Consider the following 72,089-nt stretch of genomic DNA (forward strand, 5'->3'; position numbering starts at 1 on the left):
CCCGCACAAAAGCGGGTCATGAGTGTCGTGAGGGCTGCCATGGACTTTGGCTTCTCTTGGCCGAGGTGTCGGGCGAGCCATTCGTCGCGGATATTATGCTTAAAGGCCGCTAGGGCTTCGGCATCCGGACAGTCGGTGATTTGGTTCTTTTTAGTTAGGAACCGAGTCTAGAATTTCCTGGTTGACTCTCCGGGCTGTTGGATTATGTGACTTTAAGTCATCATCGTCTGGTGGTCGCATGTAAGTGCCCTGGAAGTTGTCAAGGAACGCGGCTTCCAGGTTCTCCCAACTGCCAATGGAGTTTGTCGGCAAGCTGTTCAGCCAATGTCGAGCCGGTCCTTTGAGCTTAAGGGGGAGATATTTGATGGCATGTAAGTTATCTCCGCGGGCCATGTGAATGTGGAGAAGAAAATCTTCAATCCATACCGCGGGGTCTGTTGTGCCATTGTATGATTCGACGTTTACGGGTTTAAACCCTTATGGGAATTCATGATCCACTACTTCATTAGTGAAACATAGGGGGTGTGCGCCCCCTCTGTGCCGGGCTGTATCACCATGCAGTTCTGCTGAATTTGGTCGGTTGTATTCGGCCCGGACAGACTTGTTCTTAGTGTATCCGGCATGACGGTCATCGTCATGTATTGTGGCGCGCCCCCGCGATCCGTAGATCGATCTTGGCTGTCCTGCTTTGTTTTCCAATATGTCTCGCAGGTCCTGCATATTGCCCGGGCCGTAGTGTATGGGTGTCGGGGTGCGCGATGGTATTCGGGCTGATATGCCGTTTTGTCTCGGCCGCGAGGTGGCCAGTCAGCCTTGTCCTGTGCTGGTAATGTAGGCTCTAAGGCCTCCTCCTCGAGTTGAGGTAGCAACTTATGCTTTGGGTAACCTTTTGTAGGGCGCTCGAGTCTGTATTCCTCGGCTACCAGGACCTCAGTCCATCTGTCTATGAGCAGATCTTTATCAGCTTGGAGCTGCTGCTGCTTCTTCTTCAGGCTTCTTGCAGTGTCTATAATCCGGTGCGTGAAGCGCTCCTACTCTACGGGATCCTCAGGCACGCTGAATTCATCGTCGCCGAGGCTCACCTCGTCTTCGGAGAGAGGCATATAGTTGTCATCCTCCAAGTCTCCGTCTGTCGCCTGTTCGTCTGGGCTAGCTTGCCCATCCTCCTTTTCGGCCTGCTCGAAGTTAGGATGATCGGGATTGTATTCGTCATCGGCACCATCCGGATTGTTATCTTCTCCTGTGCCGGTGTTGCTATGGCGGGGCTTAGAGCGGCGTCGATGATGCCCATGCTTTGATTGCTTTCGTAAATGGTTATCTCCTGTTGCCTCATCGCCATTGTTTTCTTTGTTGGTGTCCACCATATATATGTCATATGAAGAGGTGGCTGTCCAGCGCCCTGTGGGCGGCGGTTCCTGTTCTTCTCCTGCATCATTGTCTATACCGTCGATGTCTTTGGAGTCGAAGTCGAGCACGTCGGTTAAATAGTCGATAGTAGCAATGAAGTGGGTGGTGGGTGGGTAACAAATTTCGTCATCTGCCTCCCACTCGAGCCGGACATAATTCAGCCAAGAGTCTCCTGACAAGGTGAGGGACCTTAATGAATTTAGCACGTCACTAAAGGGTGAGTGCTGAAAGATATCCGCGGCGGTGAACTCCATGATCAGAGCCCAATCAGATTCGATGGGCATGGATGCTCGCGGTCCGGAACCCACGGCCGAAGACGAGTCTGGGGGTCCGGTGACACAGATTTCCTTAGAAGAGGAGTCTGTGTTCGGCTCCAACACTGATGAGTGTGCAACCTCCGTGGCAGGTTCCATGCACCCATCCTCGGATGGCGCGATCTGCTCCAGATTAGAGTTTGGAGCTGTTGCAGGTGCAATATTCCGAATACTGTTCAATGGCAGATCTAAGTCATGCACATTGTGATTGTTCGGCGCTCCTGATGTAGGCCCTAATCCGTCAAAGATCAAGTCTCCGCGGATGTCGGCCGTGTAGTTTAGGTTTCCGAACCTAACCTGACGGCCAGGGGCGTAGCTGTCGATCTGCTCTAGATGGCCAAGCGAATTGGCCCGCAGTGCGAAGCCGTCGAACACGAAGATCTGTCTGGGGGGGAGTCTCACCCTGGACCGCGTCGTTGTTGATGATTGAAGGAGCCATTGAGCCTTACCGCGATGACACAGAGGGACTCTTAATGAAAGCACCAATGTCGGTGTCAAAACCGGCGGATCTCGGGTAGGGGGTCCCGAACTGCGCGTCTAAGCCTAATGGTAATAGGAGGCTGGGGACAAATTGTTTACCCAGGTTCAGGCCTTCACGATGGAGGTAATACCCTACTTCCTGCTTGATTGATCTTGATGATATGAGTATTACAAGAGTTGATCTACCACGAGATCGTAGAGACTAAACCCTAGACACTAGCCTATGATTATGATTGTTGTTGTCCTACGGACTAAACCCCCCAGTTTATATAGACACCGGACGGGGCTAGGGTTACACAGAGTCAGTTACAGAGAAGGAGATCTAACATCCGAATCGCCAAGCTTGCGTTCCACGCAAAGGAGAGTTCCATCCGGACACGGGAAGAAGTCTTCGATCTTGTATCTTCATAGTCCAACAGTCCGGCCAAAGTATATAGTCCGGCTGTCCGGATACCCCCTAATCCAGGACTCCCTCACCCCCTCCACCATAATCCACCTTGGTCATATCGTAGCGGTGCCTAGTCGAAGCCCTGCATCGATAGCTTCATCAACACCGTCATCACGCCGCCGTGCTGACGGAACTCTCCCTCGAAGCTCTACTGGATCGTGAGTTCGTCGGACGTCACCGAGCTGAACGTGTGCAGATCGAAGAGGTTTTGTATGTTCGGTACTATGATCGGTCGATCGTGATGATGTACGACTACCTCAACCGTGTTGTTATAACGCTTCCGCTTATGGTCTACGAGGGTATGTGGACGACACTCTCCCCTCTCGTTGCTATGCATCACCATGATCTTGCATGTGCGTAGGAATTTTTTTGTAATTACTATGTTCCCCAACACTAGGATATCAACGGGCTATGGAGATGCCCATCAATAGATGTCAATCTGAGTGAGTAGGGATTGCCATGCAACAGATGCACTAGAGCTATAAGTGTATGAAAGCTCATCAAAAGAAACTAAGTGGGTGTGCATCCAACTTGCTTGCTCGCGAAGACCAGGGGCATTTTGAGCAAGCCCATCATTGGAATATACAAGCCAAGTTCAATAATGAAAAATTCCCACTAGCATATGAAAGTGACAACATAGGAGACTCTCTATCATGAAGATCATGGTGCTACTTTGAAGCACAAGTGTGGTAAAAGGATAGTTGCATTGCCCCTTGACTCTTTTTCTCTCATTTTTTATTTGAGCCTTTTCTCTTTTTTTATGGCCTATTTTTAAATATATTTTTTATTTAGTCCGGAGTCTCATCCCGACTTGTGGGGGAATCATAGTCTCCACCATCCTTTCCTCACTGGGACAATGCTCTAATAATGAAGATCATCACACTTTTATTCACTTACAACTCAGGAATTACAACTCAATACTTAGAACAAAATATGACTCTATATGAAAGCCTCCGGCGCTGTACCGGGATGTGCAATGATTCAAGAGTGACATGGATGAAAAATTATGATCGGTGGCTTTGCCACAAATACGATGTCAACTACATGATCATGCAAGGCAATATGGCAATGATGGAGCGTGTCATAATAGACGGAATGGTGGAAAGTTGCATGGCAATATTTTTGGGGAACACGGTAATTTCAAAAAATTTCCTACGCACACACAAGATCATGGTGATGCATAGCAACGAGAGGGGAGAGTGTCGTCCATGTACCCTCATAGACCATAAGCGGAAGCGTTATGACAATGCGATTGATGTAGTCGTACGTCTTCACAATCGACCGATCCTGGTACCGAACGTACGACACCTCCGCAATCTGCACACGTTCAGCTCGGTGACGTCCCATGAACTCACGATCCAGTAGAGCTTCGGGGGAGAGATCTGTCAGCATGACGGTGTGATGACGGTGTTGATGAATCTACTGATGCAGGGCTTCGCCTAAGCACTGCTACGATATGACCGAGGTGGATTATGGTGTAGGAGGCACCGCACAAGGCTAAAAGATCAATGATCAACTTGTGTGTCTATGGGGTGGCCCCCTCCCCCGTATATAAAGTAGTGGAGGAGGGGGAGGGCCGGCCCTCTACTATGGCGTGCCCTGGGGAGTCTTAGTCCCGCCGGGAGTAGGATTCCCCCCTTCCAAGTAGTAGGAGTAGGAGAGAAGGATGAGGAAGAGAGAAGAGAAGGAAGGAGGGGGCGCCGCCTCTCCCCCTAGTCCAATTCGGACTTGGCCTTGGGGGGGGGGCTGCCCTAGGCAGCCTCTCTTTCTTTCCCTTAAAGCCCAATAACGCCCATATACTCCCCGACGAATTCCCGTAACTCTCCGGTACTCCGATAAATACCTGAACCATGCAGAACCTTTCCGATGTCCGAATATAGCCTTCCAATATATCGATCTTTACGTCTCGAACATTTTGAGACTCCTCGTCATGTGCCTGATCTCATCCGGGACTCCGAACAACCATAGGTACATCAAAACACATAAACTCATAATACAGATCGTCACTGAACATTAAGCATGCGGATCCTACGGGTTCGAGAACTATGTAGACATGACCGAGACATATCTCCGGTCAATAACCAATAGCGGAACCTTGATGCTCATATTGGCTCCCACATATTCTACAAAGATCTTTATCGGTCAAACTGCATAACAATACACATTGTTCCCTTTGTCATCGGTATGTTACCTGTCCGAGATTCGATCGTCGGTATCATCATACCTAGTTCAATCTCGTTACGGGAAAGTCTCTTTACTCATTCCGTAATACATCATACCGTAACTAACTCATTAGTCACATTGCTTGCAAGGCTTATAGTGATGTGCATTACCGAGAGGGCCCAGAGATACCTCTCCGACAATCAAAGTGACAAATCCTAATCTCGATTTATGCCAACTCAACAAACACCATCAGAGACACCTGTAGAGCACCTTTATAATCACCCAGTTACATTGTGACGTTTGGTAGCACACAAAGTGTTCCTCCGGTATTCGGGAGTTGCATACTCTCATAGTCATAGGAACATGTATAAGTCATGAAGAAAGCAATAGCAACATACTAAACGATCAAATGGTAAGCTAACGGAATGGGTCAAGTCAATCACATCATTCTCTAATGATGTGATCCGGTTAATCAAATGACAACTCATGTCCATGGCTAGGAAACTTAACCATCTTTGATTCAACAAGCTAGTCAAGTAGATGCATACTAGTGACACTCTGTTTGTCTATGTATTCACACATGTACTAAGTTTCCCGTTAATACAATTCTAGCATGAATAATAAACATTTATCATGATATAAGGAAATATATAAATAACAACTTTATTATTGCCTCTAGGGCATATTTCCTTCAGTCTCCCACTTGCACTAGAGTCGATAATCTAGTTCACATCGCCATGTGATTTAACACCAATATTCACATCTGTATGTGATTAACACCCATAGTTCACATCATCATGTGACCAACACCCAAAGGGTTTACTAGAGTTAATAATCTAGTTCACATTGCTATGTGATTAACACCCAAACAGTACTAAGGTGTGATCATGTTTTGCTCATGAGATAAGTTTAGTCAACGGGTCTGTCACATTCAGAGCCTTATGTATTTTGCAAATATTCTATGTCTACAATGCTCTACATGGAGCTACTCTAGCTAATTGCTCCCACTTTCAATATGTATCCAGATTGAGACTTAGAGTCATCTGCATCAGTGTCAAAACTTGCATCGACGTAACCCTTTACAATGAACCTTTTGTCACCTCCATAATCGAGAAACATATCCTTAATCCACTAAGGATAATTTTGACCGCTGTTCAGTGATCTACTCCTAGATCACTACTGCACTCCCTTGCCAAACTTAGTGTAGGGTATACAATAGATCTGGTACACAACATGGCATACTTTATAGAACCTATGGCTGAGGCATAGGGAATGACTTTCATTCTCTTTCTATCTTCTGCCATGGTCGGGCTTTGAGTCTTACTCAATTTCACACCTTGTAACACAGACAAGACCTTTTTATTTGACTGGTCCATTTTGAACTACTTCAGAATCTTGTCAAGGTATGTACTCATTGAAAAAACTTATCAAGCGCCTTGATCTATCTCCATAGATCTTGATGGTCAATATGTAAGCAGCTTCACTGAGGTCTTTCTTTAAAAAACCTCCTTTCAAATACTCCTTTATGCTTTCCAGAAAATTTTACATTATTTTAGATTAACAATATATCATTCGCATATACTTATCAGAAATGCTGTAGTGCTCCCACTCACTTTCTTGTAAATACAGGCTTCACCGCAAGTCTGTATAAAACTATATGCTTTGATCAACTCATCAAAGCGTATATTCCAACTCCGAGATGCATGCACCAGTCCATAGATGGATCGCTGGAGCTTGCACATTTTGTTAGCACCTTTAGGATCGACAAAACCTTCTAGTTGCATCATATACAACTCTTCTTTAAGAAATCCATTAAGGAATGTAGTTTGACATCCATCTGCCAAATTTCATAATCATAAAATGCGGCAATTGCTAACATGATTCGGACAGACTTAAGCATCGCTACAGGTGAGAAAGTCTTATCGTAGTCAACTCCTTGAACTTGTCGAAAACGTTTTGCGATAAGTCGAGCTTTGTAGATAGTAACACTACTATCATCGTCCGTCTTCCTCTTTAAGATCCATATATTTTCTATGCCTTGCCGATCATCGGGCAAGTCCACCAAAGTCCATACTTTGTTCTCATACATGGATCCATCTCAGATTTCATGGCCTCAAGCCATTTCGCGGAATCCAGGCTTATCATCGCTTCCTCATAGTTCGTAGGTTCATCATGGTCTAGTAACATGACTTCCAGAATAGGATTACCGTACCACTCTGGTGCGGATCTTTCTCTGGAAGACCTATGAGGTTCTGTAGTAACTTGATCTGAAGCTTCATGATCTTCATCATTAGCTTCCTCACTAATTGGTGTAGGAATCATGGGAACAGATTTCTCTGATGAACTATTTTCCAATAAGGGAGAAGGTACAAGTACCTCATCAAGTTCTACTTTCCTCCCACTCACTTCTTTCGAGAGAAACTCCTTCTCTAGAAAGGATCCATTCTTAGCAACAAAGATTTTTGCCTTCGAATCTGTGATAGAAGGTCTACCCAATAGTTTCCTTTGGGTATTCTATGAAGACACACTTCTCTGATTTGGGTTCGAGCTTATCAGGTTGAAGCTTTTTCACATAAGCATCGCAACCCCAAACTTTAAGAAACGAAAACTTTGGTTTCTTGCAAAACCACAGTTTATAAGGTGTCGTCTCAACGGATTTTGATAGTGCCCTATTTAAAGTGAACACAGCTGTCTCTAATGCATAACCCTGAAACGATAGTGGTAACCCGGTAAGAGACATCATAGATCGCACCATATCCAATAAAGTGCGGTTACGACATTCAGACACACCATTATGCTGTGGTGTTCCATGTGGCGTGAGCTGTGAAACTATTCCACATTATTTTAAATGATGGCCAAACTCATAACTCAAATATTCTCCTCCACAATCATATTGTAGACACTTTATTTTCTTGTTACGATCATTCTCCACTTCACTCCGAAATTCTTTGAACTTTTCAAATGTTTCAGACTTGTGTTTCATTAAGTAGATATACCCATATCTGCTCAAATCATCTGTGAAGGTCTGGAAATAACGATACTCGCCACGAGCATCAACACTCATTGGACCGCATCCATCAGTATGTATTATTTCCAATAAGTCACTAGCTCGTTCCATTGTGCCGGAGAACAGAGTTTTAGTCATCTTGCCCATAAGGCATGGTTCGCAAGCATCAAATGATTCATAATCAAGTGATTCCCAAAATCCATCTTTATGGAGTTTCTTCATGCGCTTTACACCGATATGACCCAAACGATAGTGCCACAAATATGTTGCACTATCATTATCAACTTTGCATCTTTTGTCATCAATATTATGAATATATGTATCACTATGATCAAGATTTAATAAACCATCAACATTTGGTGTATGACCATAGAAGGTTTTATTCATGTAAACAGAATAACAATTTATTCTCTGTCTTGGATGAATAATCGTATTGCAATAAACAAGATTTAATCATATTTATGCTCAACGCAAACACCAAATAACATTTATTTAGGTTCAACACTAATCTCGAAAGTATTAGGAGTGTGCGATGATGATCATATCAATCTTGGAACCACTTCCAACACACATCGTCACTTCACCCTCAACTAGTCTCTGTTTATTCTGTAATTCCTGTTTCGAGTTACTAATCTTAGCAACCGAACAAGTATCAAATACCCAGGGGCTAATATAAACACTGGTAAGGTACACATCAATAACCTGTATATAAAATATACCCTTGTTCACTTTGCCATCCTTCTTATCAACCAAATATTCAGGGCATTTCTGCTTCCAGTGACCATTTCCTTTGCAGTAGAAGCACTCATTTTCAGGCTTTGGTCCAGCTTTGGGCTTCTCCACGGGAGTGACAACTTGCTTGCCATTCTTCTTGAAGTTCCCTTTCTTTCCCTTTGCCCTTTTCTTGAAACTAGTGCTCTTGTTAACCATCAACACTTGATGCTCTTTCTTGATTTCTACCTTCGTCAATTTCAGCATCACGAAGAGCTCGAGAATTGTTTTCGTCATCCCTTGCATACTATAGTTCATCACGGAGTTGCAGTAACTTGGTGATGGTGACTAGAGAACTCTGTCAATCACTATCTTATATGGAATATTAACTCCCACTTGATTCAAGCGACTGTACTACCCAGACAATCTGAGCACATGCTCACTGCTTGAGCTATTCTCCTCCATCTTTTAGCTATAGAACTTGTTGGAGACTTCATATCTCTCAAATCGGGTATTTGCTTGAAATATTAACTTCAACTCCTGGAACATCTCATCTGGTCCATGATGTTCAAAACGTCTTTGAAGTCCCGATTCTAAGCCGTTAAGCATGGTGCACTAAACTATCAAGTAGTCATCATATTGAGCTAGCCAAACATTCATAACATCTGCATCTACTCCCGCAATAGGTCAGTCACCTAGTGGTGCATCAAGGAGATAATTCTTCTGTGCATCAATGAGGATAAACCTCAGATCACGGACCCATTCCACATCATTGCTACTATCATCTTTCAACTTAGTTTTCTCTAGGAACACATATAAAAACACAGGGAAGCAACAATGCGAGCTATTGATCTACAACATTATTTGCAAAATACTATCAGGACCAAGTTCATGATAAACTAAAGTTCAATTAATCATATTACTTGAGAACTCCCAGTTAGATAGACATCCCTCTAGTCATCTAAATGATCACGTGATCCAAATAAACTAAACCACATCCGATCATCACGTGAGATGGAGTAGCTTTCAATGGTGAACATCACTGTGTTGATCATATCTACTATATGATTCACGCTCGACCTTTCGGTCTCCAGTGTTCCGAGGCCATATCTGCATATGCTAGGCTCGTCAAGTTTAACCCGACTATTCTGCATGTGCAAAACTGGCTTGCACCCGTTGTATCTGAACGTAGAGCCTATCACACCCGATCATCACGTGGTGTCTCAGCACGAAGAACTGTCGCAATGGTGCATACTCCGGGAGAACACTTGTACCTTGAAATTTAGTAAGGCATCATTGAGGGAGTCCTAGACTAGGGGGTGTCCGGACAACCGGACTATCATCGTCAGCCGGACTCCAAGACTATGTAGATACAAGATTGAAGACTTCGTCCCGTGTCCGGATGGGACTTTCCTTGGCGTGGAAGGCAAGCTTGGCGATACGGATATGTAGATCTCCTACCATTGTAACCGACTCTGTGTAACCCTAGCCCTCTCCGTGTCTATATAAACCGGAGGGTTTTAGTCCGTAGGACGAACAACCATTACAACAATCATACCATAGGCTAGCTTCTAGGGTTTAGCCTCCTTGATCTCGTGGTAGATCCACTCTTGTAACACACGTCTTCAATATTAATCAAGCAGGATGTAGGGTTTTACCTCCATCAAGAGGGCCCGAACCTGGGTAAAACATCGTGTCCCTCGTCTCCTGTTACCATCCGCCTAGACGCACAGTTCGGGACCCCCTACCCGAGATCCGCCGGTTTTGACACCGACATTGGTGCTTTCATTGAGAGTTCCTCTGTGTCGTCACAGATAGGCTCGATGGCTTCTTCAATCAACAACCACGCCGTCCAGGGTGAGACTTTTCTCCCCGGACAGATCTTCGTGTTCGGCGGCTTCGCACTGCGGGCCAATTCACTTGGCCATCTAGAGCAGATCGAAAGCTACGCCCCTAGCCATCAGGTCAGGTTTGGAAGCCTGAACTTCACGGCTGACATCCGCGGGGACTTGATCTTCGATGGAGTCGATCCACAGCCGAGTGTGCCGCACTGTCATGATGGGCATGATCTAGCTCTGCCGTCGGATAGTACCCTGGAGGCCGCACACGAGTCCGCTCCGACCCATAGTTCGGAGCCGACCACGCAGATCGAGGACAGGTGGCTGGACACCGCCTCGGGGGCTGCAATCTCTACGGTGATGGAGCCGAACACTGACCTTGTCCCTTGCAAAGCTCGTGACTCCGAGGCGCCGGACTCCTTGACGGACTCCGAACCTCCTGCGCCCCTACCAATCGAATCCGATTGGGCGCCGATCATGGAATTCACCGCTGCGGACATCTTTCAACACTCACCCTTTGGCGATATCTTGAATTCATTAAAGTGTCTCTCTTTATCAGGAGAGCCCTGGCCGGACCACGGTCAGGATGGTCGGGATGCGGACGACGAAGAAATTCAAAGACCTCCCACCACCCACTTTGTAGCCGCTGTCGATGACCTAACCGACATACTAGACTACGACTCCGAAGACACCGACGGTATGGACGACGATGCCGGAGACGACCAAGAACCAGCGCCTACAGGGCACTGGAAAGCCACCTCAATTCATGATATATACATGGTGGACACCCCAAAAGGGAGCGATAACGAGGAACAACGGGACGCGGCGAAGGATAATTCCCCTGAAAAACAACCAAAACGGCGACGCAAGCACCGCCCCAAGTCCCGCCTCGATAACGACAGCACTCATAGTGACCCAGCCATAGCGCAGAGCAAACCAGTGGGCGACGAACATGCAACCAAGCAGCCATCCGAACAGGATGAATCGGATAATCAACTCACCCTCGGCGAAGACAACAGTCCGGACGATCTCACACCGGACACACCACCGGAGCATAAGAACCTCCAAAAAAGGCTTGTCGCCACTGCAAGAAAGTTGAATAAGGAGAAGCGGAAGCTCAAAACAGCGGAAGACATACTCAGAATGAGGTGGAGCAAAATACTCAAGACCGCGGACAAATATGGCAATAGCCAACAAACAAAGAGCTACCCAAAGCGCAAGCTGCTGCCCGAATTCGACGAGGAGGCCGTAGAGCCCCCACAATTAAAAAGCAAAGAGGCCGCCTGGCCGGATAGACGACCAGAAGGCAGGCCAGGAGCGGCAAGCGGCGCCGCACACAAGCCAGCACATGACACACATAAATATCTTCGCAAAACGGATGGCCCAGTCAGGTCCATTTATGGGCCGAAGAAGAGGGCCCCAGGAAGTAACATAACACGCCGAGTGTTCGAAGATAACGGCACACCCAAATACAGGGGCGCCGCACACCCACTATGTTTCACCGATGAGGTGCTGGATCACGAATTTCCAGCAGGGTTCAAACCCGTAAACATAGAGGCATATGACGGAACAACAGACCCCGGAGTCTGGATTGAGGATTACATCCTGCATATACATATGGCTAGAGGAGATGATCTCCACGCCATAAAATATCTACCCCTTAAGCTCAAAGGGCCAGCCAGGCATTGGCTCAAAAGCCTCCCAGAAAATACCATTGCAAGCTGGGAAGAGCTCGAGGACGCGTTTAGAGCAAACTTTCAGGGGACTTATGTCCGCCCTCCGGATGCAGACGATTTAAGTCACATAACCCAACAGCCCGGAGAATCAGCACGCAAATTCTGGAACAGGTTCCTCACCAACAAGAACCAAATAGTCGACTGTCCGGACGCCGAAGCCTTAGCAGCTTTTAAACATAATGTCCGAGACGAATGGCTCGCCAGACACCTCGGCCAAGAGAAGCCGAGGACAATGTCCGCGCTAACAAGCCTCATGACCCGCTTTTGCGCGGGGGAAGATAGCTGGCTAGCAAGACGCAGCACCAGCGACCCGAGTACATCCGAGATCAGAGATGGAAACGGAAAATCACGGCGCAGAAAGGACCAGCGCCGAAATAATGAAAAGAGCCCAAAGAGCACGACGGTTAACGCCGGATTCAAAAGCTCGCGGCCGAACAACAAAACATTGCCCCTCAAGGACAACAGTGACGAGCTATCCAACATGAACAAAATTTTGGATCGGATATGTCAAATCCACAGTACACCCGGGAAGCCTGCAAACCACACCCACCGAGATTGTTGGGTCTTCAAACAGTCCGGCCAACTCAACGCCGAACACAAGGGGCTCGACGCGCCAAGCGAGGATGATGACAAACCCCACCAGCAGAGCACCGGAAAACAGAAGACTTTCCCACAAGAAGTCAAAACAGTAAACTCACTTCATGTGATAACACGAAACAACAATGCGGCACCCGCCAAAGTAGGTGTCGCACGGTCCACCCCAGCGGAACCCCGAGATTGGATGTCAAAACCAATTACTTTCGACCACCTGGACTATTCCAGGAGCATTCGAAATGCAGGATGGACTGCTCTGATATTGGATCCTATAATCGACGGACTGCAATTTACACAGGTCCTAATGGATGGCGGCAGCGACTTAAACCTGCTATATCCGGACACAATCCGCAAGTTGGGGGTAGACCGTACTAAAATTCGACATAGCCACACTTCCTTTAAAGGAGTGGCGCCAGGCCATCCCGCCGAGTGCACGGGCTCCCTACTACTAGAAGTTATGTTCGGGTCACCCGACAACTTCCGACGCGAAAAGCTAATTTTTCATGTCGCCCCATTCAAAAGTTGCCATCAAGCACTATTGGGACGTGAAGCTTTTGTCCGCTTTAATGCAATACCACACTACGCGTCTCTTACACTTAAAATGCCCGGTCCACGCGGCATCATCTCATTAAAAGGTCGTTCAAGACCCCGGACACGGCTAGAACGAGTCCGGCATAAATAAGCTAGGGGCTCCCTAGCCAGACACCCCTTTACAAGGGGCTGTGCGTATGAGCAACAAGGAGCCAATAAAGGCTCAAGTTTATTCATTTATTCATGCTATGTTTTAAATACATTTTCGATACGATTTATTTTAAACCAAGCTCCTCTCTTTTACAGATGAACAATGTGTTACACTCGTCCAAGATACTGCACAACGGAGACACAGGCGCAGACGTGCGGTAGGGACCCGTTGCAAGGATTCTTTTCAGATTAAGACCCTGCGTAAACCTTTTTTACTGTCTCTTGTTGCTATACATCCCCTGGTTTCTCATCATAACCAGTGAGGAGGCTGACGTTTTGGCATCGACCGCGTCAGAAGATCTTGCGAGTACCTAGACACTAGGGGTTTAGTGCATTGATCTGCCCATCATCATAAAGACTGAACACCTCAGGGAGTGTTTGGCATCTCGAGTTAGGCCTTATATGCATCAGCTCCGAATCATGTCTTTGGTCAAATGTTGGGTTTGCCCGGCTCCTGTGATTTGCTGCCTTACGTTCCGCATCATCGGCTAACGCGGCACCAGGAGAACTACTGCGATTGTGCCCCGGTTCGGCCGGGTGAGCGCCTCAGTAGAGAAAGCCGAAAACTGACTGTCATGATGTAGCGAGAGACTGGTCAACCACTCAATTGACCTCAGGAATGTTTAGAATTCCTCCGCTTTGGCGAAGGACCGCTTCCCGGTCAGGCACACACGCGCCCCAAATTCGGAGAGCGCGGTGCCCCTAGGGGCTATATCGTAGCCCCACCTTCGAACTCCTATGGCTAAGTGAAAGTGATAAAGCATTATAGTCCGGTTGCCTCATTTGCTACACTATCACCTCCTTAATAGGACCAAGACGTTGGATTAAGTGTGAAAACACGCTATTTCGCAAACACCCCCGCACCATGTGCGTGGGGGCTGAAGCCGAAGACTGCCATCTTTTAGGTTATACACAAGTATACATCAACGGCCGCACAGGAGATGTTTCAATACTTGAACGCACAAGTACAAAAAAGTGCTGAAATCGTAAACATCATTTTACGAACAAAAACATTCACTTGAACATGACATTTTTTGAGCACTGCGACTCTATTACACGAGCACCACGCAGAACTTCCCCAAAATAGTGCTCGGCGGGTAACCGGCTCTCGTCCGAACCTTGGGTCGCAACAGCGGTGGCATCCATCTCTGTCCAATGTGTCTTCACACGGGCAAGGGCCATCTGTGCACCTTCTATGCAAGCCGACCACTTCATCGCCTTGATATGTGGCACCGCCCCAAGGAATTGCTGCAATAAGCCAAAATAACTCTTCGGTTTGGGCCTATCCGGCTAGACATGAGCCACGATATCCATCATGTCAAGTCCAGACAACCTATTCAGTTCAGCCCACTCGGCCAGCCGATCGGTCAGCGGAAGTGAATGCTCCGGACTATGGAATTGAGACCAAAACAGCTCTTCCGTCTTGTGATCCTTCTGACTTCGGAAGTGCACAACCGCATCTGCCACACTCGCCGCTAAGTCCATATAAGGATCCTCCAGACCCGACAGCTAGCCAAGCTGAGCATACTTTGGATCTGTAAACCTTCGGCGCAGCAGAAAGGGCTTGCCGGCCACAATGTCTCTGGCTTGGCGCAGCTCCTCCTTTATAGCCCGCATTGTAGTACGGGCATCCTTGGCCTCGGCGGTGGCCTTCCCCAGGTCTTCTTGCTCCGCTAGGCGTTCTTTTTCAAGAACGTCATTGCGGTCGGTAGCATCTTTCAACTTCATGGCCATTTCGGCCATTTCCTCCCTGCTTTGGCCGTGTGCAGCCCTTTCGGCTTTTAGCTCTTCGGCCGCCCTAGAGGCAGCCGCATCACTCCTTCTGGCTTGCTCCTTGGCTTGAGCAAGTTCTGCCAGAAGGCTCTCCACAGCAGCGGCACCATCTGCATTGAACACACATGTTGTAAGGAGTGGGCTTCGGCTCCCTTACTAGGTGACCACGGAGAAAAAACCTACCTTGTGACTCGTCAAGTCGTTTATTGACCAGCGCGATGTCCGCATCCGCAATGTCGAGCTGCCGCTTTAGTTCGGCAACTCCATCTGTCCGGCTAGCCACCAAACTGTCCGCCACTGTAACGCCCCGGATCTGATGCGCCAGGTGTCTGCCAGTTATTCGCCGTCGTTACCATGTCATTTCCTTGCGTGTTGCATTTTGTCATGTCATCATGTGCATTTCATTTTGCATACGTGTTCGTCTCATGCATCCGAGCATTTTTCCCCGTTGTCCGTTTTGCAATCCGGCGCTTCTATGTCATCCGGCGTCCCCTTCTAGCCTCTCTTCATGTGCGGGTATTAAACTTTCTCGGAATGGCCCGAGGCTTGCCAAGTGGCCTTGGTATAGCACCGGTAGACCGCCTGTCAAGTTTCGTGCCATTTGGAGGTCGTTTGGTACTCCAACGGTTAACCGGGTAACCGTAAAGCCCCTCTCTCTTTGCAGCCCAACACCCCTTACAAAGTGGCCCAAAACCCATCTAACTCCCCTCCATCCTCTCGGTCGTTCGATCACGATCATGTGGGCGAAAACGGCACCTCATTTGGACTCTCCTAGCTCCCTCTACCTATAAATACGCCCCTCCCCCGAAATTCACGGATCATTCCCCCCGAAACCCTAAAAATCCCCTCTCTGCGCACCGGACATGTCCGTCCAGCCGCCGGACATGTCCAGCCGCCGTCCCCGACCAATCGCCTTCCGCCATGTGGCGCACCGCCGTCGTCCGCCGCCCGCGGCCCATCCGGCCCGCGGCTAGCCCGCGCAGCCCGCGCGCGCCCGCGCTGGGTCCGAGCCGTCCCGCCACTTGGGCTCCTCCGCGCCGCCGCCGAAGATCGCCGGCGCTGCCCGCCGTCCCACGCCAGAATCACCCGCGCGCCGCCGCTCGTCGCCGTGGCCGTGCCCGGCCCCGAGCGCCGCCCCTCCTCCGCCTGGGCCTACGTGGCGCCGTTCCCAGCCGCCGTCCCACGCGCGACCCTGCCCAAGGTCGCCGCGCCCTGCGCCCCCGTCTGGCCGAGCTCCTCCGGCCCGGTTGCGCCGTCTCCCCAGCCCGGCCGCCGGCCGCCGCCGACTCCATTCGCCGCCTCCGGTTGCCGCGCCTCGCGCCCACGCCGGAGCCGCCTCCCGTCGGAGTCCCGCTTCGCCTCGCCGTCCCTCGCGTCCTCCTCCGCTCCGGCCGAAGTCGGAGCTCGCCGGAGCCGCCACGTCATCGCCGGATCTGGGGAGTGGGATGAGATCAACCACTCCCTCGATCCAAACGGCGCCCCGTCCTAGATCCCCTCGTCCCGGAACGACCTCGTCCACGGTTTTCGCAGGGTATAATTCCACTAAGTCCCAGATTGTTGTAATTTTCATGGCATGTTCAACGCATCATAACTCTGCTACCGTAGCTCCGTTTCGTGCGTGTAATATGTCAAATTGTTCGTCTCGAAGAGTACATCATTTCATTCCATTGCATCATATTCATTTGAGCTCATCTTAATGCCGGAATCATCGTTGTAAGGGTACTTCATAATGTTTTCTGCTGTCTGTTATCAGAACGAGCTCTTTTGTCATTTTTGCCATGATTGATGTGTGCATCCTATGAGGTTGATGTCTAAATGTGTTTTGAACTATGCTATGTCTTCTTTACAGAGATTCTTACCATGTATTTTTGTGATCAATGTGGTGACTAGCACAAGCATGCAAACTAGGCATCATGATGTTGCTGATTTTAGTGCCTGTTCTGCTGTAATTTTCATGCCATGTAAACTTGATTCTACAGAGAGATCCATGCATATTTAGAGATACTTCAATAAGGGTGTTTTGAACAATAAGTTATTGTATATCCATTAATGGCCTTGTTTGCAATTATGGAGTAGTCTAGCATGTCATTTTCATGCTCTACTTTTGCTTCAAAATGTTTCCTGGCAGATTGTTTACGTGTTAATCAATTTGGCCAAGCTTGCTATAGTTGATCCTTGCATGATATAGACTTGTTCTTGACTTGGTTTGTTTCACAAACATGTCTTCTTGATGATGCTATGCTTATCTTGTCATGCAATGACTTGTGGTGAGTGAATCGAGCTTGTTAAGTAGGGTTCATGATGTTGCTGTTTTGCTAGGCTGAATCTGTTATTTCGTGATGCTATATAAACATGTTGCTACTCATCATTATATGCATAATCTAGAGATGTTCTATAAACATGTTTTGATCTACATGTCATCCTCTATCCATCCATGCCCCTGGTTGCATTTATAGCTTGCTGTAGATTGTTCATATCTTTCTCCAAAGTTGCTTGAAAATGTTGCTGTCAGCCTGTTTACATTAAGTTCACTTGTTCCCATGTGTTTTGCTAGTGTTCCATGCACCCTATGACCTTGTTATTGCCATGCTTAGCTTCACAAACATGTCTTCTTACTGTTGGGTGCCTTGCCATGCCATGTTTTGCCCTGTAGTGAGTTGCACAAGCTCATTTACATGCCTTCATAATTCTGTTTCTGCCATGTTTGAATCTGTATTATAACTTGCTATGTTTACGTGGGCGCCATCATATTTTCTGATCCTTTTTGGCTTATGGTCAGTAAGGGACTTTTGATCTATGCAATTAGTAGGTTCATGCCATGCCTTTGTTTGCCATGATAAGTTCCTGTAACATGTTGTTTGATAGCTCTAAACATTGCAACCTATTGTTATTTTCTGCAAAGTCTGAAATTGTTATAACTTGCAATCTTACCATGTGTGTTTGAGCATGTTCTAGTGATTTCTAGAGATAGCTCAGTGTTCATGTTTTGTAATGCTTTACCTGTACATCATGTCCATGTCTTTTGTTTTCATGTTGGGGTGCTGTAGCATGTGGTTTTGATGCTTGCAATATGCCTAGTTGTTGTTTTGGACAGATTGTTGCTATAACTTGTATAGTGTGCATGTGTTGGACCGTTGCTCCGTTTTGAGTGTGCTCTATATGAAACTTTCTTAGAATTGCATGTAGCTTCATATTATCATGTTGCATCCTTGTTTTGAGGTGTTTGCTTGATGTTTAGGTGCATTTTGCATCAATGCCATGTTTAACTTGTTTTGCTCATATCTTCTAAGCCGTAGCTCCGAACTAAACGAACTTTATATGTAATTTGACTAGAATCTCGTGTAGATCATCTTTGTGCATCTTAACTTGCTGTTTAACAACTTGAACATAAGGTTTATTCAGATCTGGACCAATTTCGAAATTTGCATATGAGGACTTACCAGAATTGTTATATGTTGTTCCCGGCCTCATTTAAACTTGCCTTGATGTGTTGCTCTTGTTTGCATCATATCTTTCCATGAGTAGCTTCATGTAGTCTTGTCATGCATCATGCTTGTTGTGCATCATGTCTTGTTCATTTGTGGTGTGTTTACCATGTTGTGTGCTTCTTTTCGATAGTTCCTGTTTCGTTGCGATCGTGAGGATTCGTTCGTCTACGCTTGGTTCGGCTTCATCCGTTCGTCTTCTTCATGGATTCGTTCTTTTTCCTTGCGGGATTTCAGGCAAGATGACCGCTACCCTGGATCTCACTACTATCATTGCTATGCTAGTTGTTTCGTTCTATCGCTATGCTGCGCTACCTATCACCTGTTTATCAAGCCATCCCAAATTGCCATGAACCTCTAACCTTTGACACCTTTCCTATGCAAACCGTTGTTTGGCTATGTTACCGCTTTTGCTCAGCCCCTCTTATAGCGTTGCTAGTTGCAGGTGAAGTTGAAGATTTCTCCATGGTGGACAGGATTTTGGTTGGGATATCACAATATCTCTTATATTATTAATGCATCTATATACTTGGTAAAGGGTCGAAGACTCGGCCTTATGCCTGGTGTTTTGTTCCACTCTTGCCGCCCTAGTTTCCGTCATACCGGTGTTATGTTCCCGGATTTTGCGTTCCTTACGCGGTCAGGTGATTTATGGGACCCCCTTGATAGTTCGCTTTGAATAAAACTCCTCCAACAAGGCCCAACCTTGGTTTTACCATTTGCCTCACCACCACCTATACCCTTCCCTTTTTCGGCCAACCCAAGGGTCATCTTTATTTTAGCCCCCCCGAGCCAGTGCTTGTCTAAGTGTTGGTCCGAACCGAGTAGACTGCGGGGCCACCTCGGGGCAACTCGAGGTCTGGTTTTACTCGTAGGATGTCTCATCCGGTGTTGCCCTGAGAACGAGATATGTGCAGCTCCTATCGGGATTTCTCGGTGCATCGGGTGGTCTTGCCGGTCTTGTTTTACCATTGTCGAAATCTCTTGTAAACCGGGATTCTGAGTCTGATCGGGTCTTCCTGGGAGAAGGTCTATTCCTTCGTTGATCGCGAGAGCTTGTCATGAGCTAAGTTGGGACACCCCTGCAGGGTATAATCTTTCGAAAGCCATGCCTATGGTTATAGGCAGATGGGAATTTGTTAATGTCCGGCTATAGATAACTTGACACCAGATCCGAATTAAAATGCATCAACCGTGTGTGTAGCCGTGATGGTCTCTTTTCGGTGGAGTCCGGGAAGTGAACACGGTTTTTGGGTTATGTTTGACGTAAGTAGGAGTTCAGGATCACTTCTTGATCATTGCTAGCTTCACGACCGTTCCATTTGCTCTCTTCTCGCTCTTATTTGCGTATGTTAGCCACCATATATGCTTAGTCGCTGCTGCAGCCTCAGCACTTTACCCCTTCCTTTCCCTTTAAGCTTTGCTAGTCTTGATACCCATGGTAATGGGATTGCAGAGTCCTCGTGGCTCACAGATTACTACAACAACAGTTGCAGGTACAGGTTTTGCGATGATCATGACGCGAGAGCGATGCTTGCTTGCGTTGAGTTCTTCTTCTGCTTCTTCGATCAGGGGATAGGTTCCAGGTCGGCAGCCTGGGCTAGCAGGGTGGATGTCGTTTGAGTTTCTGTTTTGTTCCATCCGTAGTCGGATGATGCTCTTATGTATGATGATGTTGTATTCATGTGGCATTGTATGCCTCTTGTATGTATCCCCATCTATTATGTAATGTTGATGCAACGATATCCTCCTTGCAAAAGGGTTTCAATATGCGGGTCTATCCTTGGTGGGACCTTCGAGTTCCTTTTGGATAGGGTCGCATATTGGGCGTGACAGCCACCTGCTTAGGAAAGGCGTAAATCAATACCTGGGATTTTGATCCTCGGCACGCTGTTGTTCTCGACACCCTACCGAGTCTCAGGGGCTACTATCTATACAGCATGCACTTTATGTGTAAAACTGTCAAAGGGTATGTCATTTTACGTACCTCAAACCCCGCCAGCAAACTCCTGACGGCATCACGCAATCCGCCCTCGGCGGACGAAATTCTTTGAATCACCGTACTCATCAGTGTACGGTGACCTTCTGAGATGGACGCCCTCTCAAGCAGATCCTTCAGCTCCCCCGGCCGCACACCAGTTGGTGCCGAATTATTCGGCCCCGCCGGACTCTGGGATACCCTCCGTGATGACACTTCAGGCTCGTCCCCCCTATCCGACGGGGCGGCAAATGGAGGCGTCTCGCTCTCCATCATCTCCGGACGGAGTTCCCCCGAAGACGAGCTCATCTGAGAAGGACGGAGATCCGAACTACAAGGTAAAAACTTAAGTTATCCTCAGAAGCACAAATAGGGATGTCCCTTATTTACAAAACTCCCTTTTTTCCACTTACGGCTCGTTGGAGGGCTGATTCTTTAGGGGAGACTGTGCGGCCGGAGTCTCTCCGGACGCAGGACCCTCTGGTGAAGATCTCTTCCCCCGCTTGGGGGCTTTGGCCTCCGGGTTTTCGGAGGCGGTCCTCTTCTCCCCATGGAAGGAGGGATTCTCGATCCCCCCCTCCTCAAAAGCCTCCTTGGTTGAGGCGGTAGTTCCTCTGTTCTCCCCTTCGCCTTCCTCTGAAGGCGCGACCTCCAGCATCCTGACCAGCACGGAATCCGGCGCGGTCTCTGGGAGGGGAGTCGGACACCGTATCAGTTTTGCCTGCGCTATCCACTCCTGTTTAGAGGGTAATTGGTCAGAAAGCAAATCATAGAAAGGAAAAAGAAAAAAACGGTATGTCCGGACTCGGAGCTACTTACCTGTGTATCCGGGCGATTGCAGCTTAGGCCGGCGTCCTCGGTCAATTCCGGGCACGCCTCTCGTGATCCGAAGAACAGTTTATACATCTCCACGAGTGTCGTACCCATGAAGTGTTGGAGAATTTGTGGTCCCTTCGGATTAAACTCCCACAGCCGTAGAGGACGACATTTGCAGGGCAGGAAATGCCTAATCAGCATGACCTGCATCACCACGACCAGATCAATCTCCCTCACCTGGAGGTCTTGAATCCGGCCCTGCAATAGGGGCACGTCCTTTGACGGCCCCCAGTTGAGCCCTTGGCTGACGCATGACACCAGCCGCTGCGGGGGGCCCAAGCGGAAGATGGGCGGCGGCTTCTGCCTGCTGCCCCTGGGAGCGGTTATGTAGAACCACTCCTGCTGCCACAAGCCGAGCTCCTCCAGAAAAGAGCCCTCGGGCCATGGAGCGTCGGCCCTTCTGCTTACAACCGCCCCGCCGCACTCTGCTTGACGCCCCTCGATCATCTTCGGCTCCACGTCGAAGGTCTTAAGCCACAAGCCAAAGTGAGGGTTAACGCGGAGGAAGGCTTCGCATAAAACAATGAATGAAGAGATATGGAGGATGGACTCTAGAGCGAAGTCGTGGAATTCCAACCCGTAGTAAAACATGAGCCCTCTCACAAAAGGATCCATCGGGAAGCCTAAACCCCGACGGAGGTGGGGATGGGGATGACTTGCCCTTCGACGGGCAATCTATGAGAAATCTCGTAAGACAGGTACTTGGCCTCTCGCAGCTTTAGCACGTCTTCTTCCGTGATGGAGGAAGGCATCCACCGGCCCTGTAGGTCGGAGCCGGACATTGTTAAAGGTCCGAAGCGCTCGAATCTGGGGCTCTGAGTGTTGGAACTCGGAGCAAGGAGTAGATTCAATGGAGGATTGAAGAAAAGAAACGAGCCTTGGTCCCGTTATAAAGAAGGGGAATACTAAGAGCCGTCCCCGTGACCGTTCGGGACTCGCCTCCGATAGAGGGGGCATGGCAACGGGCACAGTTGGGTTACCCACATCCGTATTGATGAGGATCCCGGAATAAGGGGAACACGATCTCTGCTTCGACAAGACGTGCCAAGAAAACCGCTTCGCTAAACACGCTGAGGTGGTATAATAAAAAATGATTCAAGTAAAGGCTTGGTAGTGGCGTGACGTCATGCCACAAAATACGTCAGTAGATTGAACTTGTGTACATATTATTCTCTCTACGGTGGAATGTGGAATTTATTTTGCAGAGCCGGACACTATCCTGGTGTTCACAATCTTCTATGGATTATTCGGAGGAAGAACCCGCCTTGCAATGCCGAATAATGTGCGCGCCGGACTCATCGTCATTGAAGCCTGGTTCAGGGGCTACTGAGGGAGTCCTGGACTAGGGGGTGTCCGGACAGCCGGACTATCATCGTCAGCCGGACTCCAAGACTATGAAGATACAAGATTGAAGACTTCGTCCCGTGTCCGGATGGGACTTTCCTTGGCATGGAAGGCAAGCTTGGCAATACGGATATGTAGATCTCCTACCATTGTAACCGACTCTGTGTAACCCTAGCCCTCTCCGGTGTCTATATAAACCGGAGGGTTTTAGTCCGTAGGACGAACAACCATTTCAACAATCATACCATAGGCTAGCTTCTAGGGTTTAGCCTCCTTGATCTCGTGGTAGATCCACTCTTGTAATACACATCTTCAATATTAATCAAGCAGGACGTAGGGTTTTACCTCCATCAAGAGGGCCCGAACCTGGGTAAAACATCATGTCCCTCGTCTCCTGTTACCATCCGCCTAGGCGCACAGTTCGGCACCCCCTACCCGAGATCCGCCGGTTTTGACACCGACAATCATCTTATAATGCTACCACCGTACTAAGCAAAATAAGAAGCATAAAAGATAAACATCACATGCAATCAATATAAGTGATATGATATGGCCATCATCATCTTGTGCCTTTGATCTCTATCTCCAAAGCACCGTCATGATCACCATCGTCACCGGCGCGACACCTTGATCTCCATTGTAGCATCGTTGTCGTCTCGCCAACTATTGTTTCTACGACTATGGCTACCGCTTAGTGATAAAGTAAAAACAATTATAGGGCGATTGCATTGCATACAATAAAGCGACAACCATATGGCTCCTGCCAGTTCCCGATAACTCTATTACTAAACATGATCATCTCATACAATAAAATTTAGCATCATGTCTTGACCATATCACATCACAACATGCCCTGCAAAAACAAGTTAGACGTCCTCTACTTTGTTGTTGCAAGTTTTACGTGGCTGCTACGGGCTGAGCAAGAACTGTTCTTACCTACACATCAAAACCACAACGATTTTTCGTCAAGTATGTGCTGTTTTAACCTTCAACAAGGAACGGGCGTAGCCACACCCGATTCAACTAAAGTTGGAGAAACAGACACTCACCAGTCACCAATGTGCAAAGCACGTCGGTAGAACCAGTCTCGCGTAAGTGTACGCGTAATGTCGGTCTGAGCCGCTTCATCCAACAATACCACCGAATCAAAGTATGACATGCTGGTAAGCAGTATGACTATTATCGCCCACAACTCTTTGTGTTCTACTCGTGCATATAACATCTACGCATAGACCTGGCTCGGATGCCACTGTTGGGGAACACGGTAATTTCAAAAAAATTCCTACGCACACGCAAGATCATGGTGATGCATAACAACAATAGGGGAGAGTGTCATCCACGTACCCTCGTAGACCGTAAGCGGAAGCGTTATGACAACATGGTTGATGTAGTCGTCGGTCTTCACGATCGACTGATCCTAGTACCAAACGTACGGCACCTCCGCGATCTGCACACGTTCAGCTCGGTAGATGTCCCACGAACTCACGATCAAGTAGAGCTTCGAGGGAGAGTTCTGTCAGCACGACGGTGTGATGACGGTGTTGATGAAGCTACCGACATAGGGCTTCGCCTGAGCACTGCTACAATATGACCGAGGTGGATTATGGTGGAGGGGCGCACCGCACACGGCTAAAAGATCAATGATCAACTTGTGTGTCTATGGGGTGCCCCATCCCCCGTATATAAAGGAGTGGAGAAGGGGGAGGGCCGGCCCTCTACTATGGCGCGCCCTGGGGAGTCCTACTCCCATTGGGAGTAGGATTCCCCCTTCCAAGTAGTAGGAGTAGGAGAGAAGGAAGGGGAAAAGAGAAGAGAAGGAAGGAGGGCGCGGCACCCCTACCCCTACTCCAATTCGGACTAGGCCTTGGGGGGGGGGCTGCCCTAGGCAGCCCCTCTCTCTTTCCCTTAAAGCCCAATAAGGCCCATATACTCCCCGGTGAATTCCCGTAACTCTCTGGTACTCCCATAAATACCCGAACCACTCAGAAGTTTCTGATGTCCGAATATAGCCTTCCAATATATCGATATTTATGTCTCAAACATTTCGAGACTCCTCATCATGTCCCTGATCTCATCCGAGACTCCGAACAACCTTCGGTACATCAAAACACATACACTCATAATACCGATCATCACCGAATGTTAAGCGTGCGGACCCTACGGGTTCGAGAAGTATGTCGACATGACCGAGACATATCTCCGGTCAATAACCAATAGCGGAACCTGGATGCGCATATTGGCTCCCACATATTCTACGAAGATCTTTATCGGTCAAACCGCATAACAACATACGTTGTTCCCTTTGTCATCGGTATGTTACTTATCCGAGATTCGATCGTCGGTATTATCATAACTAGTTCAATCTCATTACCGGAAGTCTCTTTACTCATTCCGTAATACATCATCACGTAACTAACTCATTAGTCACATTGCTTGCAAGTCTTATAGCGATGTGCATTACCGAGGCCCAGAGATGCCTCTCCGACAATCGGAGTGACAAACCCTAATCTCGATTTATGCCAACTCAATAAACACCATCAGAAACACCTGTAGAGCACCTTTATAATCACCCAGTTACGTTGTGACATTTGGTAGCACACAAAGTGTTCCTCCGGTATTCGGGAGTTGCATAATCTCATAGTCATAGGAACATGTATAAGTCATGAAGAAAGCAATAACAACATACTAAGCGATCAAATGCTAAGCTAACGGAATGGGCCAAGTCAATCACATCATTCTCTAATGATGCGATCCCGTTAATCAAATGACAACTCATGTCCATGGCTAGGAAACTTAACCATCTTTGATTCAACGAGCTAGTCAAGTAGAGGCATACTAGTGACACTCTGTTTGTCTGTGTATTCACACATGTACTAAGTTTCCGGTTAATACAATTCTAGCATGAATAATAAACATTTATCATGATATAAGGAAATATAAAAATAACAACTTTATTATTGCCTCTAGGGCATATTTCCTTCAAATATATCTCGGAATGGCTATGGAAATGCCATAATAGGTAGGTATGGTGGCTTTTTTGAGGAAGGTATGTGTTGGGTGTATGGTACCAGCGAAAGTTGCGCGGTACTAGAGAGGCTAGCAATGGTGGAATGGTGAGAGTGCGTATAATCCATGGACTCTAACATTAGTCATAAAGAACTCACATACTTATTGCAAAAATTTATTTGTTATCAAAACGAAGTACTACACGCATGTTCCTAGGGGGATAGATTAGTAGGAAAAGACCATCGCTCGTCCCCGACCGCCACTCATAAGGAATACAATCAGTAAATAAATCGTGCTCCAACTTCATCACATAACGGTTCACCATTCGTGCATGCTACGGGAATCACAAACTTTAACACAAGTATCTCTCAAATTCACAACTACTCTACTAGCAGGACTCTAATATATCCATCTTCATATCTCAAAACAATCATAAAAAAGCAAACTTCTCATAGTATTCAAAGCACTTTATATGAAAGTTTTTATTATACCCATCTTGGATGCCCATCATATTAGGAATAATTTTATAATCAAAGCAAATTACCATGATGTTCCAAAGACTCTAAAAATAATATGAGTGAAGCATGAGAGATCAACAATTTCTATAAAATAAAACCACCGCTGTGCTCTAAAAAGATATAAGTGAAGCACTAGAGCACTAGAGCAAAATTGTCTAGCTCAAAAGATATAAGTGAAGCACATAGTGTATTCTAATAAATTCTGATTAATTCGTGTGTGACACCCCCGATTCAATCATACACTAATATGTATGATCAAGATCAGGGACTCACGGGAAGATATCACAACACAACTCTAAAAGTAAAATAAGTCATACAAGCATCATATTACAAGCCAGGGGCCTCGAAGGCTTGAATACAAGTGCTCGAACATAAACGAGTCAGCGGAAGCAACAATATCTTAGTACAGACATAAGTTAAACAAGTTGCCATAAGATGGCTAGCACAAACTGGGAGACAGATCGAAAGAGGCGCAGGCCTCCTGCTTGGGATCCTCATAAACTACTCCTGGTCGCCGTCAGTGGCCTGCACGTAGTAGTAGGCACCTCTTGTGTAGTAGGAGTCATCATCGACGGTGGTGTCTGGCTCCTGGGCTCCAATGTCTGGTTGCGGCATCCAAGAAGAAGAGGAAAAGGGAGGAAAGGAGGGGGGGGGCAAAGCAACCGTGAGTACTCATCCAAAGTACTCGCAAGCAAGGATCTACACTACATATGCATGGGTATATGTGTAAAGAGGCAATATCGATGGACTGAACTACAGAATGCCAGAATAAGAGGGGGATAGCTAGTCCTATCGAAGACTATGCTTCTGGCAGCCTCCGTCTTGCAGCATGTAGAAGAGAGTAGATTGAAATCCTCCAAGTAGCATCGCATAGCATAATCCTACCCGGTGATCCTCCCCTCGTTGCCCTGTGGGAAAGCAATCACCGGGTTGTCTCTAGAACTTGTCTGGGTGTGTTTTATTAAGTATCCGGTTCTAGTTGTCATAAGGTCAAGGTACAACTCCGGGTCGTCCTTTTATCGAGGGACACAACTATTGGAATAGATAAACTTCCCTGCAGGGGTGCACCACATAACCCAACACGCTCGATCCCCTTTGGCCGGACACACTTCCCTAGGTCATGCCCAGCCTTGGAAGATCAACATGTCGCAGCCCTACCTAGGCACAACAGAGAGGTCAACACGCCGGTCTAAATCCTATGCTCGCAGGGGTCTGGGCCCATCGCCCATTGCACACCTGCATGTTGCGAGCTTAGATGGTTAGCAGACCTAGCAACCTCTGATAATCCCCAAGTGCAGAGAATCATCATAGCAACTCCCAAAGGTGGAAGTGATAAGTATGGAGTGTCGAACCCACAAGGAGCTAAAGATAAGATCAATATTCTCTCAAGCCCTATCTACCACTGATACGACTCTACGTGCACCGAACGTTTGCTTCCAACTAGAAACAAGAAATAAAACTGTGTTGTGGGTATAAAGAGGATAACTTTGTATGATATCGGGGAGCTAAAATACAAAAGTAGGTGCTGTTATCATAAAGTTAGAATATATTACTAAATAATATAAATAGCGAGTGTGGAATAATGGTGGATCGGTGTGCGAAATTGTCCTAAGCAATTGTTAACAAGATCGGTAGTCGTCCTTGCAATATCATATGAGGGAGAGGCATAATCTAAAATACTTTTCCTACATGGATCGTATGCTCTTATGATTGGAACCCTAGCAAGCATCCGCAAATACTAAAGATTCATTAAGGTAAAACCCAACCATAGCATTAAAGCATCAAGTCCCCTTTTATCCCATACGCAACAACCCCCTTACTCGGGTTTAAGCTTCTGTCACTCTAGCAACCCACTATAAGCGAATGATGAACGTATTGCAACACCCTACAGTGGGAATCCCTCACGCTTGCGTGACATGGAGGGCACCATAGGACAGCTCCAAGATAAAACATACAACTCATACCAATCTAGATCATCAATCAATTCAAAGACAAAAGATATCTACTCAAAACATCATAAGATGGCAACACATCATTTGATCATAATATGTAGCATAAAGCACAATATGTAGCCACCACGAGAGAGGAGGAGAGGTTCTCCCCCTTGTGCTTCCTCCTCCATGGCTTTCCCCCTCTGGTCCTTGGCCTTCATGGAGATGATGACCCCTCCGAAATCCTCCTCCATGGCCTCCGGTGATGATGGCCCCCTCCGGCAGGGTGCCAGAGAGGGCCTAGATTGATTTCCCGTGGCTACGGAGGCTTGCGGCGGCGGAACTTCCGATCTAGGTTAATTCCCGAAAGTTTAGTATTTATAGGATTTTTTGGCGTTGATTTCACGTCAAGGGGGCCTCCAGGCTGTCCACAAGATAGCGGGCCGCGCCCTAGGGGGGAGGGCGCCCCCCACTCTCGTGGGCAGCCCGGGACTCCCCTGGCCCATCTCCGATGCTCCGTGGTCTTCTTTTGGTCCAGAAAAAATCCTCAAAAATTGGTACGTCAATTGGACTCCGTTTGGTATCCCTTTTCTGTAAAACACTAAAACAAGGAGAAAACAGAAACTAGCACTGGGCTCTAGGTTAATAGGTTAGTCCCAAAAATCATATAAAATGACATATAAATGCTCATAAAACATCATAGAAGGATAAAATAATAGCATGAATACTTCATAAAGTATAGATACGTTGGAGACGTATCAACCTCCATTACAAAGGAAGTTCCGTTACGCGGTCCAACCCAGCGCACGCCGCAGGCCGTAGGCAGGCAAGTTTGGGGACCCCCATTCCCAGGACGCCAACAGGTGCAGTGGCCAAACAAGTTCAAGCCGGAGGTGCCGCCACGCTACGACGGCACGACAGATCTGCTAGCCTTCTTACTGGCGTATGAGGAGGCCGTCCTCAAGGCCGGAGGCGACGGCCGGGTCTTGGCCAACTGGCAGCCCCTGGCACTCGCCGGCGTCCCACGCATGTGGTTGCTCCATCTGCCAGCGTCTTCAGTGAGCTCCTGGGAGGAGCTGCGCTGCCTCTTCCTCGCCCGACACGTGACCCCGGCGCCCCCAGTCGTCGCGGTGCTCCTAGGGGGCTCACAAGCACCACCCACGCGCCGCCATGTCAAGCCGTTCGTCCGCCAGGTCGGCGCTGCCCAGACTCGCCGCCCAGCTCCTCCAGGATGGGCGTCACCCAAGGCCGACTTGACCTTTGGCTTGGATGATCACCCCGCCAACACCGCTTGCTCAGGCACACTCCCAATGCTGTGTACTCCTACCATCTGCCAGGTGGCCGTCAGCAGGACCCTCATCGACGGCGGGGCCGGCCTCAATGTGCTCTCAATCGAGGCCTTTAGCCTCCTCCACGTGCCGCTGGAGCGACTCCGACCCAGCCAACCCTTTTCGGGCGTTGGGGGCAGCCCGGCCGGCTCCCTGGGCAAATCCGCCTCCCGGTGACGTTCGGCACCCAAGCCAACTTTCGCACGGAGCTGGTCGACTTCGACGTTGCCCACATCGGCCTCCCATACAACACCATCCTCGGCTACCCGGCTTTGGCCCTGTTCATGGCGGTAACCCACCCGGCTTACAATCTGATGAAAATGCCCGGGAGCAGTGGTGTCCTCACCATAGCTAGGGACCCAAAGGATGCTCTGCAGGCACTCAAGATCGCCTTCAAGACCGCCTCAAGGCTAAGGGGGCTGCGCCCACCAAGAAGAAGCAGCTGTTCACCCAGGACAAGGCCGAAACCAAGCAAATATCAGTCGACGAGGATGGGTCCTCCGGTGCCACCTTCACCATAGGCGCCAATCTGGATCCCAAGCAAGAGGAGACCCTGGTGAGGTTCCTGTGCGCAAACAAGGAGGTGTTCACGTGGGAGCCCAAGCAACTGGCGGGGGTTCCCAGGCAGGTGATTGATCGCAACCTAAACGTATGTCCTAACGTACGCCCAGTGAAGCAAAAGGCAAGACGGTAGTCCACCGAGAAGCAAGCTTTCATCGTCCAGGAAACCCGCAAGCTAGAGGCTGCGGGAGTCATTCGTGAGGTTCGATACCCAGAGTGGCTGGCGAACCCTATCGTTGTGCCAAAGAAAGGAGGGAAAGAGCGCATGTGCGTCGATTTTACCAACCTCAACAAAGCCTGCCCACAGGATCCGTTCCCACTACCCCGCATCGACCAGATCGTCAACTCTACTGCTGAGTGCGACCTGTTCTGCTTCTTTGATGCCTTCTCAGGCTATCATCAAATCAAGATGGCGGTCGAAGATGTGGAGAAGACGGCTTTTCTGACCTCGTGCGGGGTGTACTGCTACACCTGCATGCCGTTCGGATTGCGCAATGCGGGCGCAACCTTCCAGTGGCTAATGCACATCGCGTTAGGCTAGCAGCTCGGGAGGAACGCTGAGTCGTATGTCGATGACATAGTGGTAAAGTCTCGGGAGGCGAAGACCCTGATACAGGACCTGGAAGAAACCTTCACGAGCCTGCGTGAAGTTGACTTGCGGCTCAACCCGGAGAAGTGCGTGTTCGGTGTACCCTCTGGCAAGCTCTTTGGTTTCCTCATGTCGCACAGAGGGATCGAGGCTAACCCAGAGAAGGTCAATGCAATTGAAGACATGAGCCCGCCGAAAACTCTTAGGGAAATGTAGAAGCTTGCCGGGCGGGTAACTACGCTGGGGCGTTTCATCTCCAAGCTAGGGGAACGCGCTCTACCCTTCTTCATGCTGATGAAGAAGAAGGGCCCGTTTGAATGGACTCCGGAGGCTGACAAAAGCATTCCAAGACCTCAAGAGGTACCTGACCAGCCCTCCTGTGATGGTAGCGCCGCGCTCGCAGGAGCCCTTGCTGCTCTATCTCGCTTCCACACCGTACTCCGCCAGTGCCGCTCTGGTGGCCATTCGGGAGGAGCGCTGGACCAAGACTGCACCAGCTGCGGCAACCCCAGGGCAGGAAGGCCCCTCAGGGGTCGCGCCCACAGCAGATACAAGCCAACCTCAGCAAGGAGGTGTCCACGAGGCTGAGGGGGCTCTGCAGGTTTGTCAAGAGCCGGGGGCTCTCGCGCCTCAGGGGACGCTCGACTCCCCAGAGGATACTGACTCCATCGCTGCACCAGCCCTTGTCGAGCATCACGTGTATTTCGTCAGCACGGTGCTGAGGGACACCAGGGCGCGGTACCCCATGCCTTAGAAGCTCCTGCTCGCGCTGTTAGTGGCCTCGCAGAAGCTGCGACACTACTTCCAGGGTCATCCAATCAAGGTCGTCTCAGCATACCCATTGGAAAGGGTACTCGGGAGTCCCAACTCAGCAGGAATGGTCGCTGAATGGAACATCGAGCTACAACCATTTCAACTGGAGTTCAGTACGACTAGGGTCGTTAAGGGAGCTGCACTTGCAGATTTTATAGCAGAGTGGACAGAGGCGCCAGGGCTCGAAGCAGGCGAGGATCGTTCGCTTTCCCCAGGAAGTGAAGCCCCGGACGGCTGGGTTATGTACTTCGATGGAGCTTTCTCGTGGCATGGTGGTGGGGGCCGGTGTAGTGCTCATATCCCCCACTCAGGACAAGCTCTACTATGCTGTGCAACTCTGTTCCAGCATGGGGAAAAGGTGTCCAACAATATAGCGGAATACAAGGGGCTGATAGCAGGCCTAAAAGCGATAGTGGCCCTGGGGGTAAAGCGCCTTGTCATCAAGGGCGATTCCCAGCTCCTCGTCAACTTCTCCAACAAGGTGTACGAGCCGAGAGATGAGCACATGGAGGCTTATCTAGCAGAGGTTCGCAAAATAGAGAAGCAGTTTTGGGGTTTGGAGTTGCAGCATGTGCCGCGCGGCACCAACCAGGAAGCTGATGACATCGCAAAGAGGGCGTCCAGACGGCAGCCTCAGGAGCCCGGAGTCTTCGAAGAGAGGCTCTTCAAGCCCTCGGCGATGCCACCACCGTCGGGCGGAGCGCGACCTCTAGCGGAGCTCCCCCAGCCGCCTGCCTCAGGAGCCCCGGCCTGTGGACCGACCTCGAGGGCACGCTTGCTCCTGGCGCTGGAGCCTCAGGAGGGATGTTGGACCGTGGAGCTCAAGAGCTACTTGACAGAAGGGACCCTGCCAGAGAAGGAGGAAGACGCAGAGCCTATGGCGCGGCAGGCCACGGCGTACTGCATCCAAGATGGAGAGCTTTACTGAAAAAGGCCGAACGACGTGACCCTGTGTTGCATTTCCAGGGAACAAGGGAAGGAGCTGTTAGTAGACATACACGGTGGAGACTGCGGGCACCACTCATCATCACGAACCCTCGTTGGCAATGCGTTCCGCAGCGGGTTTTATTGGCCCACAACACTCAACGACGCCGTCGAGCTCGTAAAGGCCCGTGAAGCCTGCTAATTCCATGCCAAGCAAATCCATCAGCCGGCTCAGGGCCTGCAGACCATACCCCTCTCATGGCCATTCATGATTTGGGGGCTGGACATTTTGGGCCCGTTTCCGCGGGCGCCAGGGGCCTATCGCTACCTCTACGTCGCCATCGACAAATTCGCCAAGTGGGCTGAAGTGGAGGCTGTCCGCACCATTCCAGCAGGCTCCGCAGTCAAGTTCATCAAGGGCCTTGTGAGCCAATTCGGGGTGCCTAACCGCATCATCACCGACAATGGTTCGCAGTTCACCAGCAATCTCTTTAAAACATACTGTGCTAATCTTGGAATGCAGATATGCTACGCTTCAGTGGCGCATCCTCGAAGCAATGGCCAGGCTGAGCGAGCCAATGCGGAGGTACTGAAGGGCCTCATGACCAGGACCTTCAAGAAAAAGCTGGAGGCCTGCGGCAGGGGCTGGTACGACGAGCTCCAGTCTGTGCTATGGTCTATCCGCACGACCACAACCAAGTCAACTGGAGAAATTCCGTTCTTCCTTGTCTACGGAACTAAAGCCATCCTCCCTCACGAGGTCAAGCGTTGCTCCGCGCGGGTCCTGGCGTTCGACGAATCGCAATAGGACGCCATGCGGGGGACGGGTCTCGTGCTGGGGGAGGAACGCCGTCGGGAGGCCGCGCTGCGAGCGGCGAGATATCAGCAGGCGTTGTGACGGTACCACTGCCGCAACATCCGCCCCAGGACCCTTGAGGTAGGGGACCTCGTACTGAGGCGGGTCCTCTCCAGGGAAGGGCTGCACAAGCTCTCTCCCATGTGAGAGGGCCCGTTCAAGGTTGTTCAAGTTTCGAGGCCCGGCTCCACCCGCTTGGAGACCAAGGAGGGTGTGCTCATCCCGAAGGCCTGGAACATTCAACACCTCCGGAGGTTCTACCCATGAGCAAGGCCCGGTGCCTGTGAAGAAGGCCAATGCCTGTGAAGTTTACCGTTTTGGAAAAGACCGGATGCCTGTGAAGAAGGCCAATGCCTGTGAAGTTTACCGCTTTGGAAAAGGCCCGGTGCCTGTGAAGAAGGCCAATGCCTGTGAAGTTTACCGTTTTGGAAAAGGCCCGGTGCCTGTGAAGAAGGCCAATGCTTGTGAAGTTTACCGTTTTGGAAAAGGCCTGGTGCCTGTGAAGAAGGCCAATGCCTGTGAAGCTTGCCGTCTTGGAAAAGGCCCGGTGCCTGTGAAGAAGGCGAATGCCTATGAAGCCCGCCGCCCATGACACTCTGACGTAATAATGAGTGGGGCTGTATACGCCCCGGAGTCTCCAGAGTGCCGCCCTTGGGCCTCGGGGGCTCCTTCCCACGCCCAGTGGCAGCACTTAGCTCCGCACTGGTGAGAAGAAGTCGAAGACTAGATTAGGTGCCGGACACGGCTTTTCATTTGCTTTTTGCAGTCGGTTAGTTCTTCTTTGTTTGAGGCTTTATTTGGAGTTGCTTTTGGTTTTGTGCGGCACCCAGCCCGTGTTTCCCGTCTCTGCCCTACGCTGAGCCTGCCTTCCATTCGCGACCCTCGCGAGGGAGGCTGCGCAGGCACCCTCGCGAGCGTCGCTTGGTTTAATTTCGTGAGGTCCATCGGCCTAAGTTTGCTGCGGGAGCACCCCTCCCCGTCAATGTCCCACGGGCATCGCAACACAAACACTAGGCCCGAGCTGGTCGCCCCAGCAGCCAAAGACTGAAACTTAATCCCCCAGAAAATTTCTTTTGCAGGACCCAACACCCATGGCATGGCCTCTGACTGGAGCCTCCCGAGGCTAGCGTCGCCACAAGCTCTCCTGCTGAGCTAAGTTATTCCTATGCATGAACACGTGGCAACATCTCACAACACGGGGATAACAGGAACAACATGGGAATTAAAAGGGATAGTCCAGCATGCCCCCGCGGGCCTCCATACATCTCTTTCTGTGCAGATAAACAAAATAGGCGTGGCTCGACCGGCGACAACCCAAAAAAGAAGATCAGCCTCGCCCTCTGGGGCTCAGGAGGTCTCCTCTTCACGCTTCACTTGGGCGCGGCGGCGAGACGACCCACCTCCCCCCTCGAAGCGAGCACGACGGCGTGGTGTATGGTCATGACCGCCGCTGGAAGATCTGCCATGGGAAGGGGAGCCGCTGAAGCTTGGGGAGCTACGGGCACCACCAGGCGCTTGCTCGACCTCGTCCTCGCCGCTTCTGTCACCAAAGGTGAGCAGACGGCCGTCGTCGTCATCTTCGGGGCAGCACCCAACGCGGCGGCCGTCTCCCCCGAACACCCTCACGAAGAGGGTGGCGTCGCCGTCGAACTTGAAGTGGAGAGTGCATCGCTGACCGAGGCCACGCGCGCGGGCAAACGTCTGCCAGCCGTGAGTCAGCGCCATGTTCCCAACGACGGAAACTTCCACCGCCACCCAAGAAGCCCTGCTACAACAGCCGTCCGCCTGGAGCCACAGCCCGCTCGTGGTGCCATCCGGAAGTTCACCGGCAAAGAAGCAAGGAAGCTGAAGCCAAGTACCGGCCGGATCCTCCGACCAGACGACAAACTCCGGCAGCACATCTATAGAGTGGAATCGAGGGCGGGGAGGCCGCGCGGCCACGGCGCGTCTTCCCCCACTGATCAAGTGGCTCCCACCGAGGCCCTGGGTAGCCTTTGCAGGGATAGCGGGATGCTTGCGAGGGCGGCCCCGGTCGCGCTTGGCTGGAGGAGAGTCAGATCCCTCCCGGCAGGCCTTACCCTTCTCCGCGGCCGAAAACCTCTTCATGGGAGCCATGGGACGCGACGAGCTGAGTTGAAGGGGGGTGAAGAAGGAGAGGCGCAGCAAGGAAGGATGGATTGGAAGGGCTCACGCTATTCCGTACTTATAGTCGAAGGAGGCCAACCACCGGCCTCCACGATCACAGGTAATCATGACCCGTTTTTGCATGCAGGGACTTGTCTTGTCGAAACGGTTGCCGAGGCATCATGGGGAAGCGGAGACGCCCATGTCCAATCAACCGCCATGCGGTGCCCAAGGCCGCAGGCTGATCGGGCCCGCGGTGCTTCGCACTTGCCCCTTCGCTTCTCTGCTAAGCCAAGTCTGGGCGCGCCTTGCGCCCGGGGCTACTATCGGCGTCCTGGGAATGGGGGTCCCCAGACTTGCTTGCCTGCGGCCTGCGGCGTGGCTCAAGCCATGGCCCAGTGCGCCCCATCTTTATCAACTCAAGCTCAAGACCCTCGCAAGGGGCCAAGCCTCGCAGGGCGGACGACAGGAAAGCTTCCTCAGGAGTAGCCTTGTCAGGCTGGCTCGCGAGGAGGTGGAGAGATCAAGGCAGGGGTACCTCGTGAGGTGCCCGTGACGCAAGCCATGATGATCGAGGCCAGGCGGGCGCCAGGCGGGTGCCAGCCTGCGCAGTGTCCTTGTTTGCCCTTCGGTGCAAAGGGAGCAAGCACAGGCCAAGGCATCAGGCCAAGGCTACCATTTCGGTGCAACAAGACCAAGACCAGTGGAACGGCAGGAAGGAGGTCACTGTGGAGCCCAGGACGGTGTCATCGTCCACTACAAAAAAATACACTTCTGTGATGATACGTGTTTGTCACAGTAGGTCGCGTTTTTTGTCATGCATGTACATCCATGACAAATTTATGACAGAATCAAGATAGTCATACCTGGCTGTCGTAGAAGTGTTCCATGACATTACCAAAATTATCATCACGGAAGTGTCCACTTCCATGACGATAAATCACGCGTCACAGAAGTGCTTTCGTCAAGGGGGACCGACACGTGGCATCCACCGTAACGGAACGCCGTTAAGCTATCGGGTCAGATTTTGGATCCGATAACCCGTTAACAACCACGACCAATGCCAATTTTCCATGTGTAAAATTCTCATTGGCTGACGGATCCACGTGTCAGCTCCGCGATGGCACAGGTGTCACTATCCAATGGTCGAGATGGGCCTATGATATGTTGACACGTGGACCGGCCCAAAAGTGGCCCACAAAGTTTAAATGGGCCGGTCCAACCGAAGGCCCATAAGATTTAGCGGACCATAATGGGCCGGCCCAGCTAAAGGCCCACAAAATTTAGTGGACCATAATGGGCCAGCCCAGCTAAAGGCCCACAAGATTTTGCGGACCACAATGGGCTGGCCCAGCTAAAGGCCCACAAGATTCTGCAGACCATAATGGGCCAGCTCGGCTAAAGGCCCAACATTCTCTGTCAAATCGGCCCATCAACGGCCTGGTCTAAACTTGTCATCAATGTGGCCCATGGTCACTTCTGGCCCGTTAACAGTCCGCTAAGGAATTGGGCCGAATTACGGCCCGGTGTATTTCCGGCCTTTTAAAGGTCCGGCTTCATTTGGGCCCATTTATAGGCCATCAAAACTTTCGGCCCATAAACGACCATGAAGGATTTGGGTCATATTCGGCCATGTCTGTCATTTGGCCTGTTAGAGGCCCACTATAGATTTGGGCCACTTTCGGCCTATTGTCATTTTGGCCTGTTAACGTCGGACGTAAACCATGGGCCATATGTGGCCCAACATCATATCGGGCCCATTAACGGCCCATATAAAATGATGATAATCTAGCCCGACCGAAGTTCTGGCCTGTTAAAGGCCCGTGTATTAGGTCGGCGCATTTACGGCCCGTCCGAATTTCGGCCTGTCAAATATCCGCATCGTAAATGGGCCACCATTTCGGCCTGCTAAGTCCAGTGGGTTATTTGGCACAATTAGGTCCCAATCTCACTTTCGGTCTATTAAAGGCCCATGTTTTTTATGGGCTCGAGATATTTACACCTGTAAACGGCCTATTTTTACTGAGGGCCCAAATTATGTTTAGGCCTGTTAAAGGCCCACTATGGGCACATGCCTACCAGAAAAATTTGAAAGCTTATGCTAATTTAGGCCCAGATATTTTTAGTGGGCTACATGCCAATTTCGGCCCGTAATTGTTTTTATCCCAATTGGAATGGGCCCGACGAATGTTGGCATGTTGGGCTCCTACGAAGCTTTGTCCGAATACATTACTAAGATAAACCTACACTATACAAAAATAGTGTCATGATTACTACAGCCTATAGCAGCATCATAAACGTTGTATCACAACAAAATAAATTCCAATCATACAATAAAAGGCCTGTTGGCATAAAGTTTACAGTCCTTCCAGATAAAAGCACCATCAAATGTATAGAAGCACAGATCATTTGACCTGAGTGCTAATGTTTCAGGCTATAGAATCTGATGGAGCAGCACGATCTCCACCTTTTTCCGCCATTGCTCTTCAACAACGAAGCGAATGCCTGATAGTCTGGTTTCAAAACCATTCATATCTTGACGGCATTTCTCAACCACTATTCTTGTTTCCGAAACAACGTCCATTAGGGATTGGACTTGTGTCTGGAGCACAGATATATCACTCTGTCTAGCAGGAAGATTTTGTTCAGTAGACGATTTGGACGAGGTTACCTTGACAACCAACCTAGAATTACGCAGGAAGGTGGTTTTTGCACTGTTAGTGGAGAGATACTGATGCACTACAGCAAGAGGTGACATTGTGCCCGTAGTAGCCTCATCACCTTCAGGTGGTTGTGGCTGTTCAATCATTTGTTCCATAGCTTCCTGAAAGTAGGTTAAACGTTTATATATAACTTATTTTGGTGAACTACTGTAATACATTAGCATGTATTGTAGTGCCAACTACATAATAAAATCACTTTCGGAACATATGTCCATGTAGCATGCCTACTGTATTGTCTATTTCCTCACATTCATTGACATCTAAGGATAAAGAGACATGGTTTAAAGTAGGATGAACATAGTATGACATCATTCATATCATGGGCAAACAGATATAAAACAAACATGCTATTTTATCATTGTGTGCGCACGTGAACATAACAACTAGATTACAGATCAAGACCCAAAGAATATCCTTCAGCTCTTTTAAACCATGTTAGGTGAAATGATACGTTAAGACAACTGTGTATAAAAGTGAACAGAGCAACTGACATTGGCTGCAAACCAAGTAGTTAAATGAACACATCACAGTACCAATCAGTTCAAGGCAGGAGGAGTAAGGACTTACAACAGCGGCTTGAACTGGTGTGCCCATTCCTTTCATCTTGCTGGTGTGGCAATCCTTGAAGATTTGCACTGCATTCGGTTCAGGTTCTTTTTGGTCCGCATGGGCTTTCCGCTGTATTTGGAACAAGTCAATATAGATACGATAATATGGCACAAAAAAGAAGGAAGTAGCAGCTATTTACAAGAGCCTCACAGTGTGCAATATAGCTACGAGATCCTGTTGTTTGTTGGAATTTCACTTTAGAACGGTTGGTTTTGTTCTTCAAACAGTTAGCCTAGAAGAAGATACACTTGTAAGGCACATACATAAATACAAGTTCAATACGTGGTCTGATCAAATACATATAGCCTACCTAATACTTTGGATCAGACCAGTGTTTAATGAGGGCTGTCCAGTCTTCATTTGTAATATATTCCACTAGAGATGTTTGGGCGATTTCATTGTTAGTCTTGCCTTCAAAGTGAGATTTTCTAAGGTGGTACTGATACTGTCGTAGAGCAGACTGGAAAACATGAGTGCATGCTTGTTTAGTTGCATCATCTTTCGGATCCAACTTGAACCTCATCTGTTGAAAAAAGAATGTGAGTCTTATTAGGAGGAAGCTAGAAAGTATGGGACAGAGCAAGACAATATTACTAATTGCAAGATGAAAGTGCAACTATCCCTAGGTGGTTTTGGTAATTCACAACAACATATAGCTCATTGAGCTAATGTTATTCCAAGACTATTATTTCAGGAAAGCTCAATGAATGGCATGACATGGATGATGAAAGTGGATCCCTCAAACTACTAAGGACAAAGGATTGGCTCAAGCTCAAAAGCTCAAGACTCTTCATTTTATATTTTAGTGATCCAAGATCACATTGAGTCTATAGGAAAAGCCCATACTATCAACAAGGGATGAGGTGTTGCTTAATGAGCCTCTTGCTTCATGTGCTTTGTGATATGCTCCAAAACCCTCAACTACTTTCCCACATCCACAAATGACCTAAACCCAAAGCCAAAATCAGTCACACCGAATCTTCCTATCCGGCGCCACCGATTCCAAAAGTCATAGCCACTGCCACAAACCCTAAGCAAATCGGTCTTACCGGTAGGGATCTCGGTCTCACCGAGATGGGGTTGTAATCTCTCTGTTTCCCTTCGTAACGTTTCGGTCTAACCGAAGTGAGTGATCGGTCCCACCGAGATTGCAATGTAAACTCTCTGTTTCCTTTTTGTAACATTTCGGTCTCACCGAAAAGAGCAAATCGGTCCCACCGAGTTTACCTGACCAACTCTCTGGAAAGCTTATTACCAAATCGGTCTCACCGAGTTTGTGTAATCGGTCTTACCGAGATTACGTTATGCCCTAACCCTAACCGAATCGGTCTCACCGAGATGCATGTCAGTCCCACCGAAAATCACTAACGGTCACTAGGTTTACTAAATCGGTCCGACCGAGTCTGTTGAATCGGTCCCACCGAGTTTGGTAAATTGTGTGTAACGGTTAGATTTTGTGTGGAGGCTATATATACCCCTCCACCTCCTCTTCATTCGTGGAGAGAGCCATCAGAACGAACCTACACTTCCAACTTACCATTTCTGAGAGAGAACCACCTACTCATGTGTTGAGGCCAAGATATTCCATTCCTACCATATGAATCTTGATCTCTAGCCTTCCCCAAGTTGCTTTCCACTCAAATCTTCTTTCCACCAGATCCAAAACCTATGAGAGAGAGTTGAGTGTTGGGGAGACTATCATTTGAAGCACAAGAGCAAGGAGTTCATCATCAACGCACCATTTGTTACTTCTTGGAGAGTGGTGTCTCCTAGATTGGCTAGGTGTCACTTGGGAGCCTCCGACAAGATTGTGGAGTTGAACCAAGGAGTTTGTAAGGGCAAGGAGATCGCCTACTTCGTGAAGATCTACCGCTAGTGAGGCAAGTCCTTCGTGGGCGACGGCCATGGTGGGATAGACAAGGTTGCTTCTTCGTGGACCCTTCGTGGGTGGAGCCCTCCGTGGACTCGCGCAGCCGTTACCCTTCGTGGGTTGAAGTCTCCATCAACGTGGATGTACGATAGCACCACCTATCGGAACCACGCCAAAAACATCCGTGTCTCCAATTGCGTTTGAATCCTCCAAACCCTTCCCTTTACTTTCTTGCAAGTTGCATGCTTTAATTTCCGCTGCCTATATACTCTTTGCATGCTTGCTTGAATTGTGTGATGATTGCTTGACTTGTCCTAAAGTAGATAAAATCTGCCAAACTCTAAAATTGGGAAAAGTTTAAGTTTTTATTGGTCAAGTGGTCTAATCACCCCCCCTCTAGACATACTTCAAGGTCCTACAAGTGCTATCGGAGCTTTGGTCTCCATTTGCTTTGATTTCCATAGCTTTTGGTGGTCATAGCCTTGGTTTCACAACCTAGGAGAGTATGGCGTCTAGCGAGGGAAATTATCACCGTAGAGGTCCTTTCTTTGATGGTACTAATTTTGCTAGTTGGCAGCATAAGATGAAAATGCATATTCTTGGACATAACTCTGACGTTTGGGCAATTATTTGTATTGTCTTGCAAGGTGAATTTTTCGATGGGAGAGAACCGAACCGTGAAGCTAATGCGGAAGAATTGAAGATGATGCAATACAACGCTCAAGCTTGTGATATCATCTTCAACGGATTGTGCCCCGAAGAATTCAACAAAATCATCCATCTTCAGAATGCAAAGGAAATTTGGGATACTTTGATTGATATGCATGAAGGTACTGAATCCGTCAAGGAATCCAAGTTGGATGTGCTCCCAAGTCAGCTTGACAAGTTCAAAATGAAGGATGGTGAAGGTGTCGCTGAAATGTACTCTAGGCTTGCTCTTATCACAAATGAGATTGCCGGTTTAGGGAGTGAAGAGATGACCGACAAATTCATCATCAAGAAGATCCTAAGAGCATTGGATGGAAAGTATGATACCGTGTGCACATTGATTCAAATGATGCCAAACTACAAAGATCTCAAGCCAACGGAAGTCATTGGAAGAATTGTTGCTCATGAGATGTCACTCAAGGATAAGGAGGAACTTCACAACAAGTCAAGTGGTGCTTACAAAGCCTCAAGTGAAGCCCCCACATCATCAAGTGAGAAACAAACCTTCAATGAAGAATTGAGCTTAATGGTGAAGAACTTCAACAAATTCTACAAGAGTAGAAGCAAAGAAAGAAGCTCCAAGTCAAGGTCTTACAATGACAAAAGATCTTCTAGTCGAGAGCGCAATTGCTACAATTGTGGGAGACCCGGACACTATTCCAATGAGTGTACGGCACCCTACAAAAGAAGAGAAGATTCTCCAAGAAGAAGGAGCAAAAGAGAAGAATCACCACCAAGAGAGAGGAGGAGTAGAGATGATCGTTATGAACGAAGACCCTCACGGAGAAGCAAGGATTCGGAAAGGAAGGACAAGTCATCAAGGAGCTACACAAAACGAAGACATCAAGCTCATGTTGGTGAATGGGTATCCGGCTCCGACTCCGACAATCACTCCGAGAGAAGCTATCACTCCGACTCCGAATATACTCAAGATGAAGGTGTTGCCGGTCTAGCACTTGTGTCAACCAACTCCTACGACATATTTGATTCACCAAATGAAGGTGTTGGAAGATGCTTCATGGCCAAAGGTCCAAAGGTAACACATCCTGAGTATGTTGATTTCAATAGTGATGAAGATGACTTGCTTGTGGATGATGATTTACTTGTTGACAACTCTAGTGATGAATACTATGATGAAACGTCAATTAATCATGCTAATCAAGATAAAACGAATGACAATGATAAGGAGAAGATTGAGCTTCTAACTAAAGAACTAAACACTCTTAAGTTAGCTCATGAAACTATCTACGAAGATCATCGAGAACTTTTAAGGGCTCATGAGAAGTTACGCTTTGAAAAGCTCAATCTTGAGCAAGAGCATGAGTTCTTAAAAGCAATCAATGATGATCTCCGCAAGAAAAGTTCTTCTTACATTGCCAAGCGTTTACTCTTATCTACTTACATGCCTCAAGTCAAGTCTAGTAACAAGTACAAGAAAGATACTTCCTCTAGTAGTAACAATAATAATGTCAAATCCAATATTGTTGCTTCTAGTAGTTCTCTTGATTCCACTAATGATTCTCTTAGCCAAGTTACACTTGAGCAAGAAAATAGCTTATTGAAGGGAATTATAGAGAAAGGTGTTTACAAGAGCCTTGCCGGGAGTAAGCAATTCGAGGAAATTGTACGCAAGCAAGGAAGGCACCGGAAGAATCAAGGTGTTGGTTTTGAACGAAAGTTCAATGCCAATGGAGTTGAGTGGGAAGAAGATCAATACCCCAAGACGAAGTTTGTTCCTCAACAAGAGAAGTATGATCCTACTTCCTTCAAGGGAACACAAGCTCAAGATGATCTTCCACCACAAGACCACAAGAACAAAGGCAAGGACAAGCTTCAAGAAGAGATTGATGCATTTGAAGAAGCACCTAAAGCCTCGTTCAAGTGGGTTCCCAAGACTACGTCAAGTTCTACTTCATCAAGTACAACTACAACTCCAAGGATTCCCATCAAGATGATGTGGATCCCGAAGAAGAAGAACTAGAGAGTTCTTGAGGGTGACTCCGCCAACATTCTTCACTCATATCATTTTGGCAAGAACAAGTGCAATCAACTTCCACATCTTGCACTAGTTCAAGGAGTCACAAACCCTCATGTTGGTAAGGCAAGGGACAAGGTAACCTAATGATTTCATGGACATCATCTTGTGTGTGCATCACTCTATGTCTATGGATAATTCTTGTTTGTTCCTTGTGGGACTAACCCATGTAGGCAAGTTGAAAGTGCAACTCACTCCAAAGGATTGCTCCAAATGATCTACATCAACATTGAGCATCTACATCTTCAACACCTACATGAAGTCATCATCGACAAAACCCAAGGTTAGTTCATCCCTCAAAGGGGGGATCTCACATCTAGGGGGAGATTAACTCTAAGAATTGAGTCAAAGCAACTCTAATGGTGTGAACACATCAATGCATTATGTAAAAGTGGTAACCCCACTTGAGCTTAAACGATGAGTATGACCTATGATCAAATGTTCTCATTTGACTCCTAAGTCAATATACTCATATATAGATGACCTAGTCATCACCAATTGTTTGATAGATGCTAGAATTGGTTGTGCATGCTTTGCCACACATTTCATTTGCCATCTTATTGTGTGAGCATGTTGGTGCATATTTTACTCATTCAAGGACATCCACTTGTTGTTCTGATTGTTTGGTTTTTCCTTTTTGCCAAGTGGATGGACAAGAGTGCCTAAGAACTTTCTCTAGCTATCTATGCTTTTCTCATCTCAAACTCTATTCATGCTACATCACAAAATTTGATCAAGTCAGATTCGAACCACTCTGTGTGAGGAGCACTCGGAGTCCCCGATTCGTCATAGACTTAAACTTCCAAAACCTCTTTGTGACTCTCGGTCAGACCGATTCCTCCATTTCGGTCCTACCGAGATCATTAAGTTGATCTGAGTTTTCAATCTCGATGCAACCGATTTGAACTTTTTGGTCACACCGATTTGCTGTAACTGTACACAGTTATGCATCTCGGTGCCACCGAGTTGTTCCACTCGGTCACACCTACAGGGTCGGGCTATATATAGTCACGGGCAAAATTTTGGAAATTTCTCCGAAACCCTTCGCCCGCGCAATAGCTCGCTCTGCCATCGAAGGTCTCTGGATCGTCTCCTCATCGCCAGCAGCCTCCAATAGTTGGTCTTCGCCATCGTCAATGGATTTCGCCCCCGCCGTTGCCGCCGTAGCGAGTCCACCGCCAAGTTAGGGTATGGACTCAATCTTTGTGCTATCCACGTCTGATTCCTAGCACGTTGTATTCTTATTGAATCTTGCCACGATTGAAACACTCTTATCCAGCCAAAGTAATCTGTAGAGTAGATTAGATTCAAAATTTCAGGGTTAGGTTTCCGCCGAAACCATCTCGGACCCATCGAGTTGAAACACTCGGTCTCACCGATTTGGCTTATGCCATTGCACTAGTGACTCTCGGTCCGACCGAGAATTACTAATCAGTGTGACCGATTTGAGGATTCTGTGAAACCCTAGCAGTCTCGGTGCCATGAAACTGTGACTCGGTCCAACCGAGTTCATCAGTTTAGGTTCCAAAACTGCTTCGATATCACCGAGTTTGAAAATCGGTTGATCCGAAATGCTTTCTGTGGAAAACTAAAACTGAATTTTTGAATCATTCTTTTGCAAAAATCTCTGCATTTTGTGATGCTCATCTATTCTATCTCATCTATAACTCTTCATAGGGTCAGCAGTCAGCTTCTTGCAGCATGTCAGACCAGAGTGACAGCCAGAACAGGTCAGAAGAGCAGATGGACTTGAGTGAGGGCACTAGTCCCTCAACTATAGATGAAGGGAGCATAAGCACTCCTAGCAACCTGCCCAAGGCTGCTACCAGGCAGAGAAGGAAAAGAACATCAGACTCAGAGGATGAGGATTACAAAGCTGAGGAAGATGAGGCTACTTCCAAGAAAGTGGTGCTCAAGAAAGGATATGGCTCTGCACATAGCACTAAGCCTGGACTGAAGAAGAAAGTTCCTGCCAAGAGGACACCAATGCCTAAAGCCAGAAAGTCCACTCAAGTGCCAGCTCAGACAGATCCCAAAGAGGCACCTGAGAAGAAAGTCACTTCTTCCAAACCTCAGAAAGTTCCCACTAGAGAGACTATGAAATTCACAATCGAATCAGAGGATGAAGGTGCTCAGGACAAGAAGAAGAAGAGAGCAAAAACCACAACTTCCTAGGTTCTTGGAAATCCCTCTATGAGAAGAGATGCTGAAGAGGAAGAGGCTGCTGCACCAGCACCAAAGGCACCCAAGCTTATGGGTGATGCTATAAGGTCAGGGGCTGCAACATCTAAGCCCAAGGAAGCACCCAAAGCTGCCTCCAAGGCCAAGCAAGTAGCAAAGAGGAATACTAGAAGTATTCCAGCTGCTGAGAAGAACAAGGCCCCAGTGCCAAATGTTGTTGAAGAAGAAGATGAAGAAGGTCAAGTCCTAAGGAAGCTCAAGCCCAAGATACCAGACCACAATGATGCCCATCCTGTGGCTGAGGACATGAGGATCAGGAAGGATTCAGGGCTGAGGCTGTGGAGGATGGAAGGTCCATATGCTTCAAGGAGAAGAACTGCTGTTGACTACAGGTTCCATACAAAGGAACACCAGGACTTCTATGAGACAATTCTGTTGGATAAGAAGCCCATAGTTTGTGACATGAGATGGGTCGACTGGACCTACATCAAGGACAATGAAGAGCACTATCCAGGAGTGCAAGAGAGCTTTGTTGCTTGTGGATTTGCTGATTTTGTTGGACAAAAGTTCACCCACTGGAATGATGAGCTTATCATGCAATTTTACTCCACATCACACTTTTACCCAGATGGAAGAATTGTTTGGATGTCTGAAGGTACAAGGTACCAGTCAACTGTTGAAGAATGGGAAAGTCTCATCAATGCCCCAAAGGAAAATGAGGATGACTGGGATATCTATGCAAAGAAGAAGATGGATCACAATTCAATGGCTCACATGTAGAAGGAGATCCCAGACAAGGCAGTTGAGACTCACAAGTTTGGATCAGTTCACTTTCCGCTGTCAGGGTGCCAACCATTAATTGGATTCTGAGGCATACTCTGTTGCCCAAGTCTGGTGACCATAACATGATCAGAGGGCATGCCATCAACATGTTGCATGTGTTTGATGTGCCACAGAAGTTCAAAGTCATGAGTCTGATGATTGAAACAATTAAGAGGACTACAGCAGATCAGAAGAGGAGCTGTGGATATGCCTCTCAGATTCAGGAATTGATCAACTCAAAGATGGGCACAGGGAAATATCAGTTGGATAAGGAACATTTTCCAGTTTATCCAGACTTTGAGGACAATGAGGTTGTCATGAATGAGAATGATCCAACATCAGTTCAAGGTCAGGAGAATAAGGAGAAGGCAAAGAAGGAGAAGGCTGCTGGGATGCCAACTCAAGAGGAGGCATCTGAATATTTCTTGAAGACCAAACAGGAGCAGCTTGGTTACTTGATAGCATCTACACTGAGGATTGAGAAGGGACTGGCCGCCCTCACTCAGAATCAAGAGAGCCTTGAGAGAATCATGGAACTCAAATTCCATGACCTTGATGTCAAAGTAACTGAGATTCAGTCAGTTGTGGAGCAGCTGCAGGAGGACATGCAGGAGAAGCAGGGAAAGACAACAACAAATGTGTTTGCCAGAATGCCCAGAGCCCAGAGGTCAGTTGCAGTGCCAGTGACAGACACTAGAGCAACAACTTCAGCACCAACCACAGCAACTACAGTTCCAGTGCAACCAGCTCCAGCATCCACTCCAGCACCCTCTACTTCAACTGAAGCCTTCGTCCAAGGAGTTATCAGGACACCACCACCAGAAGATCAAGCCTGAGAGTCAATCTAGCACTATGCATTTTCTATGAACATTTTGGTAACTTGTTGCCAAAGGGGGAGAAAATGTATAGATCATAGGCTTCGAGAGAGAGTGTGTTGCTTTTGTTCTCTCTTGCTTTATTTGGCGGTTTAAAACTTGTTTGCTTTTGATCATTTGAGATACTATGCTTGTGAGACATTGATGATCATGTGTTTGATCATAAGCTACACTTATGCATGTTTGATGATATTATCCTATCTATCTTATGTGATCATTCACTATGCTTGGTGATGAGTGCATGTATTCAATGTTTATTATTTTGAGCGCTCCACCAAGATGTATGTGACATGGAAGAGTAACCCATGAGCCTAATTCATTGTGCATTTGCAGTCCAAAGCAAATCTTAAACTATGCACAAATTTAGGGGGAGCTCTTGCTTATCACATACTTCTCAAAGCGACGATGTTATTCAATCTTATTATTATTCGTCGAAGCTTTGATCTATATGTTTTCATAAATTACCAAAAAGGGGGAGATTGAAAGTGCAACTATCCCTAGGTGGTTGTGGTAATTCATAACAACATATAGCTCATTGAGCTAATGCTATTCCAAGACTATTATTTCAGGAAAGCTCAATGAATGGCATGGCATGGATGATGAAAGTGGATCCCTCAAAATACTAAGGACAAAGGATTCGCTCAACCTCAAAAGCTCAAGACTCTTCATTTTATATTTTAGTGATCCAAGATCACATTGATTCTATAGGAAAAGCCAATACTATCAAGGAGGGATGAGGTGTTGCTTAATGAACCTCTTGCTTCATGTGCTTTGTGATATGCTCCAAAACCCTCAACTACTTTCCCACATCCACAAATGACTTAAACCCAAAGCCAAAATCGGTCACACCGAATCTTCCTATCCGGCGCCACCGATTCCAAAAGTCATAGCCACTGCCACAAACCCTAAGCAAATCGGTTTTACCGATAGGGATCTCGGTCTCACCGAGATGGGGTTGTAATCTCTCTGTTTCCCTTCATAACGTTTCGGTCTAACCGAAGTGAGTGATCGGTCCCACCAAGATTGCAATGTAAACGCTCTGTTTCCTTTTTGTAACATTTCGGTCTCACCGAAAAGAGCAAATCGGTCCCATCGAATTTACCTGACCAACTCTCTGGAAAGCTTATTACCAAATCGGTCTCACCGAGTTTGTGTAAACGGTCTTACTGAGATTACCTTATGCCCTAACCCTAACCTAATCGGTCTCACCGAGATGCATGTCAGTCCCACCGAAAATCACTAACGGTCACTAGGTTTACTAAATCGGTCCGACCGAGTTTGTTGAATTGGTCCCACCGAGTTTGGTAAATTGTGTGTAATGGTTAGATTTTGTGTGGAGGCTATATATACTCCTCCACCTCCTCTTCATTCGTGGAGAGAGCCATCAGAACGAAGCTACACTTCCAACTTACCATTTCTGAGAGAGAACCACCTACTCATGTGTTGAGGCCAAGATATTCCATTCCTACCATATGAATCTCGATCTCTAGCCTTCCCCAAGTGGCTTTGCACTCAAATCTTCTTTCCACCAGATCCAAAACCTATGAGAGAGAGTTGAGTGTTGGGGAGACTATCATTTGAAGCACAAGAGCAAGGAGTTCATCATCAACGCACCATTTGTTACTTCTTGGAGAGTTGTGTCTCCTAGATTGGCTAGGTGTCACTTGGGAGCCTCCGACGAGATTGTGGAGTTGAACCAAGGAGTTTGTAACGGCAAGGAGATCGCCTACTTCGTGAAGATTTACCGCTAGTGAGGCAAGTCCTTCGTGGGTGATGGCCATGGTGGGATAGACAAGGTTGCTTCTTCGTGGACCCTTCGTGGGTGGAGCCCTTCGTGGACTCGCGCAGCCGTTACCCTTCGTGGGTTGAAGTCTCCATCAGATTGGATGTACAATAGCACCACCTATCAGAACCACGCCAAAAACATCCGTGTCTCCAATTGCGTTTGAATCCTCCAAACCCTTCCCTTTACTTTCTTGCAAGTTGCATGCTTTAATTTCCGCTGCCTATGTACTCTTTGCATGCTTGCTTGAATTGTGTGATGATTGCTTGACTTGTCCTAAAGTAGATAAAATCTGCCAAACTCTAAAATTGGGAAAAGGTTAAGTTTTTATTGGTCAAGTAGTCTAATCACCCCCCCTCTAGACATACTTCAAGGTCCTACAGATGAATAACATTACTTACGGATAAATGGTCAAGGAAGGTGTCGGTGTCAAAACCGGCGGATCTCGGGTAGGGGGTCCCGAACTGTGCGTCTAGGCGGATGGTAACAGGAGACAAGGGACACGATGTTTTACCCAGGTTCGGGCCCTCTTAATGGAGGTAAAACCCTACGTCCTGCTTGATTGATATTGATGATGTGGGTATTACAAGATCAAGGAGATCAAGGAGGCTAAACCCTAGAAGCTAGCCTATGGTATGATTGTTGTAATCGTTGTTCGTCCTACGGACTAAAGCCATCCGGTTTATATAGACACCGGAGAGGGCTAGGGTTACATAGAGTCGGTTACAATGGTAGGAGATCTACATATCCGTATCGCCAAGCTTGCCTTCCACGCCAAGGAAAGTCCCATCCGGACACGGGACGAAGTCTTCAATCTTGTATCTTCATAGTCTTGGAGTCCGGCCGATGATTATAGTCCGGCTATCCGGACACCCCCTAGTCCAGGACTCCCTCAGTAGCCCCTGAACCAGGCTTCAATGACGACGAGTCCGGCGCGCATATTATCTTCGGCATTGCAAGGCGGGTTCCTTCTCCGAATAGTTTGTAGAAGATTGTGAACACCAGGATAGTGTCCGGCTCTGCAAAATAAATTCCACATTCCACCGTAGAGAGAATAATATTTACACAAGATCAATCTACTGACGTATTTCGTGGTGTGACGTCACACCACTACCAAGTCCTTACTTGAATCGTTTTTATTATACCACCTCAGCGCGTTTAGCGAAGCGGTTTCCTTGGCACGTCTTGTCGAAGCAGAGATCGTGTTCCTCTTATTCCGGGATTCTCATCAATATGGACGTGGGTAACCCAACCGCGCCCGTTGCCATGCCTCCTCCATCGAAGGCGAGTTCCACACGATTACGGGGATGGCTCTTGGTATTCTCCCTCTTTATAATGAGACCAAGGCTCGTTTCTTTTCTTCAATCCTCAATCGAATCCGCCCCTTCCCCCGAGCTCCAACACTCAGGGCTCCAGATTCGAGCGCTTCGGAACTTCGACAATGTCTGGCTCCGACTTGCAGGGCTGGTGGATGCCCTCCTCCGTCATGGAGGAGGATGTGCTAAAGTTGAGAGAAGCCAGGTACTTAACCTACGAGATTTCACATAGGCTGCCTGCCCAAGGACAAGTCATCCCTACCCCCAAGCCTGGCGAGAGCGTTGTGTTTGTATCTCACCTCCGTCGGGGTTTAGGCTTCCCGATGGATCCCTTCGTGAGGGGGCTCATTGAGGGAGTCCTGGATTAGAGGGTGTCCGGATAGCCGGACTACCATCATCGGCCAAACTATCATCGGCCGGACTATCATCATCGACCGGACTCCAATACTATGAAGATACAAGATTGAAGACTTCGTCCCGTGTCCGGATGGGACTTTCCTTGGCGTGGAAGGCAAGCTTGGCGATACGGATATGTAGATCTCCTACCATTGTAACCGACTCTATGTAACCCTAGCCCTCTCTAGTGTCTATATAAACCGGATGGCTCTAGTCTGTAGGACATAACAACAACCATTACAATCATACCATAGGCTAGCTTCTAGGGTTTAGCCTCCTTGATCTCGTGGTAGATCCACTCTTGTAAAACCCACAATATCAATATCAATCAAGCAGGACGTAGGGTTTTACCTCCATCAAGAGGGCCCGAACCTGGGTAAAACATCGTGTCCTTTGTCTCCTGTTACCATCCGCCTAGACGCACAGTTCGGGACCCCCTACCCGAGATCCGCCGGTTTTGACACCGACATTTGTGCTTTCATTGAGAGTTCCTCTGTGCCGTCACCGATAGGAAGGATGCCTCTTCCCGTCTTCAAAGACGGTATCTTCGCCGAAGGAGCCTTGGCCGCCGGACAAACTATCCGGCTAGGAGGTTTTGTTATGACCGCCTGTCTGGCCACCGCTTCGATGATGACCTCTTGGGTCATCGATAGCAATCTTCACGTTAACTCGGAATTCGCCGAGCAGCTAGATCCAGCAGAGCTCTCGTCTGTAAACGAACTCTTGGATCGGATCGCCTTCCTGGGAGTCGCTACAGACTACAATCAGATTGGGCTGAAAACCGATCTGAGAGAGATTAACTCTCCCCAGGTTACCCACCACATCATGGTGGTAGAGGAACATCGCGGCGGTCCTTCTCCTATATTGAAAGCTAGTCGTGTCCGGGCTACCGAACCCTCCATGTCGGATTCCCGCGGAGGGGCGGATTTCGATCGAGCACTGAACATAAAGTCAGGCATCGGACCGGACTCGTTGGAAAACGTTCCACTTTCCAAGCTTCCAAATTCGGAAACTTCTCGGCCCTCGAGCCTCGACATGGACGGGGTCCCGAACTCAATTAGGCCCACCCGTCCAGATATATGCGATCTATCCCTAATTCGGCAAGAGCCAGTCAAAACAGTACATCATTACTGGGCCAGATTCCTCCTGGTTATGGACATGATAAAGGACTGCCGAGAGGAAAACGCAATCTCGATTTTTTGCAATAGTTGCATGGACAGGGGAATCTGGAACGCCATCAGCCATCGTGAAATCATGCGCTTCGCCGACCTGGCATCCATAGTGCGGAAGTACTGTGCGATAGAGAGTTTCCGAAAAACCGAAAATAGGTTTTGGGACAATCCGGCCCCGGATACAGCCCCAGTCTGCAACAAAAGGGTGCATTACATTCAGGCACCAGGCACAAAAACCAAAAGATAGAAGCCCCATAAAGGGAACGGATCCGTACTGGAGGGATGACTCAGCAAACCCTGTACAATTCACAGTACCAAGGGCGCCACCCCAACTCATAGCCTTCGAGCATGTTGGATATTACGGCAGGTGGCCAAATGTGGTGAGGAGCTTCTAGCCCCGGAAAACCACACCAACAGTACCAGTACGGTGTCAACAGTCTTCGAAACTTTTGCATCAAATAATGTGCGGAAAGGAACAATCCGCAGCCTCGCCGAAGTCTACCAAGTAGCAACAGCAAATCCTTGGAGCGACGCGGCCATCACCTTCAACGCCAGCGACGAACCTAAATTCCGAACAGCTCGAGCACCAGCCGCATTGGTCCTCAATCCAATAGTGGACGGCTTTCGACTCACCAAGGTACTCATGGATGGCGGCAGCGGATTAAACCTCATCTACGAGGAAACTCTTCAAAAAATGGAAATAGACTGGAGCCGCATTGAGCGAAGCAGCACAACCTTCAGAGGAATAATCCCTAGTCGGGAAGCACACTGCACCGGAAAAATCACACTTGATGTGGTGTTCAGCTCACCGGACAATTACAGGTCCTAAGAAATCACGTTCCAAGTGGCACCGTTCAGCAGCGGATATCACGCTATATTAGGACGAGAGGCATTCACAATCTTTCAAGCCATACCCCATTACGGGTACATGAAGCTCAAAATGCCTGGGCCTGGTGGAATAATCACTCTCGTTAGTGATCCAGACATAGCACTCCGTGCCAAAAGCAAAACAGCTGCATTAGCCCTGGAGGCACTATCCGAAGCCCTAGCGGCAGAGGAACTCAGCGCGCTGCGCTCTACGGTGCATAGAGACGATGTGATACTCGATAATAGATCCAAGTCCACCTCCTTTAAACCAGTGGATGAAATAGTAAAATTCCAGGTCCATCCAACGGACCCGACAAAGACGGCCTCCATCGGGGCACAGTTGAACCCTGATGTAGACGCCGCACTGCGAGAATTCCTACGGGAAAACTGGGACATTTTCGCCTGGCATCCTTCAGATATGCGAGGAATCCCACGCAGATTGGCAGAGCATAGCCTAAATATCCTAAAAGGGTTCAAGCCAGTCAAACAGGCTCTTCGACGATTTTCGGAACCCAAAAGACAAGCAATGGGGGAAGAACTAGCCAAATTATTGGAAGCCGGATTCATCAGAGACATCAAACATCCGGATTGGCTAGCAAACCTGGTAATGGTACCAAAGAAGGACAAATCCTGGCGCCTATGTGTCGATTTCAAAGACCTAAACAAGGCCTGCCCTAAGGATCCCTTCCCCCTCCCCTGCATCAACCAAATCATCGATGCTACCGCAGGACACGATTCATTGTGCTTCCTGGATGCATATTCCGGCTACCATCAAATCAAGATGGCAGAAGCGGACCAAGCCGCAACGGCATTCATTACTCCATATGGACCATTCTGCTTCAACATGATGCCCTTCGGACTCAAAAACACCGGCGCAACATATCAGCGCATGATTCAGACATGTCTGGCTACCCAGATCGGCAAAACAGTAGAGGCATGCGTAGACGACGTAGTCGTCAAAACCAAACACGTCGAAACTCTAGTAGACAATTTGAGGGTCACGTTCGACAACCTCCGAGCATATGACATCAAGCTGAATCCGGAAAAATGCGTTTTCGGCATACCAGCCGGAAAGATCTTGGGCTTCATTGTATCCGGTAGAGGGATTGAAGCAAATCCGGCCAAGATCCGAGCTCTATCACAGCTGGATATTCCAAAAAATCTCAAACAGATCCAAAAACTGACTGGATGCTTGGCGGCTCTCAGCCGCTTTATCTCCCGCTTAGGAGAAAAGGCATTGCCCCTCTATCGCCTCCTCAGACACACCGAACACTTCGAGTGGACGGATGCTGCCACTACCGGACTCGAAGAAATAAAAGCCGTATTGGCAACGAATCCGGTCCTGGCTGCGCCCAACCTGGGCGAACCTATGTTATTATACATCGCGGCAACACATCAAGTTGTAAGCGCGGTACTCGTCGTAGAACTAGAGACGGAAGGGCATAAATTCCCTCTTCAAAAACCAGTGTACTATGTATCCACTGTTTTAACTCCCTCCAAGTCCCGCTACCCACACTATCAAAAAATAGCATATGCGGTGTTCATGGCATCCCGGAAGCTGCAACACTACTTTCAAGAGTGTTTGATAACAGTGGGCTCCGAAGTACCCCTAAATGATATTATAAACAACCGCGACGCAACGGGCAGGATTGCAAAATGGGCCATCAAGCTCTTACCATTCGATATAACTTACAAACCCCGGCGAGCTATAAAGTCGCAAGTTTTGGCTGACTTCGTCGCCGAATGGACTGAAGCCGAACTCCCTAAAGAGTACGGCGCATACTCCAATTGGATTACGCACTTCGACGGCTCCAAAATGTTGGCAGGATTGAGGGCTGGCATCGTATTGACGTCCCCAACCGGGGACACAGTCCAACACGTACTCTAGATAATGTACACGGACTCCAACAATGCAGCCGAATACGAGGCCCTCTTACATGGCCTCCGGATGGCAATCTCCATGGGGATTCAACGCCTAGAGGTGCGCGGGGACTCAAACTTTGCAATATCCCAAATAAATGCAGACTTTGACGCCAAGGATCCAAAAATGGCAGCCTATCATAACGCTGTCCTTAAAATGTCAGCTCGGTTCGACGGACTCGAATTCCACCACGTAGCCAGGGATAATAACCAAGCGGCCGACATATTGGCACGCATCGGCGCAAAACATGACGCTGTCCCTCCAAACATCTTCATGGAAAGGTTGTTCAAGCCATCTGTACTATGGGAAGAGGAGTCCGGAAATAACAAACCGGAAGCAGCCGCACCAACCAACACAGAGCAATTCAACATAATCGGCGACTCAGCCAATGAAATGCCACCTTCAGCCCACGACATAATGGCCGTAATTGTCCCGTGGACAGAGCCATTCCTAGCCTACATGCTTAGGCAGGAACTTCCCGAAGACCAAAATGAGGCCCGCTGCATAATTCGGCGATCCAAGGCCTACAAGGTCCATGAGGGAGAACTTTATAAGAAAAGCACAACAGGAGTCCTTCAAAGGTGCATCTCCGAGGAGGAAGGGCGAGACCTTCTGGCTGAAATTCACGCCGGACTAGGCGGACACCACGCCGCAGCCCGGGCCCTTGTAGGAAAGGCATTCCGTACAGGATTTTATTAGCCGACGGCCCGGGCAGACGCTCAGGACTTAGTCCAGAGATGCGTCGGTTGTCAGCTCTTTGCTAATTAGAGCCATATGCCACCCACCGCCCTCAAAACTATACCCATTACCTGGCCGTTCACGGTCTAGGGGCTCGACATGGTTGGACCACTTAAAGGGGGAACCCACAAGCAAAGGTACCTATTGGTCATGGTGGATAAATTCACCAAATGGATAGAGGCCAAGCCAGTTAAAACGGCAGAGTCCGGACCAGTGATAGACTTCATATCTGGGGTAGTACACCGTTATGGTGTCCCCCATAGCATCATCACTGATAACGGCACGAACTTCACGGCTGATGAGGTTAAATAATGGTGCAGAAAAATGGGCATTAAGCTCGATTACGCTTCAGTCTATCATCCTCAAAACAACGGTCAAGTGCAATGAGCAAATGGTCTAATAATGAGCGGCATCAAACCCAGACTAGTGCGGTCCCTAACGAAATCTGACACGCACTGGGTAGAGGAGCTCGACTCCGTACTCTGGGGGCTGCGGACAACGCCCAACCGTACTACCGGATTCACACCATTCTTTATGGTATACGGCGCAGAAGCAGTTTTGCCCTGCGACATCATTCATGACTCACCTCGAGTGCGCATGTACGAAGAGAGAGAAGCCGAGTTGGATCGGCAGGACAGCTTGGACGCATTGGAGGAAGAACGCGACGTCGCCAAGGCTCGTTCCGCATTCTATCAGCAGCAGGCTCGAAGATACCAAAGCAGAGAAGTACGGGCCAAGACTTACAATGTTGGCGAACTAGTTCTACGCCTGCCAGACAAGAAAAAGGACAAGCTCAAGCCCAAATGGGAAGGCCCATTCATCATCGATCAAGTCTTGACCGGCGGAGCGTACCATCTACGAAATGCGTCGGATAACCGACACGAGCCGAACCCATGGAACGCAGCCCGCCTCCGAAGATTCTATGCCTAGCGCCGGATTAAGAGTTCGTCCCTTTCCCCCGTCCAAATTTTTTACACTTCAGCTGCCTTTTGTTTCTCTTTTTTCTCTCACCCCTATTCATAACAACCTTAAAAGGCTTACTTGTGCATCGTTCACACGTAATTGATGTGCTATCCGCACTCACTATACCTGGGGGCTTCTTTACCAGAAGCTTAATTATAAGGGCTTCATGCCCAGCACGCGTGTTAAACTTCCACGTGTACCTTTTATTCACCAATATATGCATCGATATGACTTAACTTTTGGCCAAGCTGGGTTGCCTGGCTCCTGTGCTTACCCCTACATTCCTGATTGTTCGGCTAGGAGGTAAAGGGAGCACCTCTGCAATTATTACTGCCGGGTCAGCCGGATGTGTACCTTAGACTGGGTGAAGCCGAAAGCTAGCGTTCTTAAGGGAATATTCGGTCGGTGATTTGAAAGATGATTTTTTGTCAATTTATTTACCCGCCCCCAGATGTTATCCTGCTCTCTTCGCAGTCCGGACATGCACTTTAGGGCATGCCTCCCCAGAGGAAAGGAACCCTTAACGGAACTATTCTCCCTTGGAGATGTTTCTTACTAACCATGTAATATAACATAACTAGTTGGGCACTTGTGTGATAAAGCACTAATGACCCCTACGCCTGGTCTCCATGCATGCCCCGGTTGTTTCTTAACCGAGAAGGTATTCAGACACACTCCGGACTCTAGGGTCCCGAGGATGAAGCGAAAAGGTCGGCAAAGACAAACGATCTACAATTCGGCTAGAAGGCATTTTACATGTCATTTTACAATACATTGTCAAATCGACTGACTGTATTCCTCCTCAATCCCGTCTAACAGGCTGTCTAATTTACAGTCCCGTTGGGAAAATTTAGCGGCCAACTCTACTTGGCCGTATACTAAACTCACAGGGATCTCCTTCCCATCGGGCCCCACAGGTCCGACCTCGCCCATGTGGTTGGGATCCGCCTTCTTGTACCGCGTCTTCACCATGGCCCAGGCCTCCCTGGCACCTTGGCGGCAGGCTGAAATCTTCCATAAACAGAAGCATTGCCGCACTCCCTGAAGCTTCTCCGCAAGCTCCCCGAGGCCCTCGGGCAGGGAGAAGGCTTGCCATAAAGCCTGGATGACGCCGCGCATTGCCTGCCGAACTCGTTCGATCAGTTGCAACAGCTCGGGAAGTTGATCACCCGTTGATACGGGCATCTCCTCCGCAGGACGACCTGTGAGTATACCTACAGACACATTTTGTCAGTTGACTTCCTCACCAAACTCTTCTTTTCAAAGGAGTTCGCTCAAGCACTTACTATAGATGCCGCGACGAAGCCGTGATTCTCCTTATGCAGCACCCTCTCGCCGGCCTTCAGCTGGCGCAGAAGTTCTTGCCTGTCCGGATCTTGTCCGGCAGCACCTGCAACGTCATTATCAGACTTGCGCACAAGCCAAACACTACTTATCTTTTTAAATAATGTGTTACTAGGAGATGTCCCTGTGTTTCCTCCTGCGGCAGCGAGTGCGGCCTCAAGTTGGGCCTTACACTCTTGCAACTCCTGAGACAGTTGGGTATTCTTCTTCGTAAGATCCTACAGTTCATATGATCCTTAAATCAGTTAATACAACTACTTTAAGTCTCGGGGGCTACTGGCATATACAACTATTAAAATCTCTTACCCGTATGTCTTTTACATACTGCTCCGTGGCTCTGGCCAAACCATCTTGAGCGGCACGGAGGTGCGCGTCCCCTGCGTTAAAGGCATTCAGTGCCTAAGGGGAGAAGCACGCGTCACGAAAAACTGTCCGGCGGCGCCCGTGGTTCATGGCGCTCTCCACCTTAGATTTGGTGGCGGACACTCTGTCGGCATCCTCCGTTGGAGGAGTATCCGGCTCGCGCCTTGCGCTCGGCTCCCCCTCCGGATCAGGCGCTGGAGCTTGGCTTGTAGAGGCCGGATTGGCAACCTCTACGCCCGCAGTCCAGCGGGCGCTTTTTCTCCTACAAAAGTCATAATCACTCAGACACTTCCTAGGAGCGTTGTTCTAAAATAACGAACCATGAGCTATACCTTTGCGGCGACATTTCGATTCGCGCCGCGCTCCTCTTCCGCCTGCTGGGCCGGACTGACCCTTGTTGGTCAGCCGCCGTGGGTTCGGCTTCCTGCCTTGAAGGCGCTGCCTGCACGACACCGTTGTATATGGTGGTCAGAAACGCGCGAAGATGGAGTAATGGTGTTAAAATTCGGTCATAAGTACCTGGGAAGCCGGTGACAAGCCGGGGTAGTCGGCCGTAATGGCGACTAAAGCATTATCCATACTGAGCTGGTGGAACACCCCTTCGATTAGCTCCACCTGTATATCCGGATCCTCTTCAAAGGACGGATCAAGGGATCTTCCCGGATCCTCGGGTTGTGGAGCCAGACTGTGAATGTCCTCCACACCCCGGCGCAGTTCCTGCGTCAAAATCACAAAGTAAGGCCCTCGGCTTTGAAAGCACGGGTCGGGTGAATGAACGTCCGCTTACCCAGCTCCGAGGGTTATTCATGGAAAACCCGTTCAATGGGCTTGTACGGAGGAAGTCTTCTTTCTCCCCCTTGTATAGGCCGGACAAAATCTTCGCCAGATCCTTGGCCAATCCCGGCCACTTGCAGCCATGGCGGGTGGCATCGTCCTCCCCGTTGAAATCCCACATTGGGTGGCCCCTGTATTGCAGCGACTGCACCCCCCACATAATGCACGTGGCCATGACTCCTATCATGGTCAATCCGGAATGGGCCAGCAACCTTATCCGGCCCATCAGATAATGGACGCCCTTGTCTTCCTCCAGCTGAGGGCTCCACGGACGCCAACTTAGGTGTTTCTTCAGAGGAGCGTCACTAAACTCAGGGAGACCGATCCGAATTGGGTCCGGCAATGGAGCATCCTCTATATAAAACCATTCCGAAGGCCAGTATTCGGACGCCTTCCTAGGGGTTCCGGATAGATATCCGGTCCCGGCGATGCGCCATATTTCGGCGCCGCCCACTTGATATATTGACCCCTCGTAAGAACGAGGTACAAGGCAGAATAGCCTCTTCCACAGCGCAAAATGGGGCTCGACTCCCAGGAATAGCTCGCAAAGAGCTACGAAACCCGCGATATGCAGAATAGAGGCGGGCGTTAGGTGATGAAGCTGGAGTCCGTAGAACTCCAGAAGACCGCAGAGGAATGGATGTACAGGAAATCCGAGCCCCCTTATTAGATAAGGGATGAAGCATACCCGCTCTCCTTTAGAGGGACTAGGGGTGGCCTCCGCTTGCTTTCCACCTTTGTAGGTGGCCAGCCCGGCTCGAACCGGAACCATAAAGGCCGGAGGAAGATATACCTCCGCTTGGAGCGTCACCAGCTCGCTGTGCGGAACAGAGCATCTCCTCCAATCTCTTGGCAAAGGACTGGGAACGCGAGAAGAGGAGCCGCGTCGACGGTCCATGATGGAATGGATTTTTGGTCAAGAAGCGCTCCGATGAGTACTCACGGGAGGAAGATGGTGTGATTTGGATCTGGATTCCTACCTCTCTTATAGGCAGGTTATTTGCGCAGCTGGGGGTGAAATATAAAAGATACCATGGCTTTTCGCATTCGTGCGACGCGTGGAAGAAGCCCATTATTGGGTGTGGGAGCCAAGAAGCGCAACATTGATGAGGAAGCCGGACACTGTTCCGCAGGTACATGGAACTTAAAGGACAACCCGCCTTGCAACGCCGAAGACTACACACATGCTGGAATTATCGTCATTGAAGCCTGGTTCGGGGGCTACTGAGGGAGTCCTGGATTAGGGGGTGTCCGGATAGCCGGACTACCATCATCGGCCGAACTATCATCGGCCGGACTATCATCATCGACCGGACTCCAAGACTATGAAGATACAAGATTGAAGACTTCGTCCCGTGTCCGGATCGGACTTTCCTTGGCGTGGAAGGCAAGCTTGGCGATACGGATATGTAGATCTCCTACCATTGTAACCGACTCTATGTAACCCTAGCCCTCTCCGGTGTCTATATAAACCGGATGGATCTAGTCCGTAGGACATAACAACAACCATTACAATCATACCATAGGCTAGCTTCTAGGGTTTAGCCTCCTTGATCTCGTGGTAGATCCACTCTTGTAATACCCACAATATCAATATCAATCAAGCAGGACGTAGGGTTTTACCTCCATCAAGAGGGCCCGAACCTGGGTAAAACATCGTGTCCTTTGTCTCCTATTACCATCCGCCTAGACGCACAGTTCGGGACCCCCTACCCGAGATCCATCGGGTTTAACACCGACACTCATGTTTTACTATGGGTTGGAATCCCACGATCTAGCTCCGGAGTCCATCCTCCATATCTCATCATTCAATGTCGTCTGTGAAGCCTTCCTCCGCACTACCCCTCACTTTAGTTTGTGGCTCAAAACCTTCAACGTGGAGCCGAAGACGATTGAGGGGCGCCAGGCAGAGTGCGGCGGGGCGGTTATAAGCAAGAGGGCCGACGCTCCATGGCCTGAAGGCTCTTTCCCAGAGGAGCTCGGTTTGTGGCAACAGGAGTGGTTCTATATCACCACTCCCAGGGGCAGCAGGCAGAGGCCGCCGCCCATCTTTCGCTCGTGACCCCCACATCGGCTGATGTCATGGGTCAACAAAGGGCTTAACTGGGGGCCGTCCCAGGATGTACCCCTTTTGCAGGGCTGGATTCGAGACCTCCAAGAGAGGGAGATCAATCAGGTCGTAGTGATGCAGGTTATGCAGGTTCGGCATCTTCTGCCCTGCAAACGCCGCCCCCTCCTCCTTTGGGAATTCAATCCAGAGGGGCCACGAGCTCTCCAACACTTCATGGGCACGACACCCGTGGAGATGTACGAATTGTTCTTCGGATCACGAGAAGTGTGTCCGGGGTTAACCGAGGATGCCGGCCTCAGCTGCAATCGCCCGGATACTCGGGTAAGTAATCCTGTGCCCGGACATCCCATTAATATATTTATCATAAATTCGCCTTTTAACCAGCTATCCTTTTGGACAGGAATGGATAGCGCAAGCGAAACTGATACGGTGTCCGGCCCCCCTCCCTGAGACCACGCCGGATCCCGTGTTAGTAAAAATGTTGGAGGTTGTGCCTTCGGAGGAGGGCGAAGGGGGAAACAAGGAAACCACCGCCTCAACTAAGGAGGCTGTTGACAAGGAGGGAGTTAAAAACTCCTCTTCCCAAGGGGAGAAGAGGACTGCTTCCGAAGACCCGGAGGCCAAGGCCTCAAAGCGGGGGAAGAAATCTTCGCCGGAGGGTCCTGCGCCAAGGGGAGCCCCGGCTGCACTATCTTCCCAAGTGAACCAGCCCTCCAGCATGCCGTAAGTAGAAAAAGGGGAGTTTTGTAATAAGAGACATCCCTATTTTTGCTTCTGAGGATAACCGAAGTTTTTATCTTGTAGTTCGGATCTCCGTCCTTCTCAGCTGAGCTCGTCTTCGAGGGACCTTCGCCCGGAGATGATGGAGAGTGAGACGCCTCCATCTGCCGCGCCATCAGGCGGGGCGGACGACCCTGAAGTATCGACGTGGAGGGTGTCCCCATGTCCGGCGGGGCCGGAGAGTTCGGCTCCAACTGGTGTGCGGTCGGGGGAGCTGAAGGATCTGCTCGAGAGGGCGTCTATCTCAGAAGGTCACCGTACATTGATGAGTACGGTTATTGAAAGAATTTCATCCGCTGAGGGCGGGTTGCATGATGCCGTCAGAAGTTTGCTGGCGGGGTTTGAGGTACGTAAAAATGACATACCTTTTGACAGTTTTTACACATAAAGTGCTCCCTGTGTAGATAGTAGCCCCTGAGACTCGGTGTGTTGTCAGAAGCGACGGCGTGCCGAGGATCAAAATCGCAGGTATTAATTTTCGCCTTTCCTATGTAGGTGGTGGATAGTCCGGTGGCCAGCCAGACTGATGGAGCTGCCAAACTAAAGCGGCAACTCGACGTTGCGGATGCGGACATCGCGCTGGTCAATAAGCGGCTTGACGAGTCGCAAGGTAGGTTGTGTCTCCATGGTCACCTAGTAAGGAGGCCGAAGCCCACTCCTTACAACATGTGTGCTTAATGCAGATGGTGCTGCTGCTGTGGAGGACCTTCGGGCGGAACTTGCTCGAGCCAAGGAGCAGGGCAGAAGGAGTGAGGCGGCTGCCTCGAGGGCGGCCGAAGAGCTAGAAGCTGAAAGGGCTGCTGACTGCTGAAGTAGGGAGGAGATGGCCGAAATGGCCATGAAGCTGAAAGATGTGACCGACCGCTCTGAGGTTCTTGAAAAAGAACGCCGAGCGGCACAAGAAGACCTAGAGAAGGCCACCGCCGAAGCCAAGGATGCCCGTTCTACAATGTGGGCTGTAAAGGAGGAGCTGCGCCAGGCCGGAGATATTGCGGCTGGCAAGCCTTTTCTGCTGTGTAGGAGGTTTATAGATCCGAAGTATGCTCTGCTTGGCCAGCTTTGGGGTCCGGAGGATCCTTATATGGATTTAGCGGCAAGTGCGGCAGATGCTGTTGTGCACTTCCGAAGTCAAAAGGATCACGAGACGGAAGAGCTTTTTTGGTCTCAATTCCACAGTCCGGAGCGTTCACTTCCGCTGACCGATCGGTTGGATGAGTGGGCTGAGCTGAATAGATTGTCCGGACTTGCCATGACCGATATCGTGGCTCGTGTCTGGCCGGATAGGCCCAAGCCGAAGAGTTACTTTGGCTTATTGCAGCAATTCCTTGGGGCAGTGCCGCATATAAAGGCAATGAAGCGGTCGGCCTGCATAGAGGGTGCACGGATGGCCCTTGCCCATGTGAAGACATACTGGACGGAGATGGATGCCACCGCTATTGCAACCCGGGGTTCGGACGAGAGCCGGTTACCCGCCGAGCACTATTTTGGGGAAGTTCTGCGTGGTGCTCGTGCAATAGAGTCGCAGTGCTCGAAAAATGTCATGTTCAAATGATCTTTATGGTTTGTGAAACGATATTTATAATATAAACGCTTTTTATACTTGTGCGTTCAAGTATTGAAATATCTCCTGTGCGGCCGTTAATGTATACTGGTGTATAACCTGAAGGATGGCAGTCTTCGGCTTCAGCCCCCACGCACATGGTGCGGGGGTGTTTGCGAAATAGCGCATTTTCACAATTAATCCAACGTCTTGGTCCTGTGAAGGAGGTGGTAGAGTAGCAAACGAGGCAACCGGACTATAATGCTTTATCACTTTCACTTAGCCATAGGAATTCGAAGGTGGGGCTACGATATAGCCCCTAGGGGCAACGCGCCCTTCGGATTTGGGGCGCGTCTGTGCCGGGAAGCGGTCCTTCGTCAAAGCGGAGGAATTCTAAACATTCCAGAGGTCGATCGAGTGGTTCACCAGTCTCTCGCTACATCATGACAGTCAGTTTTCGGCTTTCTCTACTGAGGTGCTCACCCGGCCGAACTGGGGCACAATCGCAGTAGTTCTCCTGGTGCCAATGATACGGAACGTAAGGCAGCAAAACACAGGAGCCGGGCAAACCCAACATTTGACCAAAGACATGATTCGTAGCTGATGCATAGAAGGCCTAACTCGAGATGCCGAACACTCCCTGAGGTGTTCGGTCTTTATGATGACGGGCAGATCAATGCCCTAAGCCCCTAGTGTCCAGGTACACGCGAGATCCTCTGACGCGGCCGATGCCAAAATGTCAGTCTCCTCTCTGGTTATGGTGAGAAACCAGGGGATGTATAGCAACAAGAGACAGTAAAAAAGGTTTACGCAGGGTCTTAATCTGAAAAGAATCCTTGCAACGGGTCCCTACTGCACGTCTGCGCCTGTGTCTCCGTTGTGCTGTATCCTGGGCGGGTGTCACACGCTGTTCATCTGTAAAAGAGAGGAACTTAGTTTTGAAAAGAAATCGTGTGAAAAATGTATTTAAAACAGAGTATGAATAAATGAATAAGGTTGAGCTGTTGTTGGCTCTTTATCACTCATACGCACAACCCCTTGTCAAGGGGGGGGGTGCTGCTAGGAAGCCCCTAGTTTATTTATGCCAGACTCGCCTAGCCGTGTCCGGGGTTTTGAACGACCTTTTAATGAAATGATGCCGCGTGGACCGGGCATTTGAAGTGTATGAGACGCGTAGTGCGGTATTGCGTTAAAGCGGACAAAAGCTTCATGTCCCAATAGTGCTTGATGGCTACTTTTGAATGGGGCGACATGGAAGATTAGCTTTTCGCGTCGGAAGTTGTCGGGTGACCCGAACACAACTTCTAGTAGTAAGGAGCCCGTGCACTTGTCGTAAGGGCCTGGCGTCACTCCTTTGAAGGAAGTGTGGCTATGGCGAATTTTAGTAGGGTCTATCCCCAACTTGCGGATTATGTCCGGATTTAGCAGGTTTAAATCGCTGCCGCCATCCATTAGGACTTGTGTAAATTGTAGTCCGTCGATTATAGGATCCAATATCAGAGCAGTCCATCCTGCGTTTTGAACGCTTCTGGAATAGTCCAGGTGGTCGAAAGTAATTGGTTTTTACATCCAATCTCGGGGTTCCGCTGGGGTGGACCGTGCAACGTGCACTTCAGCGGGTGCCACACTATTGTTCCGTAGTATCACATGAAGTGAGTTTACTATTTTGACTTCTTGGGGGAAAGTCTTTTGTTTTCCGGCGCTCTGCTGGTGGGGTTCGTCGTCATCCTCACTTGGCGCATCGAGCCCCTTGTGTTCGGCGTTGAGCCGGCCGGACTATTGGAAGACCCAACAATCTCGGTGGGTGTGGTTTGTAGGCTTCCCGGGGGTACTGTGGATTTGATATATCCGATCCAGAATTTTGTTTAGGTTGGATAGCTCATCCCTGTTGTCCTTAAGAGGCAGTGTTTTATTGTTCGGCCGCGAGCTTTTGAATCTGGCATTGTCCTTTGGGCTTTTTTCTTTATTTCGGCGCTGGTCCTTTCTGCGCCGTGATTTTCCGTCTCCATCTCTGATTTCGGATGTACTTGGGTCGCTGGTGCCGCATCTTGCTAGCCAGCTATCTTCCCCCGGGCAGAAGCGGGTCATGAGGCTTGTTAGTGCGGCCATTGTTCTCGGCTTCTCTTGGGAGAGGTGTCTGGCGAGCCATTCGTCTCGGACATTATGTTTAAAAGCTGCTAAGGCTTCGGCGTCCGGACAGTCGACTATTTGGTTCTTTTTGGTGAGGAACCTGTTCCAGAATTTGCGCGCTGGACTCGCCGGGCTGTTGGGTTATGTGACTTAAATCGTCTGCATCCGGAGGGCGGACATAAGTCCCCTGAAAAAATGCGTCCTCGAGCTCTTCCCAACTTCCAATGGTATTTTCTGGGAGGCTTTTGAGCCAATGACGAGCTGGCCCTTTGAGCTTGAGGGGTAAATATTTTATGGCGTGGAGATCGTCTCCTCTGGCCATATGTATGTGCAGGATGTAATCCTCGATCCAGACTCCGGGGTCTGTTGTTCCGTTGTATGCCTCTATGTTTACGGGTTTGAACCCCGCTTGAAATTCATGATCCAGCACCTCATCGGTGAAACATAGTGGGTGTGCGGCGCCCCTGTATTTAGGTGTGCCATTATCTTCGAATACTCGGCGTGTTGTGTTGCTTCTTGGGGCCCTCTTCTTTGGCCCATAAATGGACCTGACTGGGCCATCCGTTTTGCGAGGATCTTTATGTATGTCATGTGCCGGCTTGTGTGCGGCGCCGCTTGCCGCTCTTGGCCTGTCATCTGGTCGCCTATCCGGCCAGGCGGCCTTTTTTCTTTTTGATTGTGGGGGCTCTATGGCCTCCTTGTCGAATTCGGGCAGCAGCTTGCGCTCCGGGTAGCTCTTAGTTTGGTGTCTATTGCCATATTTGTCCGCGGTCTTGAGTACTTTGCTCCACCTCGTTTTGAGTATATCTTCCGCTGTTTTGAGCTTCCGTTTCTCCTTCAATCTTCTTTTGGTGGCGACAAGCCTTTTTTGAAGGTTCTTATGCTCCGGTGGAGTGTCCGGCGTGAGATTGTCTGGACTGTTGTTTTCGCCGAGGATGAGCTGATCATCCGATTCATCCTGTTCGGATGGTTGCTTGGTTGCATGTTTGTCGCCCACTGGTTTGCCCTGCTCTATGGCTGGGTCATTATGAGTGCTGATGTTATCGAGGCGGGACTTGGGGCGGCGCTTGCGTCGCTGTTTTGGTTGTTTTTCGAGGGAATTATCCTTCGCCGCGTCCCGTTGTTCCTCGTTATCGCTCCCTTTTGGGGTGTCCACCATGTATATATCATGAATTGAGGTGGCTTTCCAGTGCCCGGTAGGCGCTGGTTCTTGGCCGTCTCCGGCGTCATCGTCCATACCGTCGATGTCCTCGGAGTCGTAGTCTAGCATGTCGGTTAGATCGTCGACAGTGGCTACAAAGTGGGTGGTGGGTGGGCTTTGAATTTCTTCGTCGTCCGCATCCCAACCATCCTGACCGCAGTTCGGCCAGGGCTCTCCTGATAACGAGAGATACTTTAGCGAATCCAGGATGTCGCCAAAGGGTGAGTGCTGAAAGATGTCCGTAGCGGTGAACCCCATGATCGGCGCCCGATCGGATTCGATTGGCAGGGGCGCAGGAGGTTCGGAGTCCGGCGAGGATTCCGGCACCTCGGAGTCATGAGCTTTGCAAAGGACAAGGTCAGTATTCGGCTCCATCGCCGTAGAAGTCGCAGCCCCCGAGGCGGTGTCTAGCCACCTGTCCTCGATCTGCGAGGTCGGCTCCGTACTATAGGTCAGAGTGGACTCGTGTGCGGCCTCCAGGATACTGTCCGGTGGCAAAGCTAACTCATGCCCATCGTGACAGTGCGACATGCTCGGCTGTGGCTCGACTCCATCGAAGATCAAATCTCCGCGGATGTCAGCCGTAAAGTTTAGGCTTCCAAACCTGACCTGTCGGCCAGGGGCGTAGCTTTCGATCTGCTCTAGATGGCCAAGCGAATTGGCCCGCTGTGCAAAGCCGCCGAACACGAAGATCTGTCCGGGGAGAAAAGTCTCACCCTGGACTGCGTTGTTGTTGATTGAAGAAGCCATCAAGCCTATCGGTGACGACACAGAGGAACTCTAAATGAAAGCACCAATGTTGGTGTCAAAACCGGCGGATCTCATGTAGGGGGTCCCGAACTGTGCGTCTAGGCGGATGGTAACAGGAGGCAAGGGACACGATGTTTTACCCAGGTTCGGGCCCTCTTAATGGAGGTAAAACCCTACGTCCTGCTTGATTGATATTGATGATGTGGGTATTACAAGAGTAGATCTACCACGAGATCAAGGAGGCTAAACCCTAGAAGCTAGCCTATGGTATGATTGTTGTAACCGTTGTTCGTCCTAGGGACTAAAGCCATCCGGTTTATATAGACACTGGAGAGGGCTAGGGTTACATAGAGTCGGTTACAATGGTAGGAGATCTACATATCCCTATCGCCAAGCTTGCCTTCCACGCCAAGGAAAGTCCCATCCGGACACGGGACGAAGTCTTCAATATTGTATCTTCATAGTCTTGGAGTCCGGCCGATGATGATAGTCTGGCTATCCGGACACCCCCTAGTCCAGGACTCCCTCAGAAGGTGTTAAACTGGGTATTGTCTTTCTCATTCCTGTACTGGATCCACATTGGGAGGATACGCGCATGACACCTAACAACAACGACTGCCTCTGATACTAACTTGGCTGACTCTGTAGCATCACGTGGCCTTTTTAAACCTGCCTCAAAATGGATCTCCATTCTTCCTCCTTGGATTTTGTTAATCTGTCAAGCATTATCCCTGATGTCTGTTTTCGCTTGCGCTGTGATGCTAGTTCAACAACGAATATGGAAAGTGTTAGTGTACATCAAACTATGAGAGTACATATAAAGGAGCATGCAACTGCAACTTGACTCGGTCAGGTACCGTCTTGGTGTTGATTCTCATGAGGTTCATCTGATCTTGCCAAGTCCTGTTGTGTCATCAGTGCTTCGGAAGTAGTGTTAGGTGTGAAGGCAGCTTGGGAACTGGCCAGTTCCGGAGCAAACGAACGAGTAACTGGTTGAGATGCTGGTACAGTTGAAGCGGATGCTGCAGCTGGTGGAGCAGGTGATACTGTGTTTGTAGATTTAGCCGGTGGACTTGGACCTTCTACTGCACTATAAGTACCAGCAGAATCTCGACGGCAGAGCCTTTTCCGTTTCACCCGATGAGTAACAACACTCCCTACTATATTATTTTCCTTGCTCTTTTTTGACTTTGCCATGTCAAGCTATACCCACAACACAAAAGAATAAAATCACTCTTCAGAACTCATTGATGCATGATACAGACAAGCAATACTTTGATGTAAGACAACCATATGAGGATGGAATATGTAAGAAAAACAGGACGGCATGACATATTCACAGCTACGATGTGCAAACTAAGCAGAAGGATTTTCAAGAAAATAGAAGTAATGCAAGCTAGACACCATATGAAAGATGCAACCAATATTACTTTGCCAAGTTAAAAGTGTCATCTTATAAGTGGCAATTCGCAAAATTAGAAGCAGTACAACATAGAAATCAATGCAAGATGCAACCACTATCAAACTGCCATGTTGAAAGCGTCCAATCATGAGTTACTGATGCGGGATACACAACGACAGTACTTTGATGTAAGAACATGGTATGATAGATAGATGCAGTGTATTCTAGACACAGAAAGCCATGTCATATGCACATGTATAACGTATAAACTCAGCAGGTGCAATTTAATCAAAATAGAAGAAATACAGGCTAGACAACATATGCAACATGAAACCAATTATCACACTGTCAACTTAGAGCAAGCACCTGCGATGGTGGAGTGCTGGAGATGAACTCATCATGTAGACTTGGGACTTCAACTTCATTAGCAGTTGCAGTGGCAAATCTAGAGAGTCTCTGTTTGCGTCGGTGCGGAGTACCACCAACATCCCCTAGCTTACTCTTTTCCTTCCTATTTTCTGATATTGCCTTATGAAGTCAAAACCATAGGAAGATGAATAAAATTAGCTCTGCATAATTGGTTGATGCATGATACAGACGAACACTACTTTGATGTAAGGCAAGCGCAGGAGGATGGATTATATACAAAAAAGAGCGTTTCATATTCACACGTACGATAGGAGGATGGAATATGTATGAAAAAACAGTAAGCGGAAGGCATTTTGAACAAAATTAGAAGAAATGAAAGCTAGGCACCATATGAACATGCAACCAATATCACTCTATCAGGTAAAAAGTGTCTCGTCGTAAGTGCCATTTCAAGAAATTTGAAGCAGTACAAGCTAGAAGACAATGCAAGATGCAACCTACATCACAGTCCCAAGTTAAATGTGTCTTATGGGTAAGTGATCGTTCCAGGTATAAGTTGTAAGCTACGCAGATGCAATTCAACATAATCAGAAGCAATACAAACTAGACATCATACGGAAAATGCAACCACGTATAATAGTTCCAAGTAAGAGCAAGCACCTATGATGGTGGAGTAGGGGAGATGTGCTCATCGTGTACACGTATGTTATAGAGACAGGAACACATGTCATATTCATAGGCATTATGTGTAAAGTAAGCAGATGCAATTCAAGTTAGAAGCAATACAAGCTAGACATCATACGCAACATGCAACCACATATAATAGTGTCAAGTTAGAACAAGCACCTGTGATGGTGGAGTAGGGGAGATGTGCTCATCATCTACACAACTACGTTGACTGTCATCCTTGTGTTGTCTTGCGAATCTTGTTGGGAGGATGGCGGAGTAGAATCTGTAGAGACCCCCTGTTTGAGTTGCTCCGAAGGACCACCATCATCCACTGTCGGACTAATTTTCTTCAGCTGTAATGATATTGCATTGTGAAGTCAAACCGATAAGAAAAAGGAATAAAATTTGCTCTTCAGAACTCATTCATGCAGGATACTGACGAACACTACTCGGATGAAAGGCAAACACATGATGCGAGGATGGAATATGTATGAAAAACAGGATGGTGTGACATATTCACACCTATGAAGTGGTAACTAAGCAGAATGCATTTCAACAAATTAGAAGCACTGCAAGCTAGACACCTTATGAAAGATGCAACCAATATCACTCTGCCAAGTTCAAACTGTATGGCGTTTCAACAAATTAGAAGCAGTATATGCTAGAAATCATATGCAAGACACAACCAATATCACAGTGACGACTTAAAGGTGCCTTATCATAAGTGACTGATGTGGGATATGCAGGAATAGTAGTCTGATATAGAAACAGGAACACATGTCATATTCACAGGCATTATGTGTAAAGTAAGCAGATGCAATTCAACAAAGTTAGAAGCAATACAAGCTAGACATCATATGCAACATGCAACCACATATAATAGTGCCAAGTTAGAGCAAGCACCTGTGATGGTGGAGTAGGGGAGATGTGCTCATCATCTACATAGCTACGTTGACTGTCTAGCCTTGCGTTGTCTTGCGAATCTTGTTGGGAGGATGGCGGAGTAGAATCTGTAGAGAACCTCCGTTTCAGTTGCTCGAAAGTACCACCATCATCTAATGCCTTGCCAATTTTCTTCAGCTTTATTGATTTTGCATTGTGAGGTCATACCGACAAGAAAAAGGAATATCATTCGCTCTTCAGAACTCATTCATGCATGATACTGACGAACACTATGCTGATGAAAGGCAAAGTCATGATACGAGGATGGAATATGTACGAAAAAATGGACGGCTTGACATATTCACACCTATGATGTGGTAACTAAGCAGAAGGCACTTCAACAAATTAGAAACACTGCAAGACACCATATGGAAGGTGTAATCAATATCACTCTGCCAAGTTAACACTGTCTCATCATAGGTGGCGTTCATCAAACTAGAAGCAATACATGCTAGAAATCATATTCAAGACGCAAACCAATATCACAGTGCCAACTTAAAGGTGTCGCGTCATAAGTGACTGATGCAGGATACACAAGAAGAGTAGTTTCATGTAAGAACATGGTGTGATAGACAGATATAGTATGTAACAAAAAAAGGAAAGCGTGTCATATTCACATGTATCATGTGTAAGCTAAGCAGATGCAGTTTACACTAATTAGGAGCAATACGAGCTAGACACCATATGCAACATGCAACCAGATATCACACTGCCAAGTTAGAGCAAGCACCTTGGATGGTGGAGTAGGGGAGCGGAGACTTGGACCATGTAATGCACTATCAGTAGAAGGAGAATCGGTACAAATGCTCCGTTTACGTTGCTGCAGAGGACCACCATCATCGCCTTCCTTACTCTTTTCCTTCCTATTTCTTGATTTTGCCTTGTCAAGTCAAACCCACAAGAAAAAGGAATAAAATTTGCTCTTCAGAACTTATTAATGCATGATACTGACGAACACTACTTTCATGTAAGGCAACCACATGATAGGAGGATGGAATATGTATGAAAAATAGGACGGCGTGACATATTGACATGTATGATGTATAAAGTGTAAACTAAGCACAAGGTGCTTGAACTTGTTAGAATCGATGCAAGCTAGAAACCATATGAAAGATGAAACCAATATCACTCTACCAAATTAAAAGGGTGCCCTAACAAATGTATTTGACC

Source organism: Triticum aestivum, chromosome 1B, assembly GCF_018294505.1.
Source record: "Triticum aestivum cultivar Chinese Spring chromosome 1B, IWGSC CS RefSeq v2.1, whole genome shotgun sequence".
In the NCBI taxonomy this organism is placed as follows: domain Eukaryota; kingdom Viridiplantae; phylum Streptophyta; class Magnoliopsida; order Poales; family Poaceae; genus Triticum; species Triticum aestivum.